At 37.2% G+C, this 72,089-nt stretch overlaps 1 protein-coding gene and 1 long non-coding RNA gene across 3 annotated transcripts; one reads left to right on the top strand and one right to left on the bottom strand.

The window, feature by feature from the left end:
* Nucleotides 1-36,303: 36,303 nt before the first annotated feature.
* On the top strand, nucleotides 36,304-51,234 carry LOC110804127 (RNA cytidine acetyltransferase 1). Its single transcript, XM_022009695.2, has 26 exons — nucleotides 36,304-36,491; nucleotides 36,606-36,697; nucleotides 36,906-37,077; nucleotides 37,187-37,309; nucleotides 37,444-37,617; nucleotides 37,895-38,005; nucleotides 38,116-38,249; nucleotides 38,398-38,491; nucleotides 38,574-38,672; nucleotides 40,955-41,091; nucleotides 42,020-42,114; nucleotides 43,986-44,109; nucleotides 44,227-44,314; nucleotides 44,411-44,510; nucleotides 44,634-44,686; nucleotides 45,077-45,253; nucleotides 45,346-45,383; nucleotides 46,025-46,115; nucleotides 46,343-46,522; nucleotides 47,326-47,434; nucleotides 47,517-47,589; nucleotides 47,668-47,815; nucleotides 49,840-49,968; nucleotides 50,333-50,458; nucleotides 50,681-50,746; nucleotides 50,828-51,234. The coding sequence occupies exons 1-26, from the start codon at nucleotides 36,387-36,389 to the stop codon at nucleotides 51,056-51,058; spliced, it is 3,069 nt and encodes a 1,022-aa protein (XP_021865387.1). The 5' UTR covers nucleotides 36,304-36,386; the 3' UTR covers nucleotides 51,059-51,234.
* Nucleotides 51,235-54,257: 3,023 nt separating this feature from the next.
* Nucleotides 54,258-58,458, bottom strand: LOC110804123 (uncharacterized). 2 transcript variants are annotated; one of them, XR_002537647.2, is made up of 3 exons: nucleotides 57,287-58,448; nucleotides 55,429-57,194; nucleotides 54,258-55,328 (listed from the first exon to the last, which is right to left on the bottom strand). It is a non-coding gene; the product is annotated as an uncharacterized lncRNA (long non-coding RNA). The 2 variants fall into 2 exon arrangements; XR_002537646.2 differs by having other exon boundaries at nucleotides 54,258-57,194; nucleotides 57,287-58,458.
* Between the last annotated feature and the right edge of the window lie 13,631 nt (nucleotides 58,459-72,089).

Genomic DNA, 72,089 nt, shown 5'->3' with positions numbered 1-72,089 from the left:
GGTTTTCCATTACCCTAACCATTATTGCCATTGTTACCATTCTGGTATCCCTTCTGGTTTCCACCATTGTTCCCTCCATTCCGGTTTTGGTTATTCCGGTTGTTATTCTGGCGGTTGCCTTGGTTGGGTTTCCCATTCTTGGCCCAACACTCAATTTCTCTATGGCCTAGCTTCTCACAAAACCTACAGACAACTTGGTTCCTATTACAGTCTCGACCTGGGTGATTAGTATAGCAACGTCTACACTCATAGACTCTCGTTCCATTCCCTGCTGACTGATTCTTATCTCCATTGTTATTGTGGAAGTTGTTTCTGTTTCCACCCTGATTTCCCCTGAACTGGAAATGGTTGTTTCCCTTGTTTTTCTTAAAGTTCCCCTGGTTCTGCTGGCCACCACCTTGGTTCTGGTTACTAACATCCTTCCTCTTTTCACCAATTCCATTCTTCCTTTGTTGCAGACCATACAAATGGGCAGCTTTTCCATACAGGGTGTCAAGAGATGTAAAAGTCTCTCCAGAAAGCATCAATTGAAAATCCATAGTCAATCCACTCTCAAATCTCTGAGCTCTAAGCTCCTCCGTTGCCACCACTTCAAGTGCAAATCTAGACAGCTCTATGAACTAGGAATAGTATTCAGTTACAGACATCCCTTCCATTTTCAACTCGATGAACTCTTGGGCTTTCTGCTTCTTCAGATATGGTGGGTAAAACTTGTTTCTTAAGGCTACCTTGAATGATTCCCATCCAAATCCAGGTGTAGCTCTCAAAGCATCCTCACACCTCTGCCACCACAAGTCATCTTCTCCCCTAAGGTAATACACGGCACTATTATAACCCTAAGGTTTTCTGGGCAATTGACAGCTAGGATAAGCTTATCGAACTCCCTTAGTCAGTTCTCAAGTACAGTTGGGTCTATTTCCCCTTGATACAAAGGAGGCTTACTCTGGGCCACCTTCTTAAACATCTCGCCAGCTGGATCAACTCCCTGGTTATTCCTATTTTGTGCTAAGTTCTGCACTACTTCAGCTAGTTGCCTAACCACATCGGCAATCCCTTGGGTAGTCATTTCCCTTCTCCTGAATAAAACAAAAGACTAACTTTAACAACTGAGTTTGGACACTGCCTTACTGAAACATTGCACTAACTAGCCATACAATTAGTACACATGCACGAAAATTTTGGACCCTGAGCAAGATGGGCGCCTATTATTGGGTCGTTTTATCTCTTAGTCCGCATCACAAAGTTTAAGTGGTGAAAAATTGGACCACCTTGCAAGTACAATTTCATTGAAGAAATACATGAAATTCTTTTGCGATAATCGCTCAAAGAGAACGTAACTTAGAATTAGAGGTAAAAGAAAGAATTCTAAACTTTATTACTTCAATGGGAAAATAATACATCCTTTGGATCGTACTTTATTCGAAAAACCACAAAACTGAACTACTAAAACAATAAATAGTAGTTTACTACTTTATTACTTCACTAAAATTAAGCACTAGCTATTACATTAGAAAAGTCTTTAAAATGCTACTCTACTATCCAACCTCCTTCACAAATTGGTGAAGAGTGCTCATGGCCTTCAAAGTCATCAAAATCTTCCTTTGGATCAGACTCATACTCCATATCCTCATTGTTCTGTTGTAGCTCACTGTTTACTTCGTCATTGTTAGTCTCAGGCTCAATCTCTGTGTCACTGGAGATCTCAATAGTAGGCTCTGGAATGATATAATTGGGGTTCTCAATATCAACAACATCATCATCACTATCCTCATCCATCTGAGTTTCTGTCTCATGATCTAATCCCGTAAGGTTGATGTTTTCCACAGTTATACCATCATCAAAACATTCCTCCGCAAGCTCTATAATTGTGGTCATAATCTCCAAATCATATCTCCATCTACCATCTGGAGTACCATACTTGTAATAGTTAGGAATACTATTTTCCAAATGCATATCACGAAATCGATTCTTAAGCTCTATGTATGGGTTCCTAGAAGGTAAGCAATAAATAACCATTTCTGCCATAACATCTTTCTTCCTTAGTTCGGGAAGGTTCTGCACTGTAGCAAAATAGTTGCAAGCAAACTCGATCTTCTTCACATAAATGTGTGGGGTTTCACAGTCTAGCTTCTCTAGGTTTCCTAGGTTTGCGTACTTCGAAAGCAACATCTTAAATCTTGAAAATTAACAACTACAAAGTCTTAAAATGTTCCAAAACCAAAGTAAGTTCGTTGAGCCATACAATTTCAATGCACAAGTACATGCTTAATCATGAATCGTGATGCAATTAATCACATAAAGCAAAACAAAACATGATCAAACTTTAAATAAAAGATCACATAATCAAGGCATAATCACATAAACACTTAATTAAAAATGCATACTTAACTTAAATGCATACTTAGTATAAATATGCCCTTCTTAATCTACCCTTTCCTCACTTAGAGTAAATAAAAATTTTCGAAATTAATTTAAATAAATAACTTCAAATATACACGAAATTATTAAAATTAAAATCGAAAATTTAAAATAAGTAATCGAATAATTTTAATTAATTAATTCGATTATTTTCAAAAATAATTAAAAGATATAAATAAATAAATAAGTAAATAATTAATTAAATAAATAATTATTTCGGAAAAACGGAAAAAAAATTTAAAAAAAAATCGGAAAATCCGAAAAAAAAAAAAAAAATTGAAAAATCCGAAAATATTTCGGAAATTCGAAAAATAATTCGAATTTAATAAACTCGAATAATTAAGATAATTTTCAAATACTTGAAATAATTGGTATTTGGCTTTTCAAAATTTTGAGTACTCAAAAAACAACATTTTGACTTTAGGAAAATAGTTTTCGAAAAATCCTAAAGTTCCGCAATCGTAGTTTAAGGATTTACCACTTTGCACTATTTGTTAATGCAAAGCAGCTCTCAAACTAGAGCTCTGCAAGTACCACTTTGTAACACCCTAATAATTCCTTGCTTTTTATAAAACATTTTTCAACTTAAAACACAGGAATTACCAAGATATTACCGCCACCGTGATAACGGCTAAGGCTATTTACCAGAATTACGCAGCGGAATTAACTAACTTTCAAAACACATTAAATAAATAGGTAATGGTTATTAAAAACAAGTTGAACTGTTGAGGCCCAAAACCTAAGTAAAAGTATTTCAAAATCCATTAACTATAAGCAGTAGTCATGACTAAAAATAGAGTTTATAAAATATGGAAGAATTAAACTCTCAACACGAATCCCATGATAACTTCTCCCGCAAGTTATCTCTACAAACCTACTTTGTTAAAAATCTACTCCCCAACAACGCAAATGCAATTGATGGATCATCATAGGGTCATTAAGGCAAAGGCCATGACCAGAAGACATGAAGCATGAAGTCAGCAAAAGCTGAGTACGAACAAGCTAGAATAACATTCTATCCTAACATGCTTCACTCGACAAATTAAATAATCCACATGCAAAAGCCATATAATAAACAAATAAACATGGAGAAAAGACTCGACACTAGACACGACTCTTGACTCACAGTTTAATAAAAAGTAGCTTCGAACGGGTAAAGTAAAGTATCCTCAAAAGGAAAGAAAGGGTGATGGGAGCCAACCATACACCAAAATAAGTCGGGCTACTACCGACAGTCGGGCCATACCGACAGGAATTCCAATGCACAACGGCATAAAAGAAGAATGAAACAACGTCTTGTATCATTCTAGGAGTATAAGTTTTCTGGCAAGACTCCCCCCATTGTTCATACTCAAGGTATATACGTTCCAAGAGTTTTGAAGCTCTTTTGGGTTACACTTTACGTTAATTAGTATATTATGTTCAAGGCGACTCAAGACTCTACACAAGACACAACATACAAACAATTGAACAATTAAACAATTCAACAATGACACTTCATTATTTTAATTCTTTAGGACTTGTGATCAAACATAGACTCAAGTGAAATTACTCCCATTGTTCCTTCTCAAAAACACTGTTTGAGATAACCCGACATTGCTTATTAACAAGCGGGGTGTGCCCTTAGCACGAATTGTCCTTACTTCAATTCACATAGACTCTCTAACATATTCCACCCCTTGGTAGAATATATATTGCTCACTGGCAATATTCGACTGGCTCAATATATATGCTAGACATCCTGTACTATAGCATAATAATAATAACAACTTGCATGCGCACTACTCATACATGCAAACCAACTTGAACAACATGCTTGACATAATTCAACGATTATAAAAGTCCATAACATGATAGTTCAATAGAATCTATAAAGCATAACTCAATTCATAACATGCTCGTTCACATAGATTCAATAATAATAATAACATGCTCGTTCTCAATACCAAACATGAATTCACAATAACATATTCATTCCCAATCATCAAACATGAATTCATAACAACACATAAGTTCACATGATTCGCATTCAATACACTTCACAAAGTCCTCAAGGGATGGGTGGTCACCCTAGTCTTGTACGTACCTGGAATACCTAAGTACGGGGGCCACTGTGCGAATCACGACTCACTAGAAATCAACTCCTATAAACACAAAAGGAGAATTAAATTATTTTCCATGTTTACTAAATTTCCATCAACTATTTAAGATTCTAAAACTCATAGTTTAGTTAGAAATCATTCATTAATTGTTAATTTAATAGTCTCAAATAGTCAACTCAAGCCCTAACATAAAAACATTGACTTTTTAGCTTTAAAACCATTAAAAACTAACTTTTTAAAGCTTATAAACAATCTGAAAATTTAAGTTGATTCCCATAATTTAAATTGTCATTAAAATATGTGAATCAATCGCTTACTCAATTGGAATCAAAAACCCAAATAATAGTTTATCATAAAAACATGTTTTGACTTCAAAAATCAACACTTTGTGAACTCATTAAATCTGAAAATAATAATTTCAATCATCAAAACCAATCTCTTAAATTAAAATACAACAATAAACCAATACGGTGTTCATAACCGTTCTAATAAATTTAAATAACCCAAATATTTAAATAATCATAACAATTAAAACAATTTAAAACTAAAAATTAATGTTTTTTTGAAAATATAATTTGATTATCCCAATTCAACAACACACACACACACCAATTAATTGTGTTGTGCGGGTGTGTGCGCTGATCAAAACAACGCAACAACAACAACAAACACAACAGCACCGCACACACCGCAACATCGCGCAAAAGGGGCGACGAGGTGGGGCGAGGCTGCGGGGCGGGCGAGACACACACGCAACACACAGCGAGGCTGCGCTGTGATGCGGGACGAGGCAAGGAGAGGGGCAGCAAGGGCGCAGGCATGCATGCACCTTGTGTGCTACGCTGCGGCTGCGAGGCTGGGCGCGCACGGGGCATGACGCGTGAGGCCGGGCGAGCACACACGCACGGCTGGGCGTGCCTTGGGCTGCAAGCAAAGACGGACGAAGGAAGTGTGGGGTGTAGGGGTGCCGCAAGGAGAGAAAAGAGAGGAGACAGAGGGAGTGCTGAATTTTCTTGTGAGGGTTTAATGAGAGGGTTTATTTATAGTTTTTCTCTCCCATGTGGGCTAGGTTATGGTAGTTTGAGTTGAGCTTATTACCGGGCTCATTTAAGTTTACTTCTTGCAAGCTTTGTTTGGTTTGATCATGGCAAAACGACTGGGCTTTAATTAAATTAAATTCGTTTGCGAAATATGACCCAACCAATCCCGATTGAATAAATTCGTTGAATCTATTTAATAAAAATACGGTTTTCGTAATTAATTAATAATTAAATCAATTAAAAATAAAATGCATTTAATTCTCATTAAATGGAATTAATTTATAAAAATACTTTATAAATACAACGAAATGCTTTATAAATATAATAAAATATATTTATAATTATATAAAAATAGGAGGTATTACAGGTAGCCCTTCTCCTTAAACTGGGTTGTGCTTTAAAATCTTCTAAGGTATTATTGGAATACCTTGATAGATCGGAAACTCGCCATGGAGATGTTGAAAGAAAGGAGGATTCCGAAGATAAAGAAGATAATGGGAGATTTAGTAAGAAAGAGGATATCGAAGACAAAAAAAGAGGAAAGATGGAAGGAGATAAGTAGGAGAGAAGAGAGCAGAGTTACAAATGCCATGAAGAGGAGGGCGGAGGTACCAAACCATGGGAGAGAACATGAGAGGGGATCGAGGAAAGAAGAAGCACGAAGAGAGAGAAAATGGGTGAGCCTTTTCAGAAAAAAAAACAGTTAGGGTAGGGTGGTAAATACACTGTTCTTAAGAGAATTTGGTTTATTTTCATGAAGGAAATCTGGGGAAAGGAGGCAATTTCACTATTCTTAAGGAAAATTGGGAGGCATCTCTTTCTTTTTAAAGGGTTAGGATATATCCAGTACTTAAATCCCTTAAATCTTATAGAAATATTGGCCAATGGTTAGTTTTTTGAAGAAAAAAAACTAGTCATTGGTTAACAAGGGTATAAGGTGAAAGTTTTACATACCAGATATATGGTGGAAATGAAAGTTTCTAACGGTCACTTAACGGCATGGAAACGTCATGCAAGAAAATGAAACCTCGGGGGTATATGGTGAATACCTAAAACTACGAGGGTATTTGGTGAATAAAGTCAAACCTCGGGGGTATTTCATGAAAAATCCGAAGAATAATTGATGAGTTTACTGATATGTAACAGATACTTAATCAACCTTAAGTAGGTAGTTTATCTATTGCCTTGGCTGAAGTCAATAATACGAGTGTGGTACTGATCCCTAAATGTAATGAGCCTAGGTCGATTATGAGTTTCGACCAATTAGTTGTTGTAATGTGTTATATAAGATTATTTCAGAAACTATGGAAAATAAAATGAAACCTTTCCTTGGGAAGGTTATTTCTGGACATCAGAGTTCTTTTGTTCCAAATAGGTTGATTACAGATAATGCTCTGGTGACGTTTGAGGTTCTTCATGCAATGAAGAGAGGTGGGGAAGGGAGGGAGGGTACGATTTCTCTTAAGTTGGATATGAGAATGGCATATGATAGAGTTGCGTGGGTGTTTTTGTAACACCCTAATAATTCCTTGCTTTTATAAAACCATTTTCCAACTTAAAATAAAGGAATTACTAAAGTATTACCGCCACCGTGATAACGGTTAAGGCTATTACCAGAATTACGCAGCGGAATTAAATGTCAACTAACTTTTAAAACCATAATTAATGAAATATTGAGGCCTCCTACAATTTGGAACCATAATGGCCCAAAACCCAAAATATAAATAATTCAAACATTTCAAACATAATTAAAATATTAAATAAAATAGTTTCAAAGAACGAAAGCATGCAACTCTCTCAATCATCCCAAGCCACATGATTTCGATCGTACTTGATCTACCAACCTGCTATATTAATCTACTCCCCAACAATGCAAGTGCAAATGATGGATCATCATAGGGTCATTAAGGCAAAGGCCATGACCAGAAACACACAAAGCACGTAGTCAGCAAAAGCTGAATACTTACAAGCATAGAGTAAATGAACTAAAACATGCATCACTCACTAAGTACTAATCAACATGCAAAAGCCATATAATGACCAATCAAACAATCATGAGATACAAGACTCGACTCTTGACTCGACTCTTGACTCACAATTTAATTAGAATAAGCTTCGAACGGGCCAAAAGAATAATCCACAAAGGAAAAAGGTGATGGGAGCCAACCATACACCAAATATAATAATAATAAAATCGGGCCATACCGAGTGTCGGGCCATACCGACGGAATTCCTGCGCATAATATAAATGAAACAACGTCTTGTATCATTAGTAGGAGTACGAGCTTTCCGGCAAGACTCCCCCCATTGTTCATACTCAAGGTATATACGTTCCAAGAGTTTTGAAGCTTGTTCTGGTTGCACTTTACGTTTATTAATATTTTATTAAAGGCGAACTCAAGACTCGACAACATGCATACGTACAATTAATAAACAACAACCAAAACAATCTTATTTTAATGCTTTAAGACTTGTGATCAACCAAGCAAGACACTTGTGATATTACTACCATGTTCCTCCTCACCAAAGTGAGACTCCACATCATGCATATTAACATGAGGGTTGTGCCCTTGCACGACAAATCCTAATTCATTTCATACATAACATTCCCAACTGAACCCTACATGTGCGGTGGCTTACGTGAGCTAACCCTTCACATGTGGTAAAATAAATAGTACAACGAGGTACAAATAAATGGCTCAAAGTATGCTAGACATCCCGTACAATAGCATACAAATAATTAATTCATCCCTTGCATGTGAAATAAACCATACATGCATAAATATTGAACAACATGATTGACAATGAAATCCATACTCATAATAATTTCAACATGCTTGTTCAACAATTAATCCAATAAATCCAACATCACAAATCACATGCTCGTTCACCAAAATAAACATGATTCCACATAATGTAATTCACATCATCAACAATCATGTAATGTCATTGACAAAAAGGTGTGGTCGCCCTAGACTTGTACGTACCTTGAATACCTAAGCGTAGGGGCCACTTTGCAATAACGAGCACTCAACTAGAAATCACCTCCTATCATCAAAATAATGAAACTTAAATTATTTCCATGTTCATTAAATTTCCAGCAACTTTATAAAAATTAAAACCTCCTTTAGACTTTAGAGTTCAATCGTTTTTCAATAATAAAATCGTCTCAATTTGCAAAATCAATCCCTAGTACGAAAACATACTTTTTCCGCCTTTAAAATCAATAAAAATCGACACTTTAAACCTTTATTCAAATCTGAAAATATAATTTATTATCATAATTAAAATCATCACCTAATTATGCTAATCAATCGACTCATTAGGTCTAGGTTAAAACCCTAACTTGAAAATTCCAATAACACTAGTTTAATATCATAAAAATCAATGCTTTATTAAATAAACAAATCTGAAAATTCATCCTTTAATAATTAAAACAACCCTAATGAATCACAACACACAAATCCTCAAACCACGGTATTCATAACCGGTTCTCAGCATTTTAATTACTCAAAAAAATATTAATATAATAATTTAAAATACGGAATTTGAATAGAATAGGTAAGGAAGAAGAGAATTATACCAATCCGGCCTATAGCACGGAACAACCACGAATTAATTGTGATTGGGCGAAAAGAGATTGGAAAACGAACACGAACAACAACAACACACACACACGATCGTGTGTGTGCGCGCAGCAGCGAAGGGACGAGGCACGGGGCGCGCGCTGTGAAGAGGGGACGAGGGCAGCAGGGGCGCGCGTTATGCGCGAGGAGAGAGCGAGAGAAGGCGAGAGTGTGGCTGGGCGTTGTGCGCGCGGGCACGAGCGAGAGAGCGAGGGAGGTGGGGGCGCTGCGCGCGAGGGCACGAGCGAGAGAATGCAGCGCAGGGCGTGAGGCCGAGCAGCACGAGAGCACAGCAACACGGGCACGGGGCTGTGTGCGTGCGTGCGGTGTGCCGAGCAAAGAGAGGAGAGGAGTGAGGTGCAAGAAATCAAAAAGGGGCTTTATGAAATTTTGGGGGTTCATTTAATGATGGGGGAGTCTATTTATAGGCTCCCTAATCCCTTGATGGGCTAGGCTTAGGATATTTGAGTTGGGCTTAGGAATTAAAAGAATTGGGCTAGCTTAGGATTTAAATTAAACTGTTTGGATTGGGCTCGTTTAATAAAACGAACTGGACTTTTTATTTAAAACCCGAAGCTTTAAAAATCATTTGCAACTCATTTAATTTCCCGACTCAAGAATTAAATTCGTTTCGTAATTAATTAAAATAATAAATATTCTAATTAATTAAAATACATTAAATAAAATGCATTTAAATATTATTTAAACGATAATAAATCGTAAAATGCTTTATAAATATAATAAAATATATTTATAAATATTATAAAAATACGAGGTATTACAGTCTACCCTCCTTAAAAGAAGTTTCGTCCCGAAACTTGGGTTCGGAAATCAAAATTCAACTCAAAACTTGAGACTTTCTGAGACTTTCAATACGTTCATTTACCAAAGTTTTAAGTTGTTGTACTCTTTACATGATTAAACAGGACAATAATAAGTGCAAATTCAATAGAAAGCACCAAATTGGGCATAAAATAGGGAAAAACAAGGTAAAAGCGCGAAATTCTACCGCACTCTACCCCCCTTAAAAGACACGAGTTACGACCCCGTAACTCAACTAACCTCGGGAAAAACTCGGGATATTTCTTTCTCATTTCGTCCTCCGCTTCCCAAATGGCTTCCTCAGATTCTTGATTAGACCACAACACTTTGACAATTTTCACATCTTTAGTACGCGTATTACGCACTTTGCTATCAAGGATTTTGACAGGTCTTTCCTCAAAGGTTAGACTTTGGTCTAATTCTATGGTCTCCGGTTGCAACACATGCGATTTATCCGGGATATATTTCCTTAACTGAGATATGTGGAACACATTATGCACTCTATGCAAGTCCATAGGCAAGGCTAGTCTATAAGCTACCTTTCCGATTCTTTCTAAGATCTCATATGGGCCTATGTACTTAGGGATTAACTTCCCTTTCTTCCCAAATCTCATGACACCTTTCATTGGTGACACTTTGAGTAGCACTTTATCACCTATGTTGAACTCTTCATCCCTACGTTTCAAGTCTGCATAACTCTTTTGACGATCCTGCGCCGCTTGAACCTTTGATTTGATGGTTCGGATTTGGTTCATGGTGTCCTCTATCATTTGAGGTCCCAACACTACGGTTTCACTAATATCGTTCAAACAAAGTGGACTTCTACACTTCCGTCCATACAAAGCTTCAAATGGTGCCATTCCAATGCTAGCATGATAGCTATTGTTATAGGAAAACTCGATCAGATCTAGGCTATCTTCCCAACTTCCTTGGAAATCAATAACGCATGCCCGAAGCATGTCCTCCAGGGTTTGGATAGTCCTTTCAGTTTGTCCATCTGTGGCTGGGTGGAAGGTTGTACTCATTTTCAATGTCGTACCAAAACTCTTCTGCACACTTTTCCAGAAATTCGAAAGAAACCTTGAATCCCTATCTGATACGATATCCTTAGGAACTCCATGTAACCTCACCACATTCTTAATGTAGGCTTTAGCAAGTTGTTCCATTTTCCAGGTTTCCTTCATTGGTATAAACACTGCTGACTTGGTCAACCTATCTACTACAACCCAAATTGTATCATTCCCAGTCTTTGACTTCGGTAAACAAGTGACAAAGTCCATAGAAATACAGTCCCATTTCCAGCTTGGAATCTCTAAAGGTTGGACCTTCCTTTGAGGTCTCCTATGCTCAATTTGTTAGGTTATGATACATCAGACAATTCCTAAATCATGCGGAAAAACCATAAAGCCAGGAAAACACATTATTTACACATAATCATTTAGCATAGTTTAGATGCATACTCTTTGTTGCGTGCCCTCCCTAGCTGCGCCCGAACCGAACAAGAACAAGTCTTTAGGACTCCAAGTGTCGTCCCTCCGTAGATAGTCCATAGCACGTCCGGATCCGCCTTAAGATTGACCAACTAGAATCGCCCTTAAGGTACTTAGAATTTTCGGCACTTTATAGGCAATTGTATGACTGAATTTTGCTCTCAAAAACTCACTTTGAATACTTGAATGCTCGATGTAAATATGTGACCCTAGGCACCTATTTATAGAGTTATGGAAAAGGATTTGGAATCCTATTAGGATACTAATTTATTTAATTATAATCCTACTAGGACTCTAATTAAATAAACTAAATCTTTTAGGATTAGATTTAATCATATGACAAATCCCGGTAGCTTTAGGATTCGAGTAGCACACAAACACACACGCACGCACAGCAGCCCACGAGGGGCGCCATGCGCGCGCGCGCAGCCCGCGAGCTCGCAGCCCACTGCCGCAAGCCCACACGCTGTCGTAGCCTTGGCGCGCGCTGGGCCTGCCTTGCGGTGGGCCTGGCGCAGCCTTGGCTGGTGCGTTTGTGGCGCGCAGGCTTGCTGGGCGATGGCCCGGCTTCGTGCTGGGCCTTCGTCTGGCAGGCCTCGTCCGATGCTAATTCGTACGATACGCTTTCGATTAATTTCCCGATTCCGGAATTCATTTCCGATACGAACAATATTCAATATTTCCGATTCCGGAATCAATTTCCGTTTCGAACAAATATTTAATATTTCCGTTTCCGGAATTATTTTCCGATTCCGATAATATTTCCGATTCTGACAATATTTCCGTTTCCGGCAATATTTCCGATTCCGGCAATATTTCCATTTCCGATAATATTTTCCGATACGTACCATGTTTCCGTTTCCGGCAACATCTACGACTTGGATAATATTTATATTTTCGATACGATCCATATTTCCGTTTCCGGCAATATCATCGTTTCCGGAGTATTCATTTCTTGCCTGTGACGATCTCAGCTCCCACTGAAACCAAGATCCGTCGATTCCAAATATCCATAGATGGAGTATTTAATGTCATTAAATACTTGATCCGTTTACGTACTATTTGTGTGACCCTACGGGTTCAGTCAAGAGTAAGCTGTGGATTAATATCATTAATTCCACTTGAACTGAAGCGGCCTCTAGCTAGGCATTCAGCTCACTTGATCTCACTGAATTATCAACTTGTTAATTAATACTGAACCGCATTTATTAGACTTAACATTGAATGCATACTTGGACCAAGGGCATTATTTCCTTCAGTCTCCCACTTGTCCTTAGGGACAAGTGTGCATTTCCTAATTCCTTTGTCGCTCGATGCTTGCTCTTGAACATAAGGTAAGAGTTGTCATCCTTATTATGTCCAGAGGTGTTTCTCGGTTTCAGAGTTCAACTGATCAAATAAACAGATAATCATAGCCTATGATTCATCCGAGCACGGCCATACATTTCACAGTTTCTAGCTCTTCGAGTGGCCTTGTACAACTTTTAAGCATCTCATCCCGATTTATGGGAGGACAATCCCAATCTTGCGATCTTGAGATTAGACTTCGTTTGATAGGTGATTACCTGAGCGTTGCCTTTATAGCCTCCTTTTACGGTGCGACGGTTGGTCAACGTCAAAGCAACCAGTTCTCAAACAAGTAATCTCAAATCACTCAGGTATTGAGGATTTAGTGTCTAATAATTTTAATGAAATTTACTTATGACAGATTTTCATCTCTTACAGTAAAGTTTCATAGGTCTTGTCCGATACTAGTCTTCCCAAAGTAAGTATCTATGCAAATGATTATGACATTGCCATGTCCACATAGTTCAAGAAACAGAACTACTAGTCATCTTGCATTCTAGTCGTCTAACGTTTTCTATGCGTCCAATTTTATAGAAAACTCCGACTAGGGACCATTTTCAACCTTTGACATTCAAGTTCACTTGATAGACATTTCTTAGTCACAGGACTGGTCCTGACAGTCTATCTTGAATATATCGTCAAATTGAAGGGACTCATCATTTAATAAACCACAAATTAAATGGAAAAATGAATTCTTTTCATTTATTGTGAATGATTAACCAATAATGTTTTACAAAGATTTAAACTCTAAAACTTTAAAAAATTAAACAGGGTCATCAAAGCCATTCTCCAATATGCTTGATTCCCATAGCTGCAGTGTGCGAGTTGTGCTTCGCCTGCGGCAGAGGTTTAGTCAATGGATCTGATATGTTGTCATCAGTTCCAATCTTGTTTATCTCGACTTCTTTTCTATCAACGAACTCTCGTAGAAGGTGAAATCTACGAAGTACATGCTTGACTCTCTGGTGGTGTCTAGGCTCCTTTGCCTGTGCAATAGCTCCGTTATTATCACAATACAGGGCTATTGGTCCTTTAATGGAGGGGACTACACCAAGTTCACATATGAACTTCCTTAGCCATATAGCTTCCTTTGCTGCATCATGTGCAGCAATGTACTCCGCTTCAGTTGTAGAATCCGCAATGGTGCTTTGCTTAGCACTTTTCCAGCTTACTGCTCCTCCGTTGAGGCAGAAGACAAACCCAGACTGTGATCTGAAATCATCTTTGTCGGTTTGGAAACTTGCGTCCGTATAGCCTTTAACAATTAATTCATCATCTCCACCATAGACCAGGAAGTCATCTTTGTGCCTTTTCAGGTACTTCAGAATATTCTTGGCAGCAGTCCAATGCGCCTCTCATGGGTCTGACTGGTATGTGCTCGTAGCACTGAGTGCGTACGCAACATCCGGGCGTGTACATATCATAGCATTCATTATTGAACCAATCAATGATGCATATGGAATCCCATTCATTCGTCTACGCTCATCAAGTGTTTTTGGGCACTGATTCTTGCTTAGAGTCATTCCATGAGACATGGGTAGGTAGCCTCGCTTGGAGTCCGCCATCTTGAACCTATCAAGCACCTTATTGATATAAGTGCTTTGACTAAGTCCAATCATCCTTTTAGATCTATCTCTGTAAATCTTATTGCCCAATATGTACTGTGCTTCTCCTAGATCTTTCATCGAAAAACATTTCCCAAGCCAAATCTTGACAGAGTTCAACATAGGAATGTCATTTCCGATAAGTAATATGTCGTCGACATATAATACTAGGAAAGAAATTTTGCTCCCACTGACCTTCTTGTATACACAAGATTCGTCTGCGTTCTTGATGAAACCAAAGTCACTGACTGCTTCATTAAAACGTATATTCCAGCTCCTGGATGCCTGCTTCAATCCGTAGATTGACTTCCTTAGCTTGCATACCTTTTTAGCATTCTTTGGATCCTCAAAACCTTCAGGCTGTGTCATAAACACAGTTTCTGTTAAAACGCCGTTTAAGAAAGCAGTTTTGACATCCATCTGCCATATTTCGTAATCGTAATATGCAGCGATTGCTAACATTATCCGAATAGACTTTAGCATTGCAACTGGTGAAAAGGTTTCATCGTAATCCACACCGTGGACTTGCCTGTAACCTTTTGCAACCAATCTAGCTTTGAAAACTTCAAGTTTCCCATCTTTGTCCTTTTTCAGTTTGAAAACCCATTTGCTTCCAATGGCTTGGTAGCCATCTGGCAAATCGACCAAATCCCATACTTGGTTTTCAGACATGGAGTCTAATTCAGATTGCATGGCTTCTTGCCATTGCTTGGAGCTAGGGCTCGTCATAGCTTGTTTGTAAGTCGCAGGTTCATCACTTTCAAGTAATAGAACGTCATAGCTCTCGTTCTTCAAAATACCTAAGTACCTTTCCGGTTGAGATCTATATCTTTGCGATCTACGCGGGGTAACATTTCTAGTTTGACCATGATTCTCACCAGATTCTTCTAAAGATCTCTGAGTTTCATCCTGAATGTCATCTTGAGCATTCTCTAGAGTTTGTTGTTCGACTCGAATTTCTTCGAGGTCTACTTTTCTCCCACTTGTCATTTTGGAAATGTGATCTTTCTCCAAAAAGACACCATCTCGAGCAACAAACACCTTGTTCTCAGATGTATTGTAGAAGTAATACCCCTTTGTTTCCTTTGGATAGCCCACAAGGATACATTTGTCAGATTTTGGATGAAGTTTGTCTGAAATCAATCGTTTGACGTATACTTCACATCCCCAAATCTTCAGAAAAGACACATTTGGAGGCTTTCCAAACCATAATTCATATGGAGTCTTTTCGACAGCTTTAGACGGAGCTCTATTTATAGTGAGTGCAGCTGTATTTAGTGCATATCCCCAAAATTCTAATGGAAGTTTGGCCTGACCCATCATTGACCTGACCATGTCTAGCAAGGTTCTGTTCCTCCGTTCCGACACACCGTTCCATTGTGGTGTTCCAGGAGGAGTCAATTCTGATAGAATTCCACATTCTTTCAGATGGTCATCAAATTCATAGCTCAGATATTCACCGCCTCTATCAGACCGCAGTGCCTTAATCTTCTTGCCTAATTGATTCTCTACTTCACTCTGAAATTCCTTGAATTTGTCAAAGGATTCAGACTTATGCTTCATTAGGTAGACATAACCATATCTACTGAAGTCATCAGTGAAAGTGATAAAGTAGCTGAAACCACCTCTAGCATTTGTACTCATTGGTCCACATACATCTGTATGGATTAAACCCAATAGTTCATTTGCTCTTTCTCCAACTTTAGAGAAAGGTTGCTTTGTCATTTTGCCAAGTAAACATGATTCGCATTTACCATAATCCTCTAAGTCAAATGGTTCTAGAATTCCTTCCTTTTGAAGTCTTTCTAAGCGTTTCAAGTTTATATGGCCTAATCGACAATGCCACAGATAGGTGAGATCTGAATCATCCTTTTTGGCCCTTTTGGTATTTATGTTATATACTTGTTTGTCGTGATCTAATAAATAAAGTCCATTGACTAATCTAGCAGATCCATAAAACATCTCTTTAAAATAAAACGAACAACTATTGTCTTTTATTAAAAAGGAAAATCCCTTAGCATCTAAGCAAGAAACTGAAATGATGTTTTTAGTAAGACTTGGAACATGGAAACATTCTTCCAGTTCCAAAACTAGCCCGGAGGGCAACGACAAATAGTAAGTTCCTACAGCTAATGCAGCAATCCGTGCTCCATTTCCCACTCGTAGGTTGACTTCACCCTTGCTTAACTTTCTACTTCTTCTTAGTCCCTGTGGATTGGAACATAAGTGTGAGCCACAACCTGTATCTAATACCCAAGAAGTTGAATTAGCAAGTATACAGTCTATAACGAAAATACCTGAAGATGGAACGACTGTTCCGTTCTTCTGATCTTCCTTTAGCTTCAAGCAATCTCTCTTCCAATGCCCCTTCTTCTTGCAGTAGAAGCATTCGGATTCAGAAGTGGGTTGACTGACCTTCCTCTTTACAGATTTGGCGCCAGTTTGCTTAGTTGGGCTGGCCTTGTTGCCACCTTTCTTAGCATTCCTCTTCTTTCCATATTTCTTGAACTTGCCCCCACGCACCATAAGCACATCCTGCTTATCACTTTTGAGCGTCTTTTCAGCGGTCTTCAGCATACCGTGAAGCTCAGTGAGCGTTTTGTCCAGACTATTCATACTGTAGTTCAGTTTGAACTGATCATACCCGCTATGAAGAGAATGGAGGATGGTGTCTATAGCCATTTCCTGAGAAAATTGCTGATCCAGCCGACTCATATTCTCAATGAGTCCAATCATTTTGAGAACATGTGGACTTACGGGCTCGCCTTTCTTAAGCTTGGTCTCAAGAATTTGCCTATGAGTCTCGAATCTTTCGACTCGAGCCAGATCTTGGAACATGTTCTTCAACTCACTGATGATTGTGAAAGCATCTGAGTTGATGAACGTTTTCTGCAGATCCGCACTCATGGTGGCGAGCATTAGACATTTCACATCCTTGTTGGCATCAATCCAACGATTGAGGGCTGTCTGAGTGACCCCGTCGCCTGCGGCTTCGGGCATCGCCTCTTCTAGGACATACTCCTTTTCTTCCTGCATAAGAACTATTTGCAAGTTCCTTTGCCAGTCAAGGAAGTTCTTCCCGTTCAACTTCTCCTTTTCGAGAATTGATCGAATGTTGAATGAATTGTTGTTTGCCATATTTAAAACTACAATTGAAAAGAATAAACAAATAAATAACCATTCACAGTTTCTCTTAATAAACTTAAATTCTAGCATACATGCATAATTCAATGTTTATTAAGCATTTTATTCAAGTTATGTGTTCCGGCAGGTGTGAATAAAATGATTCCAAGATCCTAAAATCATTGAAGAACTAAGCACAGTTTGTCGACTTAATCCTAAAACATCTTAGGTAAGCAAAAGCCTTTTGCTAATAGTCTAGAAACTATTCTTGGTTGATAGGTACGTCTAAGAACTTATTAGGTAAACCTATCGATTTTGCCACAACATAAAAGGACTCCTTACTTATATCGTTGAGTTTCACCAAAACTAACATGTACTCACAATTATTTGTGTACCTTGCCCCTTTAGGACCAATAAGTAACACCTCGCTGAGCGAAAACTATTACTAGATTGATGTAAAGGATATCCAAGCAAGTGTATATTATGGCATGGCACCTTTTAACTCAATTTTTAAGTTTGGAACTTAAGGCTCTTACTATGTTGGTTAGATTTTAAGTGAACTAAAATCCTTAATCATGCAACATAATCAAGCTTTTGATCTCATGCATTTTAAGACATATTTAAAAGCAATAAATAACTTAAAACATGCATAAGATAAATGTGATCTAGTATGGCCCGACTTCATCTTGAAGCTTTAACTTCAAAGTCCGTCTTGAAAATCTCCGTGGGAGGCACCATTTTCTTCAAATAGGATAAGCTATAATTAAAACTAATTACAACTATTTGATGGTACGCAGACCATATTTGAATTGAAAAACAACTTTGGTACTTTAGACCAATTACATTCAAATTAATGGTACGCATACCATATTTTCTATCCTATTTGGGCCATACTAGTCATTTCATAACCTGCAAAACAGTACATATACAATATATACCATTCACCCATTCATTATCATGAATGGCCCACATAGCTGGTTAGTAAAACACATTATGCATCACGTAAACATTTGCAGCAATTAATCAAGGGCACCAATAATCTACCAATTATTCAGTCCTTATTAATTCTAATCAAGTTGTTTTAACCTTAAGGATTTGTAGACCTAATCAAGAGTTTATGACTAAAAGGGCTCCCACTTAAACCAATAAATTCATATGCTTTACTAATTTTAAACATAAAAATGTATTTCTAGTCTAACCGGAAACATACAAATTTAATTGAAATTTAAAGCTCATATAAATTTATAATTGAATCCAAAAAATTTAATTTAATTTCAGTCGTATTTAAATTAATTCATGATTTTAATTTTAGTAAAATAATTAGAATAAATAAAATTTATTATAATTACAATATTCAAAATTAAAATCCAAGAAAATAATTTAAATTATTAATTTTAAAATTAATTAAAATTACGTAAACTGAAATTTTCAAATTAAAATTTCAAAACGATCCAATCGCAACGCAACAACCCCACGCAACGCACGCCCATGGGCCACACGCACACAGCCATCGCTGGCCATGTGCGCGCAGCCCATGCGCTGCGTCGCATCGCTGCTGCTGCTCTCCTTCGCAAGGCATCACGCGAGCTGGTGCTTGCTGCGCGCGCCAGCACTCGATGCACGCGAGCCATCGCTCGCTGCGCTCGCTCGCCAGCGCTCGCTTCTTGCGGGCCATTGCTCGCTGCGCGCGCTTGCCAGCGCTCGATCCTGCGAGCCTCGCTCGCTGCGCGAGGCATCGACGCTGGGCGTAGCACTCGTGGCACGCGAGCTTGCGTTCGCTGCGCGCGAGGCTCCGCACGCTTGCGCGAGGCAGTGCGCGCTGTGGCGCAGCTCGCTTGTTGCCCACACGCGACTGTTGTGCCTTGCTTTCGCCCTCGCCCATTCGTCCATTGCTCACAGCCCACGACACAAGGCAGGGCTGCTGCCTTGTGCTCGTGCACCATGGCCTTGCTCATTGCATTCGTGCCGCATGGGCGACGAGCTCCCTTGCTCGTCGTCTCATGCCCGCACTATACAACACCCCTTAAGGGTAACACGTAGCGTCCATTGCTTTGTGCGTGCAAGTTATATGAGCGAATCGCATAAAATTTAAAAAAATTATATTTAAAATTAATGACAAATTAATAAATAATATTAATTTCATAATTTTAGGGCGAAAAATCGAAAATTTATTATTCAATTGATTTCCGATTAACATGGATTCAAGTCTAGGTCATAAAAATTTAAAATTTAACATAAATTTACAATTTTTATGGTGGTTTTTAATCATAGGTATCTAATTAAATTATACTCCCTCCGTCCCGGAATACTCGACCCGGTTTGACCGGCACAGAGTTTAAGGGACTTGAATTGACTTATTTAATTTAATAGGTAGTAGTTGATAGTGGGGTATTATTTTAATGTAGTTAGTGGGAGGTCGGTTAAGAGGTGGGGTTGGGGGAGAGTAGGGGTTGAATTTTTAATTATTTTTTGTATGGAGTAGGGGGTAGGTGGGTTAATAGGGGTGGAGTGAGAAATAATATAATATTGTTAGAATATTTCCATTTTTAGAAACAGGTCAAGTATTAAGGGACGGCCCGATAAGGAAAACAGGTCAAGTATTTCGGGACGGAGGGAGTAATTAATTATGAAAATCAAATTAATTCTAAATTATTCTAATTTTCAACAAATTAATCATAATTACAAATTAGATTGCATAATTAACAAGGCTAGGCATTCAAACTTGTTAAACATATACAGTAGGTCAATCAAAAATTCAAGATTTATCAACAAGAATCGCAAATATTTAATTTAACATCTTAAATTTACGAAATTTTGCATTCGAAAAACTAAAACCTCCGAAAAGTCATAGTTAGGCTTCGAATTTGAGAATTCTGGGTTCGGAGGAATTTTAGAATGCCTTTTACATGCGGAATTGACACAAAAATCACTCGATTTGGATGAGTAACGAAGAAACTGCCGAAAAATTGCGTACGTATAATTAAATAAACGCAATTTGCAATTAATTAACAATTACGAAAATTAATCACCCCTTTTAATTCTTGCAAATTTGTAATATTTAACCATGTTCATGCAATTTTAGATTATGAAAATAATAAGAGGCTCGTGATACCACTGTTAGGTTATGATACATATGACAATTCATAAATCATGCGGAAAAACCATAAAGCCAGGAAAACATATTATTTACACATAATCATTTAGCATAGTTTAGATGCATACTCTTTGTTGCGTGCCCTCCCTAGCTGCGCCCGAACCGAACAAGAACAAGTCTTTAGGACTCCAAGTGTCGTCCCTCCGTAGATAGTCCACAGCACGTCCGGATCCGCCTTAAGATTGACCAACTAGAATCGCCCTTAAGGTACTTAGAATTTTCGGCACTTTATAGGCAATTGTATGACTGAATTTTGCTCTCAAAAACTCACTTTGAATACTTGAATGCTCGATGTAAATATGTGACCCTAGGCACCTATTTATAGAGTTATGGAAAAGGATTTGGAATCCTATTAGGATACTAATTTATTTAATTATAATCCTACTAGGACTCTAATTAAATAAACTAAATCTTTTAGGATTAGATTTAATCATATGACAAATCTCGGTAGCTTTAGGATTCGAGTAGCACACAAACACACACGCACGCACAGCAGCCCACGAGGGGCGCCATGCGTGCGCGCGCAGCCCGCGAGCTCGCAGCCCACTGCCGCAAGCCCACACGCTGCCGTAGCCTTGGCGCGCGCTGGGCCTGCCTTGCGGTGGGCCTGGCGCAGCTTTGGCTGGTGCGTTTGTGGCGCGCTGGCTTGCTGGGCGATGGCCCGGCTTCGTGCTGGGCCTTTGTCTGGCAGGCCTCGTCCGATGCTAATTCGTACGATACGCTTCCGATTAATTTCCCGATTCCGGAATTCATTTCCGATACGAACAATATTCAATATTTCCGATTCCGGAATCAATTTCCGTTTCGAACAAATATTTAATATTTCCGTTTCCGGAATTATTTTCCGATTCCGATAATATTTCCGATTCTGACAATATTTCCGTTTCCGGCAATATTTCTGATTCCGGCAATATTTCCATTTCCGGTAATATATTCCGATATGTACCATGTTTCCGTTTCCGGCAACATCTACGACTTGGATAATATTTATATTTCCGATACGATCCATATTTCCGTTTCCGGCAATATCATCGTTTCCGGAGTATTCATTTCTTGCCTGTGACGATCTCAGCTCCCACTGAAACCAAGATCCGTCAATTCCGAATATCCATAGATGGAGTATTTAATGCCATTAAATACTTGATCCGTTTACGTACTATTTGTGTGACCCTACGGGTTCAGTCAAGAGTAAGCTGTGGATTAATATCATTAATTCCACTTGAACTGAAGCGGCCTCTAGCTAGGCATTCAGCTCACTTGATCTCACTGAATTATCAACTTGTTAATTAATACTGAACCGCATTTATTAGACTTAACATTGAATGCATACTTGGACCAAGGGCATTATTTCCTTCACAATTTTAACCTTCTAACAAGTCAAACATCTAGCCACAAATTCAGCCACTTCGTTCTTCATCCTTGGCCACCAATAGACCTTTTTCAAGTCCTTATACAACTTGTCACCCCCTGGGTGCACAGAATATGGCGTATTATGCCCTTCTTTCATCAATCTCTCTTTCAGTTCTCCACACTTTTGAGGCACGCACCACCTGCCTTTGTACCTCAAACTTCCATCACCATGGATTCGGAAATCTATCTCCTTACCTTGCGAAATCTTTTCCTTGATTCGCTCCAACTTCACATCACCAGCTTGATTCTCTCTAATCTCATCAAATATTGACGGTTGGATGGTTAAGGCATTCATTATTCCCACAAGGCTTTCACCACTTACTATTTCAAGGTTCAAACGCTGCATGTCCTTACACAGCTCGTTAGCAACTACTAACGCATTAACACTATGACTTGATTTCCTACTCAAGGCATCCGCAACTACATTGTCTTTTCCCTCGTGGTACTGGATATCCAAATCATAGTCCTTAATTAACTCCAACCACCTTCGTTGGCGCATATTCAAATCCTTCTGTGTGAAGATGTACTTCAAACTCTTGTGGTCCGTAAATATCCTACATTTCACACCATACATATAGTGTCTCCATATCTTCAATGCAAACACTATAGCCGCTAGCTCTAAATCATGGGTAGGGTAATTGGATTCATATGGCTTTAATTGCCTTGACGCATACGCAATAACTTTCCCGTTTTGCATCAATACACACCCCAAAGCATTCTTAGAGGCATCACTATACACATCGTATGCACCACTCTCATCTGGTAAGATTAACACTGGCGCGGTTGTCAATCGCGTCTTTAAGGCTTGGAATGCTTCCTCACACTGGTCACTCCATTCAAACTTGGTTTCCTTCTTCGTCAAGGTAGTCATGGGCTTGGCTATCCTAGAGAAGTCTTGAATAAATCGTCTATAGTAGCCAGCTAATCCCAGAAAACTACGAATGTCAGTCACACTCTTGGGTGTAGGCCATTCACTAACAGCTTTGATCTTAGCAGGGTCAACTGCCACTCCTTCTTTTGACACAAAATGTCCCAAAAATGCAACTCTTTCCAACCAAAACTCACACTTTGAGAACTTGGCATACAACTGGTTATCTCTCAAGGTACTCAACACCGATCTCAAATGTTCCGCGTGATCTTCTTCACTCTTTGAATACACTAGGATGTCATCTATGAAAACCACTACAAACTTGTCCAAATAGGCATGGAATACACGGTTCATTAAGTCCATAAATATTGCAGGGGCATTGGTTAACCCAAAAGGCATAACAGTGAACTCATAATGTCCGTATCTAGTTCTGAATGCAGTCTTTGGTATGTCATGGTCAGCGATTCTCAATTGATGATAACCCGAACGCAAATCGATCCTTGAAAAGATTCCTGCTCCTTTTAGTTGGTCAAATAGGTCTTCTATCCTAGGTAATGGATATTTGTTCTTGATTGTGACCTTATTGAGCTCCCTGTAGTCTATACAGAGCCTCATACTTCCATCCTTTTTCTTCACAAACAACACTGGTGCTCCCCAAGGCGATGCACTTGGCCTAATATAACCTTTCTCCAATAGATCCTCTAGTTGGCTTTTTAATTCATTCATTTCTGCTGTAGCCATTCGATAAGGTGCTTTTGAAATAGGGGCGGTTCCAGGCACTAAATCTATGGTGAAGTCAATAGGTCGATTGGGAGGCATCCCCGGGATCTCTTCTGGAAATACATCAAGGAATTCATTGACTACTACAATATCCTCAGGCTGATCCTTGATCACATGCTCTAAGTTCCTCACATTACATAAGAAAGTTGGGTTCCCTTTACTGACTAGCTTCACGAGTTCCATTGCCGTGATGATTCCTATATTCTTAGGTTTACCAAAACGACGATACGACACTACTTTGCCTAGGCTAGACCTCAAGTGAACCTTCTGCTTCTCACAATCTATTTTGGCTTTGAACTTAGCCAACCAATCCATCCCTAGAATTACATCTAGCTCTCCTAACTCGAATTCGATTAGGTTAGATAAGAATACGGTCTTGGCTATGGTCATAGGCACATCTCTATGGATTTTGGTACACTTCACTATACTACCAGTAGGTATGACTATAGGTACTTCAATCGATTCAGGCTCTTTCAACCCTAATTTCCCCAAAGCATCTACTGATATAAAAGAATAAGTCGTACCAGAATCAAATAGAACTTTAACTGAAACGGAATTAATAGAAAAAGTACCCGCTATGACGTCAGAGGAAGTCTCCGCTTCTTGCCTAGATATCACATTCAACTTTCCTTGGGCAACTCCTGTGTTATAGCCACCTCCATTGGTGTTCCCATTGTTGTTTCGATTCCCATTCTGCTGTTGGTTCCCTCCAGGCTTTCCATGGTTCTGGTGATTGCCATTGCTATTGCCATTGTTACCACTTTGGTAGTTCCTTTGATTTCCACCTCCATTTCCCCCATTCCGGTTCTGATTATTCCGGTTATTGCCTTGGTGGTTACCTTGATTAGGCTTTCCATTCTTAGAATAGCATTCATACTCCCTATGGCCTAACTTCTGACAGAATCTACAAGTCACCAAATTCCCATAACAATCTTTTCCAGGGTGATTCATGTTACAGCGCCTACATTCGTAGGTCCGTACTCCATTCCTTCCCGACTGATTTCCACCACCTTGGTTGTTGCAATTACCACCATTGTTAGCCCTAAACTGGAAATTCCCATTTCCTTTGTGCTTCTTAAAATTCCCCTGATTCTGATGGTTATTTCCTTGATTCGAGCTTCCACCATCCTTTCTCTTTTCAGCACTACCATTCTTCCTTTGTTGTAACCCATACAGGTGGGCAGCTTTTCCATACAGGGTGTCTAATGAGGTAAAGGTCTCTCCAGAAAACAACAGCTGTAAGTCCATGGTCAAACCATTCTCAAATCTTTGATCCCTGAGCTCTTCCGTTGCCACCACTTCAGGTGCAAACCTAGACATCTCTATAAACTTAGAATAGTATTCCGTCACCGACAAACCTCCCATTTTGAGTTCAATGAACTCCTGCGCCTTTTGCTTCTTCAGGTAGGGTGCGTAAAACTTGTTCCTTAGTGCAGTTTTGAATGCTTCCCGTCCAAAGTTAGGTGTGGCTCTAAGGGTATTTTCACATCGTTGCCACCACAAATCAGCTTCACCTCTCAGGTAGTACACAACACTATTCACCTTAAGGTTTTCGGGGCAATTCACAGCTACAATGAGTTTATCAAACTCTCTCAACCAGTTCTCCAACACACTTGGTTCAATCTCTCCGCTATAGAGTGGAGGCTTGCTTTGAGCTATTTTCTTAAACATTTCCCCAGCCGGGTCATGCATTGGGTTTGCTCTGGTTTGAGCTAGGTCACGAACTACCTCAGCTAGTTGTCTAACCACTTTAGAAATCTCTTGGCTAGCCATATCCCTTCTCCTGAATAAATAAAAAGGCTAACTTTAATATTGGTTGGACATGACATCACTAAGGTACTGGTTCTACAACGAACCTACTCACAACAAGAACACACTTACGCGCCACCTAGGGGGAAGAGTTGGCGCCACTTTCGGGCCTTCTCACCCCACTATTCGATGCAAGTAAATTTAGATGGTTGCTACTAAACCACCTTGCACATAAAATTTCATTGAAGAAATAACAAATAATCCCTTTGCGATACCCACAAGACTTAGAATTGAGAATTAAACTTAAAGGATAACGAAAAAGGAAATTCTATTCTTTTATTAAAACTCCAATGAATGAGTCTTACATCCACTAATGCCATAACATTTATTCTCCAACTATAATAAACTAAAACCATAAATAGTAGCTTTGCCACTTTATTAATCAACGAAAAAAAGAAAATAAAACTAAGGATTACATTTCTCTAGAGACTAACGTCATCACGACGATCATTTCTTTCCTTGTATTGCTCTGGAGTAAAGTCTTGATCATTAGGATCATCCAAGTCTTCCTCTGGATCTGAGTCTTCATCCATAGCCTCATCATTTTGCTGTGGCTCAGTATCAACCACATTATTCTCTTCAAGCTCATCTTCAGATCCACTGGATATCTCAATGGCTGGTTCAGGAACTATAGGGTTAGGATTCTCAATCTCTACCACATCATCATCACTATCCTCCTCAACATCACTAGCTTGCTCATCATGGATCATGCCATCCTCACCATCACTTTCTATTCCTCCATATCCCATACCTAGACCCGCAGAATACTTTCCATCCTCATAGCTAATTTCCGCAACCTCTAGGATAGTAGCAAGAACCTCAGAATCATACTTCCACCTACCATCACTAGTCCCATATTTGTACCAATTAGGGGTACCATCACCATAATGCATGTCACTGAACCTATTCTTGAGGTCTATGTAAGGGTTCTTATGGGGTAAACAATGTATAATCATACTAGCTATCATATCTTTGTGCCTAAGGTGGGGCATATTCTTGGTCGAAGCCAAATAGTCACAAGCAAACACGATTTTCTAAACATACGTGCGAGGAGTCTCATTATCCATCTTCTCTAAGTATCCTAGACTGGTGAACTTAGAAGGTAGCATCCTTAATTCCTGAAAATTCACAACTCAAAAGTCTTACTAACGCGTTTCCATAGAAATTCCAACCCCAAAAGGATACAATAAATAGTTCGTGGAGCCATACAATTTCAATGCACAAATATATGCTCAACATGAAATATGATGCAATTAATCACATGAAGCAAGATAAAACATGGTTAGAACATATACATGGCACTTAATAATCACATTGTCACATAATATGCATTCTTAGACTAATATGCCCTTCTTAGTCTACCCATTTCTCACTTGAAAATGATATTAATTTTCGAAATTAATTAAGAAATAACTCCTAACTTTGTTGAAATTATTTAAATTAAAATCGAAAATTAATAAGAATTATTGATTAATTAAATAAATAAATAAATAAATTTCGGATAAATGAAAGAAAATCCGAAAGTTTTAAACATAAACTCGAAATAATATTCGAATAAAATAAATAAATAAATAAATAAATAAATGATTAAAATAATTCGGATAATTAAATAAAATAATTTCCGAAATTAATAAAATAAATTTGAAGTTAATTCGAAAAATTCGAAAAAAAGAAAAAATAAATCGGAAAAATAAAAAAAAAATTCGAAAAATTTAATTAATTTAAATAATAATCCGACGTTTCCACTAATTTCGAACGACCCAAAATAATTGATATTTGACCTTTAAAATATTGAGTACTCAAAATATTACGTTTTGACTTTAGGAAAATAATTTTCGAAAATCCTAAAGTTCCGCAATCGTAGTTTAAGGATTTACCACTTTGCACTATTAATTAATGCAAAGAAGCTCTCAAACTAGAGCTCTGCAAATACCACTTTGTAACACCCTAATAATTCCTTGCTTTTATAAAACCATTTTTCAACTTAAAATAAAGGAATTACTAAAGTATTACCGCCACCGTGATAACGGTTAAGGCTATTACCAGAATTACGCAGCGGAATTAAATGTCAACTAACTTTTCAAACCATAATTAATGAAATATTGAGGCCTGCTACAATTTGGAACCATAATGGCCCAAAACCCAAAAGATAAATAATTCAAACATTTCAAACATAATTAAAATATTAAATAAAATAGTTTCAAAGAACGAAAGCATGCAACTCTCTCAATCATCCCAAGCCACATGATTTCGATCGTACTTGATCTACCAACCTGCTATATTAATCTACTCCCCAACAATGCAAGTGCAAATGATGGATCATCATAGGGTCATTAAGGAAAAGGCCATGACCAGAAACACACAAAGCACGTAGTCAGCAAAAGCTGAGTACTTACAAGCATAGAGTAAATGAACTAAAACATGCATCACTCACTAAGTACTAATCAACATGCAAAAGCCATATAATAACAAATCAAACCATCATGAGATACAAGACTCGACTCTTGACTCGACTCTTGACTCACAATTTAATTAGAATAAGCTTCGAACGGGCCAAAAGAATAATCCACAAAGGAAAAAGGTGATGGGAGCCAACCATACACCAAATATAATAATAATAAAATCGGGCCATACCGAGTGTCGGGCCATACCGACGGAATTCCTGCGCATAATATAAATGAAACAACGTCTTGTATCATTAGTAGGAGTACGAGCTTTCCGGCAAGACCCCCCCCCCATTGTTCATACTCAAGGTATATACGTTCCAAGAGTTTTGAAGCTTGTTCTGGTTGCACTTTACGTTTATTAATATTTTATTAAAGGCGAACTCAAGACTCGACAACATGCATACGTACAATTAATAAACAACAACCAAAACAATCTTATTTTAATGCTTTAAGACTTGTGATCAACCAAGCAAGACACTTGTGATATTACTACCATGTTCCTCCTCACCAAAGTGAGACTCCACATCATGCATATTAACATGAGGGTTGTGCCCTTGCCGACAAATCCTAATTCATTTCATACATAACATTCTCAACTGAACCCTACATGTGCGGTGGCTTACGTGAGCTAACCCTTCACATGTGGTAAAATAAATAGTACAACGAGGTACAAATAAATGGCTCAAAGTATGCTAGACATCCCGTACAATAGCATACAAATAATTAATCCATCCCTTGCATGTGAAATAAACCATACTGTTAGGTTATGATACATATGACAATACATAAATCATGCGGAAAAACCATAAAGCCAGGAAAGCATATTATTTACACATAATCATTTAGCATAGTATAGATGCATACACTTTGTAGCGTGCCCTCCCTAGCTGCGCCCGAACCGAACAAGAACAAGTCTTTAGGACTCCAAATGTCGTCCCTCCGTAGATAGTCCACAGTACGTCCGGATCCGCCTCAAGATTGACCAACTAGAATCGCCCTTAAGGTGCTTAGGAATTTTCGGCTATTATTGTGCAAGAGTGTGGCTGAATTTTCTTTCAAAACTTACCCTTTTGAATACTTCAATCGTGTTTATAAATTATGACCCTAGGCCTTTATTTATAGAGGTTTGGAAAGGGAATTGGAATCCTAGTAGGATAGGATTTAATTAAATTAGAATCCTACAAGGACTCTAATTTAATTAAATAATCCTAATAGGAATAGGAGTTTAATCATACACCAAATCCTAATAGATTTAGGAATTGTGCATGGACACAAACACACACATGCACGGAGCCACGAGGGCGCCCGCACGCGTGCGCTCGGCCCACGCAGCCCACGCTGGGTAGCCTTGCCTTGGCGCGCTGGGCCTGTCTTGCGGTGGGCCTGGCGCTGCCTTGGGCTGGGCGTTGGCGCGCGTCCTTGCTTGCTGGGCGATGGCCTGGCTTCGTGTTGGACCTTCGTCCGGCAGGCCTCGTCCGATGCTTATTCATACGATACGCTTCCGATTAAATTCCCGGTTCCGGAATTCATTTCCGATACGAACAATATTTAATATTTCCGATTCCGGAATTAATTTCCGTTTCGAAAAAATATTTAATATTTCCGTTTCCGGAATTATTTTCCGATTCCGATAATATTTCCGATTCTGACAATATTTCCGTTTCCGGCTATATTTCCGATTCCGGCAAAATTTCCATTTTCGATAATATTTTCCGATACGTACCATGTTTCCGTTTCCGGCAACATCTACGACTTGGATAATATTTATATTTCCGATACGATCCATATTTCCGTTTCCGGCAATATCATCGTTTCCGGAGTATTCATTTCTTGCTTGTGACGATCTCAGGTCCCACTGAAACCAAGATCCGTCGATTCTGAATATCCATAGATAGAGTATTTAATGCCATTAAATACTTGATCCGTTTACGTACTATTTGTGTGACCCTACGGGTTCAGTCAAGAGTAAGCTGTGGATTAATATCATTAATTCCACTTGAACTGAAGCGGCCTCTAGCTAGGCATTCAGCTCACTTGATCTCACTGAATTATTAACTTGTTAATTAATACTTAACCGCATTTATTAGATTTAACATTGAATGCATACTTGGACCAAGGGCATTATTTCCTTCAGTACATGCATAAATATTGAACAACATGATTGACAATGAAATCCATACTCATAATAATTTCAACATGCTTGTTCAACAATTAATCCAATAGATCCAACATCACAAATCACATGCTCATTCACCAAAATAAACATGATTCCACATAATGTAATTCACATCATCAACAATCATGTAATGTCATTGACAAAAAGGTGTGGTCGCCCTAGACTTGTACGTACCTTGAATACCTAAGCGTAGGGGCCACGTTGCAATAACGAGCACTCAACTAGAAATCACCTCCTATCATCAAAATAATGAAACTTAAATTATTTCCATGTTCATTAAATTTCCAGCAACTTTATAAAAATTAAAACCTCCTTTAGACTTTAGAGTTCAATCGTTTTTCAATAATAAAATCGTCTCAATTTGCAAAATCAATCCCTAGTACGAAAACATACTTTTTCCGCCTTTAAAATCAATAAAAATCGACACTTTAAACCTTTATTCAAATCTGAAAATATAATTGATTATCATAATTAAAATCATCACCTAATTATGCTAATCAATCGACTCATTAGGTCTAGGTTAAAACCCTAACTTGAAAATCCCAATAACACTAGTTTAATATCATAAAAATCAATGCTTTATTAAATAAACAAATCTGAAAATTCATCCTTTAATAATTAAAACAACCCTAATGAATCACAACACACAAATCCTCAAACCACGGTATTCATATCCGGTTCCCAGCATTTTAATTACTCAAAACAATATTAATATAATAATTTAAAATACGGAATTTAAATAGAATAGGTAAGGAAGAAGAGAATTATACCAATCCGGCCTATAGCACGGAACAACCACGAATTAATTGTGATTGGGCGAAAAGAGATTGGAAAACGAACACGAACAACAACACACACACACACGATCGTGTGTGTGCGCGCAGCAGCGAAGGGACGAGGCACGGGGCGCGCGCTGCGACGAGGGGACGAGGGCAGCAGGGGCGCGCGCTGTGCGCGAGGAGAGAGCGAGAGAAGGCGAGAGTGTGGCTGGGCGTTGTGCGCGCGGGCACGAGCGAGAGAGCGAGGGAGGTGTGGGCGATGCGCGCGAGGGCACGAGCGAGAGAGTGCAGCGCTGGGCGTGAGGCCGAGCAGCACGAGAGCATAGCAGCACGGGCACGGGGTTGTGTGCGTGCGTGCGGTGTGCCGAGCAAAGAGAGGAGAGGAGTGAGGTGCAAGAAATCAAAAAGGGGCTTTATGAAATTTTAGGGGTTCATTTAATGATGGGGGAGTCTATTTATAGGCTCCCTAATCCCTTGATGGGCTAGGCTTAGGATATTTGAGTTGGGCTTAGGAATTAAATGAATTGGGCTAGCTTAGGATTTAAATTAAACTGTTTGGATTAGGCTCGTTTAATAAAACGAACTGGACTTTTTATTTAAAACCCGAAGCTTTAAAAATCATTTGCAACTCATTTAATTTCCCGACTCAAGAATTAAATTCGTTTCGTAATTAATTAAAATAATAAATATTCTAATTAATTAAAATACATTAAATAAAATGCATTTAAATATTATTTAAACGATAATAAATCGTAAAATGCTTTATAAATATAATAAAATATATTTATAAATATTATAAAAATACGAGGTATTACAGTTTTTGGAAAGGGTTATGCTGGAAATTAAATGGGTTTTTTCTGATAATTGGGTCTGAAGGATTATAAACTGCTTGTCTAGTGTCTCTTATGCGTTTAAAATAAATGGTCTCATTTCTGGTTCGTTGATCCCGTCTAGGGGCTTGAGGCAAGGTAATCCGATTTCTAAGTATCTTTTTTTTATTGTGTGCAAATGCTTTCTCTACTTTGGTTAAAGTAGCAAGGGAGAAGGTTATTCATGGAGCGAAGGTGTGTAATGGGGCGCCTCGGGTTTTTCATTTGTTTTTTGCCGATGACAATATTCTCTTTGCTAGGGCAAATGTGCAAGAATGCTCAGTTATAACTGATATAATCAACAAATATGAGAGAGCATCAGGTCAGAATCTCAATTTAAGTAAGATGGGAGTTGCCTTTAGCAAACGTGTTAGTATTGCTCGACGGGCAAAAATTATTGAAACATTGGGTGTGCGTGAGGAGCATAGACATGGGAAATACTTGGGCATTCCCACTATTATTGGTTGCTCGAAGAAAGCGATTTTTGCAAGCTTAAAGGAAAGAATATGGAAAAAGTTACAAGGGTGGAAAGAAAAATTATTATCCCGCCCGGGAAAGGAAGTACTTATCAAGGCGGTGGCCCAAGCCATCCCAACATATATGCTGAGGTTTTTAAAATCCCAGAAGGTCTTATTGGTGAAATGCACGCCTTACTAGCTCGATTTTGGTGGGGTTCCAACAACGAGGTTAAGAAAATGCATTGGCAAAGTTGGGAGAAGTTATGTCGGCCAAAGGCGACGGGAGGTATGGGTTTCCGTGACCTTAAATGTGTCAATCAAGCACTTCTTTCTAAACAATGTTGGCACCTAGATCATAATCTGGGGTCCCTCCTACACTCAATTTTGAAAGCTAAGTACTTCAAGCACTGTGACGTTTTTGAAAGCAAATCGGGGATACGACCCTAGCCACACTTGGAGGAGTATGTGTGGGGCCAAGTCTTTATTATTGGATGGGGTGAAGTGGAGGGTTGGCCTGGGTGTGACATTGATGCTTGGAGTGATGCGTGACCGTCGGGAAATTCGTATTCCCTTGTTCATACCCCAAGTGAACGTAGCGACATGAAACTTCGGGTCGTAGACCTGATTGATCACATTGGAGGAGGGTGGAATGTTAGTTGTGTTCGCGAGACTTTATGTGAGAATGAGCAGGCTGTGGTACTACAAATCCCACTTTCCAATCGATTCTCCAAAAGATATTATGTATTGGTGTCCTTATAACAGGGGGGAGTATTCGGTAAAGTCGGGATATTGTCTAAGTAGACGGGGGAATTTCAAGGCACCAAGCTTTATTGATGATTCTTTGTGGAGGACGATCTGGGACCTAAAGGGACCTCTAAAACTTGGCCACTTTGTATGGCGTGCTTGTCATGGTAACCTTGCAGTTAGAGAAAGGTTAGTACATCATCACATTATTGCCGACGCGAATTGCCCCATCTTTGGGATTATTGTTGAGACTATAAACCATGCTCTCTTTTTTTTTTCCTTTTTTTTTTTTTTTTTTTACTGTTTGTATGTAAGGGAGATATGTGAGAGAAGTGATTTTATGGGACTGATTAATGCTGCACCTAACTCTAGTTTTGCTACTAGATTCTTATGGATGGCTGGTAAGGTAGATGGGGCCAAGCTTCTATCTATTGTGACTCTTGCGTGGGCGACGTGGGCGAGCTGGAATAAATTTTTCTTTGATAAGGTCCATATTAAATCTGTCATGATTGCTGCTGAATTTACGAAAATGGGTATGCTACGAAAGTGTTCCCTCGAAGAAATGGGGCGGGGGTGAGACATGTATCTTCGTGGCAGCGACCTTCGGCGGGAACATTTATAGTCAATTCGATGCATAAGTTGGTGAAGGTGTAGGGCTGGGGGTGTTCCATTTCGGATATCAGCTCGGATTCGATCGGAAATTTTCGGATCGGGGAAATGTGATCCGAATCCGATCCGAAAGTTTCGGATATCCGGATTTTTCGGATCGGATATCCGAAATTCGAATACTATCCGAATTTTTAAAAATTAAAAAAATAATCATGTTTTAAACTAAATTATTTCGGATATCCGATCCGAAATATCCGAAACATTAAAATCGGATCGGATATCTGAAAATTTGGATCGGATTATCGGATTTTTCTATTGTTTTTTTTAAATAATGAAATATTTCGGATATCTGAAATGAAAAAAATATTGATCCGAATCCGATCCGAAAATTCGATTTTTTTTCCGGATAATCGATCCAAAATATCCGAAATCTTAAAATCGGATCGGATATCCGAAATTTCGGATCGGATCATCGGGTTTTCGGATCGGATCAAACGGATCGGGTATTTTTGCACATCCCTAGCCGGGGGTGACGAAAATAGGCGGTTGGTAGTTGCTGCAGTAGGAAGAGGAGTTGTAGGATAGATTGTTGAGCTTGCTGAAGCCATGAGTATTTTGTTTGGTATCCAACTTGCTCACATGCTTGGATTATCAAAAGTGCTACTTGAAAGTGATGCCAACAACGCGGTGTTGGCAATTAGAAACAAGTATGCGGGCTACTCTCCTATTCACCTAGTATATGATGATATTAGTAATTTGTCTTCGTCTTTTGATTGTTTTTCAATTACTCATGTTAGAAGGGCAGATAATACTCTAGCTCATCTCGTGGCAAGATGGAATTCTAGGGGTTGTAATGAATATGTCTGTCTTGGTATGTTCCCTCCATGCCTAATGACTTTGGCATTAGGCAGATCTTGATCTTTCTTAATATAATGGATACACCCGTTTGTTCTAAAAAAGAGGTAGTTTATCTATTGCAATGTTGCGAATCGAGCAACAAAATCGTATGACCCCGTGTAGTCGGAGCGAGGGAATGATAATAGACGTCGTCGGAGTGGAAGAAAGAAGAGAGATGGTTGTGCACTAACGTTAAGTTACTTTAGTCAAACTTTCAAACATTTATACGAGATGACGGTTATACCCTGGTATGTGCCAATTTTGCCGTTGTCCCCACGCCTCCCACTTCTTGAGTTATTGGGTATCAACTCTCAAACACATTATTTATTAAGTTAGTTGATATCTATATATCCCACCATATATCGTGATCCATCGTATTATGTACTACTCTGTATCTGGTATCCGTCCTTTTTATATGAGAAAGAATGAAAGCATCAATATATTAGCGTGTTTGCTTAATCATCATAAACTAACCACAACATAATGAAATCACTATTCTTTTTATCAACCATCCAAATCACATTCATCACCATTCGATCCAAGTATACGTACAAGCAAACCTTTAAATTAAGAGAAACTTGAACTTAACAACAATTGCTTTCGCCTACCTCGCATTTCACTTCCTAAGTTCACCATTATTACGTCCCCAAGTAACAAAAAAAAAATATCTTAACCTACAAAAGTTCACCAAAACGTCTGCAAAGTACCAAAGTTTTTTTTTTTTTTTTAATCTTAACCTACTGTAGTTCACCGTAAGTGGTAAATAACACATAAAAATTAAAAAAGAAAGAAAAAGAAAACGAGCGATTTCTTTCAATATTGCTTAAAGATCTAATAATTCCAAAAATACGCCACTTTCTAACTTATTTCCCTCCATACCGTCCACGTCAGCATGAAAGTACGAAAAGTGTTTTTTTTTTCCCGGTTCAGCTTAGATCCGCCAATTGAAATGACAGTTTTGTTAAAACAAACCGCCATTTGAATTGGCGGTTCAATGGTATAAACCGCTAATTCAAATGGCGGTTTGCTTTATAACAAAAACCGAGCGATTTTTTGTTGTGTTATGTTAACCGCTACCTGAAAAACAATTCATTAAATACATCTATTACTATATACTAAAAGAGATACCAGGAATGACACGTGTCAATTCCTGGTGCGATTTTTTCCCGCCAAAAACCACTTTCCCAAAACAGTGTATCTGTTTTATTTTATTTTTATTCTCTACCTTTTTTATAAAATATTTATGTATGGAAACAAAATTTAGTTTATAAATTATGGCAATAATAGATACGACGTAATAATAATTATTCTAAATTGGTAATATTTTAGTCAAATCTTTATATTAATAATAATATCACTCAATATTTTGGTCAAATTACCATATTAGCATTTTAGATATGCATATTAGATGAATAAATTTAAACGAGTATGTTAAAAATGTTTAACTATGCAATAGTTGGGGAAATATTAAGTTAAATATTTTGTGAAAAAAATTATCAAAATCCGTGCGTGCACGGGAACTAATCTAGTAAGCCGCTATTTCAGAAACCGATAGCGATTTATTGTAGATTTTTAAAAAAAAAATTTAGACTGACTTTTTTGCTGACTTGAACGATAGAGTGGAAAATAAGTAAAAAAATAGCGTTTTTGAGAATTTACGAATCTTCAAGCATTATGGAAAGAATTTGCTTTTAAAAAAAAGAGGTAAGTAAAATTTAGGTCTAATCAGCACCTCCTCTCTCCTCCCTTAAACCCAAAACCCTGCGCCCTTTCTCTCTATCCTTAACCGGACAAAAGCTACAGAAGCAGAAAAAATGAGGAAAAAGGTCGATGAACGTATCCGAACCCTAATTGAAAATGGCGTCAAATCTCGACACCGTTCCTTGTTTGTCATCATCGGTGACAAATCCCGCGACCAGGCACTTCTATTCCTCCTCCTCCCATTTTCATTTGTAACCAATTTTGTGTAGTTTGCTTGCAAATTTGTGATTTTATTGAATTTGATTGTTTTTGTTATTGTTGAATTTGTACAGATTGTTAATCTTCATTATATGCTTAGTAAGGCAGTGGTTAAGGCTAGACCTACTGTTCTTTGGTGCTATAAAACCAAGCTTGAACTCAGCAGGTAACATTTTTATGAGAATTAATTTGTTCGTGTATTTTAATTAGAACTATTAGCAAGATTGAAGCTTGTGAGAAGTTGGGGGTGATGAAATTTCTGGGGAGTTTACATTTTGACGGCTGTCAGTGGTGCAATGTCAAGTTACAGAAACATGAAATTTCTGGTGAGTATATCATGTACTATTATGACCTTTACAACGTGCTTCATGCAGCCACAAGAAAAAACGAGCGAAGGAGGTGAAGAAATTAATGCAGAGAGGACTTCTAGATCCTGAAAAGGTTGATCCCTTTTCCCTTTTTATCGAAAGTGGAGGGATAACATACTGCTTGTACAAAGATTCAGAGAGAGTGCTTGGTAATACTTTCGGCATGTGCATACTACAGGTACTTCAATTTCTCTGTTGGCTGACCTCAACATCATTCTATTGTATTTTATTTATTGCTTAACTTTGTACTTGGTGGCTTTCTTAATTCTATTTTTGGCTGCTTTAAGGATTTTGAAGCATTGACACCAAATCTTCTAGCAAGAACTATAGAAACTGTGGAGGGTGGAGGATTGATTGTTTTGCTCCTGCGTTCTCTGTCCTCATTAACAAGTTTGTGCACTATGGTTATGGTATGAGTTCCTTCTAAGCTCAATTTCTCCAGATAGGAACTGTTATTTGTCTAGCGCTTCCTTTCTTGAAAGTTATTACTTCCCTTTCATGCATATGTGTATTTTTAATTTTTGGTCAATTGAAATGAGTGCAGGATGTTCACGAGAGATTTCGCACAGAATCCCATTCTGATGCCACTGGGCGCTTCAATGAACGGTTCTTATTATCGGTTGCTTCGTGCAAAGCATGTGTTGTTATGGATGATGAGTTGAATATTTTACCCATTTCAACTCATATAAAGTCAATCACTCCTGTTCCTGTTAAAGAGGTACGTTTCTAACAATCTCTCTTTCTTATAGAGCAAACTTATTATCTTATAGCTGGCTGTTATCTTTTGAGTGAACCACAAATTTATATACACTTGGTTTCTTGAGTGTAATTGTTTACGTAAGATTATTCCGATGTATCGTATTAGAATGAAGGAAATATGGTATGGATTTAACATCCTGATTTTTGTTTTGTCATAAATTTTCTTCTGTCCCTACTAAACCGCTTAACCCAAAAGACCCACAACAATCTTTTGTTTAACTTGAGCTTGGTTTCAGGGCTCTGAAGGTCTTTCAGAAGCTGAACGTGATTTAAAGAATTTAAAAGAGGAACTCAATGAGGAATTTCCTGTTGGTCCTTTGATTAGGAAGTGTTGCACCCTTGATCAGGTACCCAAAAATAAGAAATAAAGTTCTTTTCCTCTTTGTCAATTTGTGTTTTCCTTTGTATCGGCTGTTAAGAAGCTTATGCGCTCGGTTTTACATTATTGTTTACATAGGGAAAATCAGTCATTACCTTTCTTGATGCCGTCTTGGATAAGACTCTCCGTAGTACTATTGCCCTGCTTGCTGCTCGTGGTCGTGGTAAATCAGCAGCTCTTGGTTTGGCAGTTGCTGGAGCTGTTGCTGCTGGGTAGTGTTTGCAATCCCCTCTTTTTTTTCCTGGCCCACTCCCTTTACTTTTTTTTAGTAACAAGCGAGGTGCAAGAGAATGAATCGAAATGTTTTTTTAGTTGCTATTGACTTCTGCATATTTTGATTGCTAAAGTCTTATTATACAGGTATTCTAATATCTTTGTAACTGCACCAAGTCCTGAAAATTTGAAGACCTTGTTTGAGTTTATCCGCAAAGGATTTGAATCCTTGGAGTATAAGGTTCGTAGTTCTTCATATGTTTTGAATGACCTATACACTTATTGTTGGTTTATGATTTTGTAACTAAGACTTTCCTTTGCAGGAACATATTGACTATGATGTAGTCAAAAGCTCCAATCCCGAGTTTAAGAAAGCAATTGTGCGGATTAATATCTACAAACAACATAGGCAAACAATCCAGGTTTTTAAAATAGAGCAAAATATCTGAACCTTTTCTACAGCAAACATCCTTTCAACTGTAGTTTAATTTTTCCTTATAGTTTTGGCTGTTTATTGAGGCAATTCTTTGTGGTGTGAGAAACACCCTTTCAACTGTAGCGTCGTTAATTGATGAATTGATTGTTTGTGGGCCTAGCCGCCTAGCTGAGACCTTGTAAGATTCTCATATTCATATCCCGTGAACCTAAATATGTTCAGGGAGTATAATTATTCCATTTCATCAGTTTCTCAGTGCAGGATGTTAATTGCGTCTCATATGTGCACACTTGTAAATTCTTCATACAGCTCTTCCTTTGGTTGGGTTGAAGTGATGTCTTCCTTATGTATACATATCAGTCCAACCTTACTTGGCTTGTGATAAGTTTTGTTTGAATTGGTTCTCATACATCTGGTGAGTGACCCATGCTTAGAGCCCAATCAAAGTAGCTTATAAAGCCAATGGCTGAAGGTTGGTGTTTTCTTATGTTAATGTGGATAAGAGAGGCCTGAAGATGGGGAATGACTTGGCGACATTTTCTTTTTACCTGTTTGTTAAAACAGTTGTGCGGGGCTAAACTTTCGTCATAAAGTTTTCTCAAAATCTATTGATTAAATTGTCAAAAGTTGCATTAGATACATATTTAGTAGTACTTTTTATATAAATTTCTATAATTATTGATCAATACTATGAAATAGAATTCATGGTAAGGTTAAAACTCAAAAATTGTGGAGAATTTACGTAATGATACTGAGGGAATATTATATAGCATAAATCAGGTGATAGTTTACATGGCCTTAATTAGTGGTACTTGTTGCAAAAGGTGAACTCAAATATCAAGAATCTTTCATTGTCTTGTTGGTAAAACAAAGGCACTGAGATGTTCCCCCTCCTCCCTTCTTAAGGTTCAGCTAGTTTACTAGTACAATGTTATTAGTGAGTGAATGACAGAAGAGTGAGGTTAAATGGATAACTGTCAGGCACCTAACGCCTAATAGATGATCAAAAAGTCAAAATTTCTCTTCTGCGACTCACTTCAACTTAAATCTTAATATACTGTAAGGATATTTTTAACTCTTTAGTTTTCTAACATGTTTTCTGTTTAGACTTTTCATGTAGCTATGCTACCTTTTACAGAAGCTCTCCCTAAAGATAACCTATGATGCCATTTTTACTTGTGTGTATTGGGTACTGGTAATATTTGTACACTTAGGTATGTTTTCTCTGAAAGTAAGGTGAGATGACTTGGATGTTTGATGTGTAGCCTCATGACAGAAATTTATTTCTTAACATATGAGGCATCTTGAGGATGTCAATGGGAATATCTTTGTGCATTATGCAAACTTCTTTAGTCTATGAGAAGCTATGTTACTCGGACTCGGGTACCCATGTCGGACACGAGTACGTGTCCAAGTGTCAGACTCGGCTATTTTGTGAAAAAATTCCATGATTTTAGTCCAAAATGAAGTGTCTGGTGTCCGTACCCATGTCTGAGTGTCGAGAATCTTACACGGGTACTTGAGGTAAAATTAAGAGTCCAAGTAACAAAGATGAGAAGTTTAAGTTATTATTCATGCTATGGTGAGAGAAGCTATATGGAGGTTTCAGTGGGACTATGGAAACAGTAATTCTGAAAATGTAGTTCTTGATGTTGCCAAGTGAAAGAATGCTGTGAAGGGGCATCATGAACTACTATCTCTAGGACCTCCTGAAAGCAAAGTAATTTAAAGCATCTAGGCCAGAAGGCAGGGCCATTTGATGCTGGTTAGGTTTTATTCTTCTACTGGTTGTGGTCTAATAGAATTCAACATGAATATTAGTCTTTATTGATCCGAGAGTATGAATGAACAGTCTAGACTTCAGAGTTTTTTTTTTTTAGTAGTTAGTTAGGATACTCTAGAGTTTAACTCTTCTGCATGCTAAGTTTTCACTGGCACTTATGATCTTTCCTTTCTCTTCATGCAAAGAATGCAAGACTAACTATTCATTAAGATGGAATGACATTCATGTGGGCAGTGCCAAATGTTTAAGAGGGATACTCTGCGAATTGGTGATCTTACATGCATAGATCATAAATTTATGCTATATAGGGATGTTTGCAAGTCTTTGTATTTTGCTATTGAGATTTTACCTTCTCCCACTGGTAATCTGTTGTTTCTGTGTCATAAAAAGATTTCTGTAGTTGTGTGTTGTTTGAGTAATTTAGAGTATTTGTGTGTGATATTGCTTGTTAACTTAACACTGGAAATCTTTGTTTTTTATAACAGTATATACTACCGCATGAACATGAAAAGCTGTCTCAAGTTGAGCTTTTGGTAATTGATGAAGCAGCAGCTATTCCGTTGCCTGTCGTGAAATCTCTTTTAGGCCCATATCTAGTCTTTATATCGTCTACAGTTAATGGGTATGATGCTATATTCCTATTTGGACTTTTGACTTCAAAGTTGATATTTCTTCTTTGATTGTTTTTATTTCTCTTGCCTTTTCAGTTTTCTTTTTTTGGGATCTGAAAGCATAATAATAACTAAGATGGCACCTGTTTCTTTGTCAGCCTTGTTGGAAAGGAAAACTCCTGCCATTCACTTTTCCCAAAATGTCACTTACCTTCTATTTCCCCCCTCATCCTGTTATTATTAGAAAGCAGCACAAATAGCATAATTTATTTGATATAAATATAATAGCAACCTCCCCCCCCCCCCCCCCCCCAAAAAGGTTTTACCACAACTGTTTGTATCTGTAAAGGTCCGTCGTGGCTTTTTATGCTACTATATTTTTCATTTTTTTGGAGGATCGGCACAAATAAGAAGTGAAGTTATAGTGTCACTCCTTGGAAAGTCACATTGTCACAAAATTCAATGAAATGCATAGCTTTTAAGCTTGCCTTCTTTTCATATTTCCTCATGTTAATTGTCTGGTATGTCATTTTTGTTTGCAGGTGAGGTGAATTAGTGTGAAAATATCTGTTGACTCTTAACTCTTGAACTGGATTTTTAACGCAAAACATACTACTCTCTCTCCGTTTCAGAATAACGGACACATTTGACTTTTTTCCACTACTCATTTACTAGCTTTGACTGTAGTTTTTACAAACATATTAAAAGCAAAAGTTGTCAAGTAATTTTTTTTAAATAGGCAGTGATGCATACTTTCATAATATCAAAATTGTTATAATTTTTACTAATACTTATTTATATTAATGGTCAAAGTAGTGCATTGACATGTGTGCGAAGGTTGATTATGTCAGTTACTAAGGAGTAGAAAATGCTTTCTCGTGTACTACTTCACCATCAGTTTTCCCTCATTGCACTTATCCCTTGGTTGTATCAATTCAGTTATGAAGGTACTGGTCGATCTTTATCACTGAAGCTTCTGCAGCAACTGGAGGAGCAGAGTCAGATGTCTAAGAAGCTGGACAGTTCTCTTTCTGGTATGCTAATGTTTTGTTGGTTGACCTATTAATTATAAATTTATCACCCGTTTCTCTTCTTCATCTTCAATATGGAAAGCAGCTTTTCTCAGTTATATCTTTCTTCAACCGTTTCCATGACTGTTAGTGTTTGGTGTAAGCTGATTTAGTTAAGAATAATGTAGCTCTCTCTCCGGAGAGTGTTAAATAACCAAACCATGTAAAATGATGATGATAGATAACCTACTTGTACATAACTACATATAGGGATGGCAATGGATCAGACTCGGGTCGGACCTAACAGGATTCGAATCCGATCCGATTGTTAAACGGAGCCAAAATCCAGATCCAAGTCCGGCTCCGAGTCCGACTCACAATCACTTGAGTCTTGATCTGTCGGACTTGTGGACATTCGAACCCGTGGATCTCTAAATCCAAATCCGGGTGTCTAATGATAATTACAAAAACAATTTACTCTATAAATTAATAACCAAATTCAAACTTTATTCACAAAAAAAGAAGAATAAATATGCGATTAACAATCACTTTTTTCATATAATCATACAATTAATAATACTGATTCTATAACTTACAAAAGTAAATCAAACTAGAAAGAGTAATCCTAAGGATATGATGATGAATATTCCCTTGAAATTCTATTTCCATGCTTAATTGGAGACTGAAAGATAAACTGAACACAACCTTGTTCAATTGTTCAAAAACCAGTGATGCATGACTTCGTCCGTTATCTTCAAGGACTTCAATGGAAGGGAGTGAAAGTCACGTACCAGCAAATTAATGGTGACAAACTAGCACTGTATAACTCCTAAGTAAGGAGAGGAGAGGAGAAAGAATGGGAAATAGAGTGAGAGAGATGAGCGAGTGAAGTAAGGAGATGAGAGAGAAAGATGGGTAAGATAAGTAACAAGAACGGTGGAGCAAATAGGGAAATATTAGGGTATATGCTTTTATATCGTCAAAAAGATAAGGGAAATTAGATGAGAAAAGCACGTGGGTCGGACTCGGTCAAACTTGGGTCGGACCCTGTGCAGACTCTGAATCCTCCTATTTGGATTCGGATGTTTTTAATCGGTTTCGGTTTCGGACTATTGGATCGGACTTTTTCCTTCGGGTCGGACTCGGTTCAGATTCGGATTTGATTGCCATCCCTAGACTACATATGTGTAGTCCGGAAAAGCTTTTAGAATCTTTCTTTTGTAAAAAAGTACATCAATTTTACCTGGATCAGGGGTTTGACTAACGTGAGAAATGGGCTGTGCGTCCCAAGACAGGTTGGAACTTGGTCCAAATCCTTGTTAGCAGAAATCCGCTTGTTAGACCTAGAGACTACTAATCATCTTCCTACGTCCCCAAAGCCATTCAGTTGAAGTAATTTTGTATCTAGGGCTTAGATCAGGGTTATCGTCCTCATTCACCTTCCATCCTGTGAAGCATGATTTGGAACTTGCAAACTGATTGGTGCACTTGCAGACTAGTTATACAAATTTAGGTAGCGTACGAGTTAAACAAATTTAGGTAGCGCACTAGTTAAGTTAGGTAGCTGATAAGGTCCCAGTATTTTTCCAAAAACATTCCGCATTCCAGATAGCACTTGTTTTGAGAAAAAAGTTCTAGATCTGCAACTTGAAGCACTTATATATGTTTGTTTTGAGTTTGAAGCAGAAGGTTGAGTCCTGATTATTCCGTTGGCGTGAACCCAAACTGGTTGTGATATGGGACCATTTCCCTATGCTATACCAGTATGTTAAATGGTCTTACTTACTGGCATAGTGCTGTTTGGAACATTATTGAACATAGGCGTAGAACGATTTACATAGACAACCTTTTGTATCCCTGTAATGTTTTGAATTTCTTCTTTTCTTCTACTGCAGGCCGGATTTTCAAGAAGATAGACTTGAATGAATCCATCAGATATGCCACTGGTGACCCTATCGAGTCTTGGCTTAATGGGTTGCTCTGTTTGGATGTTGCAAATTACATTCCCAATATCACCAGGTTAAAAACATGTCAAATGTCAATATGACACCATTCATTCTACGGTCAATTTACCAGTTTCCCTTCTTCCGTCTGCATTACATGTGATAACTAATTCTATTCTTTGTTCTTAACCAGGTTGCCTTCTCCTAGCGAATGTGATCTTTATTATGTTAATCGTGACACCCTTTTCTCCTATCACAAAGATAGTGAATTATTTCTACAGGTGATTATTTGCCGGATCATGCTTTGGGTGCAACTATGTAAGTTGTATGGTATTTTCTTGCCTTCTAGAATCTAATGTTATATACTGAACCTGCAGAGAATGATGGCTCTTTATGTTGCATCCCACTACAAAAATTCACCAAATGACCTGCAACTAATGGCTGATGCTCCAGCACATCACCTTTTTGTGCTGCTCGGTATGTCTGTGTTTGATTTATACAATTTGATTTGAACAAGGTTTCTAAGTAATCAGTAAATTGTTGGTATCAGCTTCTCTATGTAAGATTGATTGATAAATTTTAATAACATTGTTTATGTAGGCCCTGTTGACGAGTCAAAGAACCATCTTCCTGATATTTTGTGTGTAATTCAGGTTTGACCTATTCCGTCTTCTGTTCAAGTTGCTTTGAATTTGTTTTCCTTTCAAATTTGTGGGATAATCTTGTTTGCTGTACGGCATACATCAGTGTACACTTGTATTTCTGTTCTTTTGATGGAAGTATCTCTTGTCAGAAGTCTCCTAAATGGCGACAAATGAAAATTATCTTTGAGAATGGTGAACATAAATTTGAAGCTAGGCATTTGTTGGCTATGATATTCTGCAATCTTTGTTCTTTGTTGGGAAATTGGTGTGCCAATGTTTTTTAGTGTTTGGCGCTACTAGGGCATTTTAGCTAGACATTATTTGTACTCTGCTTATAATTTTTTTGTCATATGAACTGTGCTATGGTTTGCTTATCTGAAATGTAATTTTTTGCTTCAGATCTGTTTTGAAGGAAAAATCTCTCTGAATTCTGCTATGAGGAGCTTAAGTGATGGTCGTTCTCCTCACGGAGACCAGATACCATGGAAATTTTGTGAGCAATTTCGAGAGACAGTTTTTCCCAGTCTCTCAGGTGCTCGTATTGTGCGGATAGCCACCCATCCTAGTGCCATGAGGGTAAATGTTTTTTCTATTGATTGTTCGATTTGAGCTAAACTATAACTTTAAGTTTGTCACTATAACATTTGCCTTATCCTGATTTTCTGCAGCTTGGGTATGGTTCAGTTGCTGTGGAGCTCTTAGCTAGGTATAACCATCTAAACTTGGTCACACTTTTAGTTGCGGGATTTATATTTACATGCTGCAGCCATGCTTATTCGACCGCAACACCTAAGGCTGCAAGATAGATTGAAAGTAGTATGTACAATTTCTATCTTGGAACACTGTGCACAACGACTGTATTTCCACGTTCATATTATATTAGTTTCCGTTTGGGAAGGCAATACTTAGACTAAGACATGTCAATTATAAAGTCTGATCAGATCCTTGGATTCTTAGCATTGGATCTCATCTATTTGTTATTCAGAGATGGAATCATATTATGCCGCTTGTTCATACTTTCACTTGTTATTCCATTGTCCTGAATAGTTTGTAGTACAAGGAGTAAGGACCAACCGTATTTAGTTTACATGTATAGATGATGAAGCAGTTTTCATAATATATGTTTGTTTGTACATAAGGAACTAAAGATATCTGATGGACAATTGGTGAATAAGAGACTAATATTGGATGTCTTATTTACATTGATATGTTCTGCTTTGTTAGCGCTTAGAGTTTCTTTTCGAAGGCTACCTTTGAGAATGCTGAGCAAAATGCTGTGTATCATAAATATTTGCTTTCCAATTTGCACACTGTATTATGCTAATATTTAGTGTTGCTGATCTTCAGGTACTTTGAAGGACAGTTGACTTCCACATCTGAAACAGATGATGATGATATTGACGAGCTACCTGTCAGTATTGTTCAAGCAGCCGAAAAAGTAAATCTTGAATAAGTAGATGCTTTTTTTTGGTGTTGTTGTAAGAGGTGGTTTGTCTTTTTGTCCTGTTGGACGCACTAACTACATTGACCTGTTTCTTTGCTATCGCCTCTGTTTTGATGCTGGTGATGTTGGCGTCATGAATATGCCATTTTTGAGATTGGTATTTTTGTGCTGGAAAGTTAGGCAAACTCACGAGGCTATATTTCTCTTATATTGTGATGCAGGTATCATTGCTAGAAGAAAATATTAAGCCCAGAACAAACCTTCCTCCTTTACTTGTGCATCTTCGTGAAAGACGTCCCGAGAAACTACATTACATTGGAGTATCCTTTGGCCTTACGCTGGACCTGCTTCGATTTTGGAGGAAACACAAATTTGTTCCATTCTATATTGGCCAAACCCCGGTTAGTGTTTCCATTTTCAAGCTTTTTCGTTTGTATGTGATGCTTTTGAATTGTCATTATGTATGCTAATTATGATTATTTTTGGTTAAGTCGCAACATGTGTTTTCATTTTTTGCAAGTAAGCACATCAAACATGATCATTTTAGCTTATTTGACATCTCTTTCGACAAGGTTTTTCACTCTCGGAGGGACCCTAGGTGTGGTACAACTAGTACCTTGAGAATTTGGACTATATATGACCTGGCATCCTAGGCTTTGGTTTCAAATAGAGTTTGGAAAATACATACTGTTGGAACAAAAAGCTTGATGAAGGTGTTTCAAAGTATCCAGAGGTCAAAATGCTTAAATTTCATTTTGTGTGGCCATAGAAACTATTGGTTCCTATTCATTTAGGAGTTAGTGTAAGTGTGTAACTTGAGTAAAGCTATCATTACTGATGTGAAAAAGCCCACAACAATTACTGTTTTCGTTCATAACCATTTAAGTTGCAGAGAAGGCTAATTCATGAAATGGTTGGAATGTACAACACTTCAACTTGATACATAAAATCTCAAATTTTTTATTCAAAGGAAGCTTTTTGTTGCAACCTTGATTCCCATTCCATCCACCATTTTGCTGGATGAGAATGTCATCCGCTGTCTGTTAAACCTTATTTTGGGTCTTGCAAATTTGGGTAAAAAAGTATTGAGAAAACCCAACAAGACTTCGGTTTTATTGGCAATTGCAATTACGCTTTTCATATTTTTCCTCAAACTTGTGCTCATGGCAGTTTGTGTGTGTGGATGTCATTTATGTTAATTCAGAATGCTGTGACCGGAGAACATTCTTGCATGGTCTTAAAGCCATTACACAACAATGATATTGAAGCTGATGCTTCTGATCAATTTGGATTTTTGGGTCCATTTTATCAAGGTGAGACAGTCTCCTCTGGAAGTGAATGCTCTTACTTTAGTGCGTGGGAATTGTTCTCAACTGATTGTTTTTTCATCCTTAGAATACAAGCGAACCTTTATCGGACTACTCAACTCGAATCATTTTCGTTCCATGGAATACAAACTTGCCATGAGGTTAGTAGTACAATTGACTGCTGGTGAATTCACTAAAGAATCGAGTTTCTGATTTGCTCTTGCCTTTCTTTTTTATAGTATGTTGGACCCAAAAATCAACTTTGCAGGGTCGGAACCAGCAGGGTTGAACACGGATAGGATTTTGAAGACTATAGATGAGTATATAACACCTCTTGACATGAAGAAATTGCAAGCTTACGTAGAGAATCTTGCTGATTACCGTCTGGTAATATTTTATTGAATTACTTTTCAGAGAAGCGTGTAGCTTATTTACGTTCCCTCCATCCCACATAAAAGTTCATTATTACTTCCGCCAACGCAATTTCCTATTCCACTTAACCATTTTGGTCCATTCCAATTTGGTTTTCCTCCTACCTAAAATGGAAAAATGCCCTCTATGGCTCTATCCCATGTGAAGGATATCATTGTTTCTCTTGCTACTTTTTCTCTCTCTCCCTATCCCGATTCTGGACAACCATTTTCACTAATAATTCATAGATTTCATACACTTTCTTAACTACTTCTTTCTCTATCTATCTTTATTAACTTCTAAAATGCAAATGGTCTGTCCCGTACTAATTTCTTAATATGCGTCGAAGCCTAAGCAGCAGATAAATTGTGATGGAGGGAATTCTATTCTGGGATGTCCTAGACTGAAGTTCGTCCTTCCCTTTAAAGCAGACTTTAATGGATTAAACTTTAAATATTACTTTAATTTTCTATCTCTCTATCTAATCAACCATTTTTCTCTCTCTGTCTTTATACTCTCTCTTTATCTTTTTTGAAATCTCTATCACTTCTACTTATTTTACTTGTATCAGACAAGTACTTTTGAAAAAACCTTTGTTGTTGTAGACAAGTACTTTGAAGTTTGTACCAAAGTTATCCTGGAACTTTATTGTGGTATGGACTATGGACGGAGTAGTTGAGTTTTATCTATCCTGGTGGTGTGCTGTCGTCGAAATAATTATCTTCTATGATTTTTGAAATGTTTAGCCCTTAAAATTAAATGACTCAGGGGTTAAAGATTGTGGCTTCACTTCGTATGCTATAATATGTTTTTTCTTGCAGCAACCTCCCTCCCCCCATCCTACGGATTTTTTTGAGCATCATGTTAAAGTTACATGTACAATCTTGTAATGTGGATCATCAGGGTTGGGGTGGGAATCCCGTGCATATGGATTAGATTTCAATCTTGACAACTCAGGTAATCTGTGTATAGGTTGTGTATGGTACAAGGGGCATGGACTAAGAAGGAAAAAGAGAAAGGGACCATGTATATATTCAGATGTTTTGTTTGGCCCACAAACTAGATTAACACTGGAAGAGAGTGGAGCGTACATTCTGATTTCTTTGATGGAGTAAGAAAGTTTTAAGACAGATATCAATGTCCTATAACATTGGAGTAAGCACAATGGCTGATACTCATGTTTTAGAAGCCTCTATAGGCTGGAGAACAATCTTGAATTTGGAATGAGAAAAACAGCACATGGAGTTGCTTTTATTTTGGGAGTTCTTTACAGGTAGCATTGACTTTCTTAAACGAGCTAAATCCACCCTATGATTGAATTACCGGCTGACAAATGTAACTTGACTCATACTCCCTCCGTATTCCTTTAGGAGTTACATGTTGACCCGCACAATTATTAAGAAAGGAGAGTAGAATGTAATATAAATAATAAAACAAGTGAGGGAGGGAGTAATAACCCAAATAGAAAAAAGATGGTGGGAAGAGTATTTTAATCAAAGAAGAGAGGGCCCATAGGAAAGTAAGATATATTAAATAATTTGGAGTGGGTAGAAAACTTACCAAAAATAGAAATATAACCCCTAAATAAATACGGACGCAAGTGGTATATGTAACCCCTAAAAAAATACGGACGGTGTATAACAAAATAATTTAAAATTATAAATTTTAGAAGTATGTTTGTCAACCAATTTTAGAAAAAGGGGTAATGTATCTACTGTCTACTGTTTTATCTTTTCAGATTTTGAAGTCATATCACCTGACTTTCTGAAAATGAGGAAAGCTTCGTTTGTGATTTATATTGTATTGTAGGCAGCATTTAATAAATAAGAGAAGTCGAAGATCAGAATACACTTGTTTATAGTTTATGAAAGTATCTTATTTCTGGTTGCCTTTCAGAGTTATTCTACCTCAGACATTCAGTGTTGTTTGCTTACTTTTAAACATGCTTTTGTTTGATATCTATTAAATTTTCTGATGCATCTTCCTACTGATTTTTACAGATCCTACACATGGTTCCTCGCCTTGCACATTTTTACTTTGAAGAAAGGATCCCTGTTTCATTGTCATATGCCCAAGCATCAGTTTTGCTCTGCCTTGGATTGCAGGGTCAAGACGTGTCATATGTTGAGGTTCCATCTCTTGACTTTGCTACAATAATTAGAGTAGTTACGAATACATGCATTACGCGTGTCTGTGTCTCCAAAAGGTTACATGTAATTGATGCCTCCATTTTCTAGCAGGTTTTGGCATCAACAACCTTCAGGTCACTGCAGTGATGCTAAATATAAGATTCTTTGACTTAAAACTGTAAAACAAAAAAAACATTGTACTGTGGTCAGATTTGATTCTTTCTCCTTCAAGTATAAAAGGCAAATAATGAACTTTAAGTAAATAGATAAAACTGTAATAGTTGAAAAATGCTTATTTAGTAGTATCCCAGATGTACAGTAATTTGTATTCCTTTGATAAATGTACTCCTTTGCTGTTTTTCAGGGGCAGATGAAATTAGAAAGGCAGCAAATATTGTCATTATTCATAAAAGAGATGAAAAAGATCTACAAATTCCTCTGTGGTATTGCCACCAAAGACATTGAATCAGCCCTTCCTCGTCTAAAAGAAGTAAGTCTGAGAAGATTCCAAGAGTTCTGGCTATGAATTTGGAAATAAGATGATTTTTTCTGTCTCGTTTACATTCTCACTTATATTGTCCTAGTGTAATCAAGATTATCTGTGTGGTGTTTGATGTATGTTTGAGTAATGTTTAAACCCAACTCTCATACTGACAACAAGAGATTGTAACAACTGCATGTGACCCACTTCTTGCCAATGTTTCTTTTATAGATTGTGATGGAACCTCACAAAATAACATTGGAGGAGGAACTTAACAATGGAGCAAAACAAGTGAAGGTACTCTAAATAAGTCTGTTCTCGTCTTAACTCTTTTGTTTCCCTATTTTACTAATGCACTGGGAATGTTTGCTGTATCAGAATGACATGAAGGCCAAGGCTGAAGGCTTGCTGGATCCTGAGCGTCTTCAACAGTTCGCCGTAGAGGCTGATTTTGATAAAGCCCTTAAAAATGGTGGTGGGAAGATACCCTCAATTTGCAGTGTAGAATCCAGCAAAAGCAAGTTGAAGAAGAAAAACAAGGATGATAATGAGAAGAAAAGGGGTAGAGATGAGCGTGGCAACAAATCTAGCAAAAAGAAGAAATCATAATTGGAAGTCAAGAGAAGAAGGCCCTTAAGAGGAGGACGATAATCATTTCTTTCTAGAAAGTGCTGCCTCGTTGTTAGGGGCTGTAATACCCGAGATGCAGTTCAGTTGCTTGATTTAAACTAACCCTGTGACCCACCATATCCGGCTTTCTAATTTAAATTATTTTGTCCGTTTAATTACTTTTGAACGCTTAAATAAATGCCAAATCCTACCTGATCTAAATAAGCTCCTAAAACTCGTCTAAACTCACTAAAGTCACCTAACCCATCTTACCTATCGGAGTCATACCAAGCCCTAAAACTTGTCGTAACATACCAAACACACCGGACTCACTTGACCCGCACAACCCACCACGAACCATGTAACCCATGACCCTTTTGTGCTGTGTCCATTTTTTCTGACACAATTCACGATTCGTCCCACCCTAAATAAACTGAGGCGGGTCATGTGTCAACTATCCACGACCCATGACCGACCAAACCCACCCATGACCCATCGAATTTGCCATGTTGGCCATCTTTAGCGGTGAGTCATCACAAAGGAGTTGTGTTAATAATGATAGTGGTAAGTCATCAAACCTTAGATCTAATTCCTCCAACAACAAAAGACTATCCACACACACTCCTCACACACAATCCGTTGCAGTTCCTCTGTCACATAAAAACCATGCTGCTCTCACTCCCCCTCTACAAACAAATCCAGATCCTATCACTGCTCCTCCCCGCAAAAAACCAGACTCTGTCACAACAACAACAACAACAACATCTCAAACAACAACAACAACAACAACATCTCAAATGTGGTTTCTAGCTCACCAAACACAGCAAGGAGAGGATCAGGAGCAGAGTGAGGCTGACAGTGATGTGATTTTGAGTGAAGGTGATTATGAGGATGACGCTGATGATGAATTGTTCACTGAAAATGTTGACCTTGATGTCACTAAAATTGTGTCTAGGAGCTTAGAGGGGTTCATGTTCCACTGATTTAGGCATAGGTTTAGTTATAGGGAAAAATCCAGAATGTTGTTGAACGATTGTTGTGAGAGTTTCAACAATGTCCTGAAAGATGCGAGGGAAAAACCCATACTGTCTTTGATGGAGTGGCTTATGAGGTATATGATGAAAAAATGTTGTGCCAAGGGGGAGGGGTTGAAACAGTTTGTTGGTTTAATAATGCTATATGTTGTGAAGATGATCGAGAGGGGACAAAAGGAGGTAAGCTCAATGAGATTGATTCAAGCTGATTTGCATGAGTTTGAGGTGGATCCTGAAGGGAATACATTTGTTATAAATCTTGAGACAAAGACATGTGGATGTTATAGGTGGTTGGCATGCACTAGCTTGTATAGCCCAAAGAAGTTTGAATTATGAAGATTTTGTGCATCCGTCATACCATGTGAAAACCTATGTTGCCACATATGCACCACACTTCTGCCCTATGCCAGGTGAGAAACAGTGGGACAAGTCACCTCTGCCACAACCACTCCCTCCACCATTCAGGGTGATACCTGGAAGACCTTCAAAGAGAAAGAGGAAGAAGGAGGCTGGTGAAGGAAAGGAGAAGAAGGTGAAAAGGGCAAGGAAGCAAAACACTTGTGTAAGAGATTGGGCTACAAAAAAAAAAGTGTGAGAGGCCACCAAAGCACAAACAACTGGTCATAAGCCTAAGGGTGACATCTTTAAAACTAAGGGTGCACCACATACCACTCCACAATCTTCTCAAGCCATCAATGCTCCAAAGCAGCCTCCCAGAAACAGAAACAATGCACCACAGACAGCTCAACCCACCTCTTCTACACAGTCAACAACAAACAGAAGCACTGCACCTGTTTTTCATCAACATCAGCACAACTAGGGCTGTCAAAAAATAACCCGATCCGAAAAACTGACCGAAATCGACCGACATCCGAACTGAATATATCCGAGAAGTAGAGGCTCTTGAACCCGATCCCAACCGATCCGACATTGATCCGAAATTCGATTTGACCCGTGAATCAAAGACCCAAACCCGATCCGCTAACAACCCGTGGAGACCCGTAACCCGATTAGTATTCGATTAGTTTTAACCTAACCGAACCGAACCCGCATCCGATCCGATAGTAATTCGAAATCCGATTTTACCCCATAACAACTACAATCGAGACCCGATATCCGATTAACTCGCATTGTTATTGACCCGATCCGAATGAACCCGAAATTGACCTTTCAACCGAATTATCACCTATCCGACCCGGATCCTTCTGGCATCCGAAAATAACCCAACTCGATTTAACCCTATAACCTAAAAGTCACTACACATACTCAATTTTATTCTATCCGATTTGATCCGAATACAATTTAGTCTACTCATTATTCATCTGACTCAACTAAACTAAGTGAACTATTAATTACCTAACTCCAATTCGATATAGACATTTTATTTACCGTAGCTAATTTTTTTTGTCATTATTGGTATATAAATAGAAGTCTTAAACATTAAAAAAACAGTATGAAAATTAATTAAAAATTACAATACTAAGTTTTTATATCTCTGGTCTTCCAATTTCAGTTTTATTTAACCAACCAAGAACTCGGTTAATGAAGTTTGATTTTATAAATTTTATACTTAAAAACATATGATAATGACTTATGTTGGAGCAAAAAATTTAACATTTGGACAAACATAAAAGTTCATTGTTGAGATATTAATTTTCTAAATTTAACTTAAAAAGTTTATTTTTAACGTCCGCATCACTTACTTTAGATATCCATAAATATACGCAACAATAAAAATCAGAACGTATTACATAAAAAAGTCTAGATTGTTTGATAGTATTAATAACTAGACTCATGCAAGATCAGTACTAGTGTACTACTATTTACAAAAATATTTAACTACTATATGGGCATATCCGAATATGCATACCCAAAACCCAAGTTCATTTCTACTTGTTAATAATTACAAAAGATTTACCCTAAGCATAAACATTCACACCTTTTGTACTAGCTAATTAGTAATTTTAGGCAACTAGACCAGGCCATAAGTCGATTAGTACTATCAACATTAGTTCAAGAACCTTCAAGTGTAAACCACTACAAAAAATTACGGAGTACACAATCTTGTCTACTATATCTTTCCACTTTCAATAATATCATCAGGCCATAAGTTAATACTATCTCCATGATTTCATTACGTAATTGACAAGCTTGGAGATGCAAAATCCATAATATAATTCTTATAATTAAGCTGAAAAGTTAAACAATGTTATTGTTACATTAGTACATTAAAAATTGAAATTGTAAAATTAGTACATTAAAGTTTATAAGAAGTACATGTTTATGCTTTTCGTTGTCTCCATAGTCTGATTTTAGCTTTCAAAAACTTACTCTTTACAAAAGGTCGATATCATCGTATCGACGTAGTTACATAGTCCCATCTGATCTCTTAGTCTTCTTCGGCTAACAAGATAATAGAAAAATTATCAGACTATCTGATCTTAAAACAATGGTAAATAGACTAAATATAATGAATAAAATTCAAACCTGCTACCAGTGATCTTACCAAGCCAATTATCAACCCAAAGAATAAAAACAATCAATGGTTACCAATAAGAAAAGTATCCAAACATGAATTACTCCACGATAACTGATTCAAATTGGTTTAAACAACATTAATACAACTGAACTCGTCAATCATGGAAAGTACCAATGGGTTACTAGTTCTACTCATTGGCACATCATGACTGTTAATATCTCAAGGGGACTTTTGAATGAAGAAAAATGGAATTCAACATCAAGAGGCACTAGTGTATTTCCTAACAACAACAAACTTCAGAGTCCATGTGAGGAGGTGAGAAATATTAGAAGGATAAAATAATGTAAACAACTAAAAACTTACAATTCGCAAAGTCCAATTCCCTACCATCGATAGCTACAACATGATATTCTTTACCAATGGTAACCCCTTCTACAATTGACTCATCATAACCATATAACCAGTTACCAAAAGTAATTGCCTCGACGTGCCTTGAGAACATGCAACTTCTCAATTTGTTTATAATTCTACCACCCATACTAAATGTAGACTCTGAAGCAACCGTGGTAATAGGAATAGCCAATATATATTTGGCCATGCACAATAGAACATGAAAGGAAGATGCATTGTCTTTCCAATAGCTCAAAATGCCAAAGCCTACATCAGTTCCATAAGAAAGATAATGTAATGGCAAATCAAGCTAAATTTGAAGTTCAGATTTATCATCCACAGAACTTGCAGCGCGAGAATCAAAGGACTACAAGCAAAATAAATGAACATATCATCAGTTACAAGGATTTATAAATTCATAACAGAAAGCACAATTTATAAAAAAATAAAAAATAAATCAGATTTACCTTAAAATCATTAGTCATTTCCCTTGGAGGTGCAATAGGTTGCAAGGTACTTGGCCCAGCATGGCCAGGTCCCTTGTAGAAGTTCTAAAGCCACACCATTTTCAATTGTACCTCTCTAACCTTTTGGTCAAACTCAGCTTGAGTATCATACACAAACTTAAATACGTACTTAAAAAAAGGCAGCTTATGATGGAGATCAAGAACAACAGAAAATGAAAGGAGCATTGAATAACAATGCCAATAAATATCAAACTTTGCATGCATTCGAGTTGCAATTTTTTTAATTGCAGGATCCTCACCACGAAAAGCTTTTTTCAAAAGCGACTCAATCTTACAGATTGATTCAAGATACAAATTAGAAGTTGGATAATCAGAACTAGAGAAAAGATTTGTGAATTTGGTAAAAATTCTTAAGAAAAGTACACATTTTTTCAACCATCAAACAATCATTTTGAGAGAGACGAAGAGTATAATCATGCTCTTTTGGACCAAACAGATCCAAAGCAGATTGATATTCAAGTGCACGAGAAAGCATCATATAAGGTGAGTTCCACCTTGTGGACACATCTAACCACAACTTAGAAGAAGAATCCAAATTGCAATTACAAATACACTCTTCAAACCTAATAATCCTTGCTTAAGATGCATATATATACTTCACATTTTCACGCACTAATTCAACAGATCCATTTATCACTTTTGAACCATCCCTTACAATCAGATTCAGAATATGTGTTGAACATCGCACATGAAAATACCTACCTTGACAAGGTAATGGATCTAAACACCCTAACATAGACTGTAAGTTTTCTACCATAGAATCCATATTTCTTTTGGTAAGACCTTCTTTTCTAAACCCCACTCTTTTGACAAGGCAATGCTCTTCACAGAAATAAAGTATATCCTACACAGGGTTAAGATTGATTATAAATCAACCAAAACCACGTACAATGAAGAGCTTTAAATCATCAAAATCATCAAAATACAACCATGAGTATGCTAGCATGCTAACTAGTTCGACTTGTGTTACTTTGCACCTTATTAAAACTTTAATCATAGTGGGCCACTTAAAAGAATACAACCACAACTCCACAAGTATTCTAGCAAGCCACTTAAACTTTAATCATACTTTGACAAGATTCATTAAAAGAGTATTCTATCAGGCCACTTAAACATTAATCATACTTTGACAAGATTCATTAAAAGAGTATGCTATCATGCCACTTAATAAAACTGGAATCATAAAATACCTAAATTAAACTCATAAGATTTTTTGGGGATAAAGGAAATAGATAAATTAAAGAGATCCGACAATAAATTTACAGATTTTGATACTAGAGGACATAGATTAAGAGATCTTACAACACAAACTGAACACCAAATTCACCAAATAAGACAACCTGACAATTTATAGTCGAACAATTGAATAATTAATAGTTGGATACTCATGATATAAATAGTTGAATACTCCTGATATAGTCAAATTGCATCTCAATATCTTAAAGTTCTCTCGTGACGGTGAAATCTTGCTAACCTACACATCGCCCAACTACTTCGAAATTATATGAGAGTGAAAAAAGGTTACAATTTTATAGTTCAAGGTCAAAATTAAACTCACAAGATTTCAAGGAGATAAAGAACATAGATAATTTAAATAAACCTAACACTAATTTTTACAGATTTTGATACTAGAGTTTGGAGATTAAAAGAGCTTACCAAAGAGATGATACCTACACAACGAAACTCCACGCAACCATGGAATTCAACTACAAAAAGAAACAATACAAATATGATTATAGTAGTAATTGATAATTTTCTCTAGATATCAGATCTAGAAGACTAACAAAAATAAACCAACCTTTCAGGCATGATTACGGTGATGCGGTACAACTAATGGTGATCGAGATATAGAGTGAGTCTGAAAGAGGGAAGAAGGAATGAATAAGAGGCGCCGTCACTAACTCGCGATTAGGGTTTCCACTTATCTTATATGTATAGACGGAATATGGTCACCTACTCACCTCTCATCTCACTATCTTAGTCGACCCACTCTATTCTAGAGAGAGAAAAAGAATAGGAGAAACAAAAGCTCCCTAGTAATTATCAATTTGCATCTAAAGTTCATCTTCTTTAAAACATGTCCTCTTCAATGATTTCTATTATCAGTTTCATATTATCAACAAGTATAATGATTAGTATGATATTTTCCAATATACCGGATCTGTGCTTCATTTCTCCGAAGATCTTCTCCAAAAATTCTCATAATATGCCTCCTAAAAAAGTTTATCAATATCCTAGGGTTTTGCTTCAGAAAATAAATGAACAAGTCGGAAAAGAAAATCTCAAAAATCAAAATTCATCCTCTCCAAAGCCTCTTTCTATTACAGATCCTTAGTTGTACTCCAACCATTCATTCAAAGAACCTCCTGTTTATTACTCTAATTTGCTCCAAAAATATCATCTTCATCCTACTTATCCCCCGCCCTTGTTCTTTCGACCCAATTGGAATTTTGGAAGTCCAAAAAACCATATGAAACTATTTAATCCAAAATTAATTTGGATTAATTTCGTGACAAATTCCCAATTTAATCCAAAATTAATTTGGATTAAGGTAGTGACAATATTTAAATTTCATTCGGATATGACTATATCTTGTTCAAGATACAGGTCTTCCCTTGATTCCAAATTGGGAATCTCAAGGATGATTGAAATGGGGACGCTGCTCCATCAAAGCCTCTATACTTATACTACTTCTGTTGAGGATGTAAGGAGCTATTTTGATCCAAAGTCCATTGACACCTGGTGTTCATCATGCAAACCTTTACCAATTGACAACTGGCAATGCTTCCTTCATAGGAAAAAATTATCTGAACCAATTTCATATCAGGCAAGTATTGTCCTATTACATTGATCATCAACTGTTGCCTTTATTTTTTGTCCAAGGCCTTCATCCTCAAGATATTTGTAACTGCAAAGTTACTCAGAAACTGGTCTTTCTAAGACCTTGGACCAATTTCTGGAAATTATGCCTTTTTTGGCTGTATGGTATTCGAAGTCATCACAGTAAACATGCTACATTGTTCTCTACTACGTGCTTTTATATTGGTGGACAATACATTATTATTATTATGTATATCTTAAATGAATTCCTATTTTATTATCTTAGGCATATTTCCCTTAGAAAGAACTCTATACATTCGGTAGATGGCTTATATGATTGGTTGATGGCATTAACTACAATAGCTTTTATTAGTCTGCAGGATAATTTCTACTTTGGATGTTTAAATACTCTTCTTAATTACTCAAGCTCAAGGAGCTATATAACGATAAAATACCCTTTATTAGTTATTACTTATGCCTTAATATATGCAATTAGTAGCCATTTGGTTACTATGACTAAGGCTAATCGTAGATATTTGAGTATGATCCCTCATGGACATTTGCAAAGTATTTCAGTTCTTATGGTGTTAAAAGATTACCAGACATTCTCTTATACATATACATTGCCATGTTTTACTTCTATTCAGAATTCTCGGTGCTTTAATATGTTTCCTTCAATATACTACCTTTTGACGATATTACTAAGAGAAGAGACCAGCAAATGCCTAATCTTGATTGGTGAGGAAATATATGTATGTGTTAATATACTAGATCATTTTCATCATTTACTCCATGCAAATATTAGTTTCGTACATACGCTACCATTGACTCGTATCACAATCACGATATTTCTTTGCCACCAATTCTGGTTGATACCTAGGCCATATGCCAACTACTCTATTATAAATATGGATACTTTTGAACTAATTAAAAATGAGATTTCGCCTATTACAGGCACAATTTCTTTAATAATTGTTAGTCGGACATTTGAAGCTATCGTATGCCCATTTTATCACCCTTTGGATTTACCACACGCAATTGATCATCATCAAGTAACACTTTATACTCAGATACGTCTATACTAATTTAATACACTTATTAAGCTCTATAATCCACATATTGCCCTGTCTTGGCAACATGTGCTCCTTATCAATATATTATGAAGATAATGAGTTGGAATGTTCGTGGAGCCAAAAAGTCCGTAGCTATAAGTGAGCTAATTTTTCTTCGAAAGAAATTTAACCCAGACATATTCTTCGTTATTGAAACAATGGTCTCCCCATCAAACAGCTTACGGCTATCTAAAACACTAGGTTATGACACCACAAAAATTATTGATCCAGTAGGTCACTGTGGTGGAATGTGGGTCTGCTGGAATAACACTAATATAGATGTTCAAATTGTAGCACTTCAACATAGAATAGCCCATGTAATTATAACAGATAAAGCTACTTGTAAATCATTTTCCCTATTTGGGTTATATGCCCCAGCCCAGGAACAAGAGAAAATTGAGTTTTGGAACTCTTTTTGTCTCTTAATCCAATCATGCACATTGCCATGGTGTATTATTGGAGATTTTAACGAATTCTTGTGTCTTACAGATAAGAAAGGGGGAATCCCACTAACTTTATCACGATGCCTAAAACTACAACGTTTTGCTCACTTAACCAATGCAAATGACATTACTCATATTGGTCCACCCTTTTCATGGAAACAAACTATTCGAAACAAATGCATTTATGAACGTCTTGATAGATGCTTTACTAGTAATGATTGGCTACAGGCTTACCCGAATGCCGTTCTATCATATGAACACTTTTCATGCTCAGATCACACTCCTATATGTCTTTATTTAGATAATACTGGTTTCCCGAAACTTTCAACTTTCCGATTTCAGAACGCTTGGACATGGGATAAAGAAGCGGAAAAATTAGTTTTAAAACATTGGAATCATAAACACACAGGATCTAGATTCTATTGCATTATGCAAAAATTGTCTCGTCTTAAAACGGATCTCAAGCAATGGCACTACTGTAAGTATGGAAATATCCAAAACAAGTTAACTACAAACCAAGAAAAATTGCAAAATGTAGAACAACAACTACAGATTCACCCTAATAACATGCATATTCAGCACCATCTTAATAGACTCTTGAAACAAAGAGAGCGTTTACATGCTTTTGGACAAAAACTCTGGGGAAATTATGCTAGAAAACAATGGTTAACTCAAGGTGATTGTAACTCTCGTTTCTTTCATGAAAAAATGAATGATAAGAAAAGAAAATCTAGAGTTTTTCGCCTACAAAACGACATAGGTCAATGGGTAGATTCTCCAGCCGAAATAGCCCAGTTATTCTCTAAAGAATTTACTACTAGGTTTAAGTCTGATCATTCACATCCACGTACTATTCATATTCCTTGGATACAACCATGTATCAATTTGGATGACAACACGTCTTCGACACAACCATTTTTAGATGAAGAAATTAGAAAAGTCTTCTTCGATATGTCACCTTACAAGGCGCCAGGTTCAGATGGTTTTGGTCCAAAATTCTTTCAGCATTACTGGCCGATTATTGGAACAGATATTTGTAAATCCATTAGAGGATTCTTCTATAATTTTATTAAGACAACTCAACCACACGATTATCACTCTAATACCAAAAGTCGATAACCCAACTAAGGCTAATCAATTTCGACCTATTAGTTTATGCAATACAATTTATAAAGCAATGGCCAAACTTCTGGTAAATAGGATTAAGCCTCTATTAAAGAAAATTATTGGACCATATCAAAATGCTTTTGCTCCTGAAAAAGCAATCCAAGACAATATCTTATTGGTTCAGGAAATCCTAAATATGTATAACAAGTCTAAAAACAACACAGGCTGGTTAGCCTTAAAATTAGACATGGAAAAAGCCTATGATCGAATTGAATGGGACTTTCTTTGGACTACCTTGAAGGCCTTTGGATTTAATGAGACGTGGATAACATGGATAAAAGCTTGTGTTACTACAGTTTCGTACTCCCCAGCAGTAAATAACAACACTACTGCTTTAATCACACCCACACGAGGACTACGCCAAGGTGATCCACTATCACCCGTTCTTTTTATCATTTGTATCGAAGTATTGTCAAAAAAATTACTTCAAGATTCACTAGATAAAAGATCGGGTGTGGGAATCAAGATATCCCCTTCCGCCCCAACCATCCCTTGCTTACTATTTGCAGATGATACTCTACTTTTTTGTAAGGCTAAAGCAGGAGCTTGTGCTAAACTTAGAGATTCTCTTGCTGAATTTTCCTCCTTGTCCGGGCAATTGATTAATTTTCATAAATCTTCCATAGTATTCTCCAAACTAGTTAGTAATTCTAGAAAACAATACTTGGCGAGTTATTTCAATATGACACCCAAATCCTTTCTTGGCCGATACCTAGGAGTCTTTTTTAATTCTACGTCTTTTACTAAACAGAACTTTCAACATCTGGTAATAAAAGCAGAACAAAAAATGAATAGCTGGTCTTCGAACTTAGTTTCAAAAGCAGGTAAAACTGTTTTAATACAAAGTCATCTAGAAGCTCTTCCCTCTTATGCTATGACTACGGCACGACTACCTAAAAATATCACCAATTCTTTAGACCAAATAAACCGAAATTTCTTTTGGAAACAATCCCCAGAAAAGAAAGGTATCCCGATGATATCTTGGGACAAAATTTGTCAACCAAAGAGCCAAGGAGGCTTAGGACTACGAAAAACAGAAGCCGTTAATTCTACCTTTTGACAAAACTGGGCTGGAAAATAATCTCCGATCAAAATAATCTATGGGTACAATCTATCCACGCAAAATACTTGAAACATAATTCATTTTTTGAATGTAGACCTCATTCTAAAGACTCTTGGATTTGGAAGAAAATCTTGCAAATACGTCCACTCCTTCGTAAAGGAATGAGATGGAAAGTTGGGATAGGTTCGAATATTCTATTTTGGTTAGATAATTGGTGCTGTTCAACTAGTCTGATTACATTATTAAATTTAGATACATGTACCATTCAAAACTTGGATATTACTGTTGACCACTTTATTAATGAGAACCGATCTTGGGATCTTCAAGCACTTTCCTTAATAGTGCCTCATACGATAGTTCTGACGATTAAGGGTATTCCTTTACCTCTACATGACTTACCGGATTAACCTTGTTGGGGTTGGTCAACTAATGGAGATTTTACTGTTAAATCCGCCACCTGGCTTGCTCATAATTTCTCTTCTCCTTCTAAATGGGAGTACTCTTGGATTTGGAAACTAGACATTGCTCCAAAACTCAAAATATTTGTATGGCAATTACTTCATAACGGACTTCCTACAAGACTCAATTTGGCCAATAGTAATATTGATGTTCCCAATACGTGTCCCCTATGTGTTACTCAAGTGGAATCACAAGACCATTTATTTTTGCAGTGCCCAATCACTAAAGAATATTGGGATTCTAGTACAGTTATACGATGGATGGGAAATCGTGTTCAAGCCTCGACTATGCTTGATCTTTTCCGCAACCTGCGTCATAAGTTCACACATCCAGCTAAAAAAGTTATTACTTCTCTTTGGAGTATATGGAAGTCCCGAAATAACCTCATTTTTAGGCAAACCCCTGTTTCTTATAAGACTACTTATACCAGAGCTCTAAAAATGTTTACAGAATGGGAAAGTCGTACTTGTTTAGATTCTTTGGATAATTGTTCTCCTACTACTTATACCCCCCGTGATCCCAAAACTATCAGTGTTTCTTGGGCACCCCCGACCCCTGGTGTTGTTAAAATCAATTTTGACGGTTCTGTTCGTAACAATTCAGGATCAGCCGGGGTTGTAATTAGAGATAGTCAGGGTAATAATATCATTAGTCGTACGTACAATCTGGGAAAATCATCTCCGATACTTGCAGAAGCAATTGCTCTCCGCAACAGCCTGTTGCTAGCTATGGATTTTAATTTCCGTCATATTTTCATTGAAGGTGATAACTTATTAATTATTAATCTTTTGCAGGAAAAATCTAGTTGTCCGTGGAAGATTCGATTGTTAATGGATGATATAAAGAAAATGAGGTCTCACTTCGAACATGTTGATTCTCGTCATGTGTATCGGGAAGCCAATCGTGCGGCTGATTATGTTGCCTCCTTAGGTCACCAAGTTCAGACACACCAAGATATTGACCCTTACATAGACAACAAGTTTTCTTATTTTATTTCTTTAGATAAGTTAGGTTACAGTCTTGAGAGAAGACTTTCCTAACTTTCGTGTATCTTCCCTTTAAAAAAAAAAAAAAAAAAAAATCTCACTATCTTACTCATTTGTATTTTTATTAGACAAATCTTAGCCTTTTCTAATTTTTTTAGGAAGATCTAGACTTTCCATAAAAAAAAATTAAAGAACAAACACAATGACACAAAGTATATATATATTTTTAATATTTTTCCCTTTCTGTTTACAGCGCGTCTCCTGTGTGACCGGCCACACCATCAACCTGATGGTGTGACACGCACACGCAACTCCCTCGCGTACAACTAATATGAAGAAGGTTATTGACTGGTGTTATTTGACTTTCTATCTTGGTGTTACTTATACATAGTATTCACTGTTACTTTTCTTGTTTTACTGTAGTTTCTTCAATTTCATGTTAGAGGTTCCTTGTATAGACTATTGTTACTTGACTTTCTATGCTGGTGTTACTTGTAAATTGTATTCGTTGTTACTTTTCTGGTTTTATTGTAGTTTCATGTTAGAGTTGAGTTTCCTTGTATAGACTGGTGTTACTTGACCTTCTATGCTGGTGTTACTTATACATTTTATTCGATGTTACTTTTCTTGTTTTATTGCAGTTTCTTCAGTTTCATGTTAGAGGTTCATTGTATACATTGATGTTATTTGACTTTCTATGCTGGTGTTACTTATACATTGTATTCGTTATTACTTTTCTTGTTTTATTGTAGTTTATTCAATTTCATGTTAGAAGTTCCTTGTATAGACTGGTGTTACTTTTAGTTATTGCAGTTTAGTCAATTTCATGTTAGAGGTTCCTTGTATAGACTGGTGTTGCTTGACTTATCTCCTACACTGTAAAACTTTGTGTCAATGTGTCTTGATAAGTGTAAAGATTAATTTTGGACGGAGCAAGTAGAATTCTAAAAAATCATTATTTGGCATGAAATATTAGAATAATAAAGTGATTTGAATTTGACAGTGAACTCGAGAGCTACTCTATCCATAAAACATAAGAATACAAGCCAACATGATCTTATCTCGAACCGTAAACCACAAACTCAATATGTAATTGACCCGGATATGAGGTACGCCCGATCTGAACTTGACCCCAAACCCGATACTCACGATCCGAACTTGACCCAAAATCGAGATTTAACCGATCCAAGTATGACCCATTCCTGCAGTAAACCGGTTAAAATATTAACCGAATCCGATATACACCCGAACCCGACACTTCTCCTATCCGGACATGACACGTACCCGTAGTAAATAGGTCAAAATAGCAACCATATCCGACATACACCCGAACCAACCTAGGCGTGAACTAAATTAAACCGATACAAAACCGTTTTAAACATGGACCGGTTCAAACCGAACCCGAGATTTAACCGAATCGAAATTACCCGAATCGAAACCGACTCGAACCGGAAATACTATATTACCCGACTTCATCCGAATCAGAAGTTATCCAAACCGATCCAAATTGACTCGGATAGAAATATTTACCCGAAATTATCCGATTTCGACGAGACTCGAACCGTTTCTAATCGACCCGAAACCGATATGATAACCAGATTTGACACCCCTAAGCACAACCAACCAAAAAAAGGAAAACGGTGGCCTTAAAGGGTAAAAAGGTTTCCCCTACTTCTATTCCCAAACATTAGTTCAAGGAGAGGAAGAAAACTTCAGGCAATGCTCTCCAAGGCTCACAATCATCCCAAAAAAGTTGTGTTTTCCTAGCTAAAAGCTAGTCGTCTTAGTGAGTTACATATTCTGTACTTTGCAACATGTTTGTATAACTGAACTATGGAAATATTTTGAAGTTTGGGTCAGTTTAGTTGACTTGTTGAACTTATGTAAAGTCAACTTTGGTAATTTTTTGGACAAAGTCAACTTTGGTAATTTGGTTGCATTGCTATTTATATGAAGTGATGTTATGATTTCTAAGTTTATTTATAAATGTGAATGTGGATTAACAATTGTTCATTTCGCTCGGGTTTTAAAACTCGACTTACAAATATAGCTTCAACTCGTCTCGACCTCAAAATTAAATTTAACCTCCTTTTAAGATATCGAGGTCCAAAGTGATTGTTAAAGTCATTTAAGTTCATGTATAAGCCGGGTTTATAAACCCGACTACAACAACATAGGCCGGGGTAAAGTCGGATTTTTAAAACCCGACTTCAACTTAAAAGTTCTTAGGCATTTACCTCGGGTTTATAAATCCAACTACAACAACATAGGTCGGATTATTTTCATTACAACAACTTATTTTCACTTACATTTTTTCATTTGAACACAAACACAAACCATTCAATAATATTCATTGAACACACATAGAAGAATATCTTTATTATTCATCAATAACAAACAATGTCATTGCACACATACATTTCGTACCATAATTTCATTGCACACACCTAGAACTAAGCTAAGCAAAGACATTGACACACAATGCACTGACCACAACAGACACAATAAGACATAGACAAAGAAGAACGTAGACGAGATCATTCCTAATCTATGTCTTCGAACTTCCTTCTGCCTTCTGAAGGAAATATGTCCTTCACCCAAGGTGCATTAAGTCTAATACCAAGGTTCAGATTAATTGCGAACAATTAATTCAGTGAGATCAAGTGATCGGAACAGCTAGCTGGAGCAATGCTTCCGATCAGTGAGTTCTAATGAATATTAAGCTCACAACTTACTCTTGAATGAACCTACAAGGTCACACCAATGGCATGTAACAGATCACCGGATTAAATGAATCGGAAATTCATTTAATAGCTTTTCGGGAATTAGTTGGAAAACGTATTATACGATACGACCTTGCATCGGAATCGTATATCGTAATCGCGAATATTCGTAAGCTAGGCAAAGCGAATAAATCGTATCATACGACGGTGATTCGTCGTATACGAAACGATAAATAATATATCGGAAATATATTAATCGCGGATACGAGGAGGCAACGCTGCCAGCCCAACAAGCCAAGGCGCGCAAGCGCGCAAGGCCCACTGGGCGTAGCAGCGAGCCAGCGCGCAAGGCCCATGCCTTGGCTGGGCGCGCGCGCATGCAAGGAACAGCAGTAGCAGCGCACACAGCGCGGCCCAAGGCCCAGCGCCTGTGTGGCTGTGCGCGTGTGGGCTTGCGCGGATAATGCTGGCTGGCGCTTGGCCTTTGTGCCTTGGCCGGTTAGTATTGTAACCTAGGGGTTATAATATTATAGCATGCAAGTTATTTTCCTAACCTAATACACAATTCAGCCACACACATGAAACCCTAAGGAGGAGAGAGAAACCCTAATTCTCTCTCAGCCTCCATGGATGTGTTCTTCCCAAAAGCACAAACTCTTGAATGATTGTCTAAGCTACGATTATCAAGACGGATCTGAACATGTCGGTGAACCAAGTAGAGGAACGACAAGTGGATTTCTTTGTTCGTGTTAGTTGACATATTATTGTGGAAAACACGCTTCGAATGTAAGTTTGCTTAATCTGTGCTTTATACATGTTTCCTGGCTTTGGGGATTGTTCCGCACATGTTATTATGTTTAACTGTATTCCCCTACAGTGGTATCATGAGCCTTATGTAATCAAAGCATGAATTAGCATGATTATTATTGTTTTTGCATCTGTCGAAATTTTGGATTTTTGTTGATTTTTCGGAATTTTTTACGAATTATTGGATGAATTGCGTATAATCAGGTCCGAAATAAAAAATCATCGCCTTTTCGATTTTTAAAACCCTAATCTGATGGAAAACGATTTAATAAGATCAACTCATGGGAATAGAATTGCGAAAACAGGCCTTGAAGTATCGTTTTTTAGGCGTTTTTGTTAATTTTTCATTAAAAATTAAAAGTGTCGGACAGTAATTCAATTAAAAGGTCGACCTAAACTACTCGGAATTTCTTGAAATTTTAACACAACGTTTCTAGGTACATGCTTGATCTATGGTAAAAGTTTCATATTTTTCCGATAAGTATAAACCCTAATCTTGCCTTTCCCCAATTTGTAAAATTTGAAACCCTAATTGAATTTTAATTAATTTTGGTTTAATAATTCGGTTAATTGGGGAAGTGAGTATAATTTCATGGGTCAGTGGCTAATTTTAAAAATTATTGGATTAAAATTTTGAATGGTTTCGTTAATTTTAATCGCACTTAAACCAAATTATTAATAATCTGAAATTTAATTATTTATGAACGATATAAAGTTTCGGATTTTATTAATTAAAAGTTCAAACTTTAAAGTTGATTCGATCGTTCTTGAAAGTTTGAATATTGTTAGCCCTTGATTTATTAATTTTACGAAATTGGATTGTCGTTAAAGTTTATTAAATCGTTAAAAATCGTTGTTTTTCGAAAATAAAAATCGTAACTTTTTTTTTGAAAAATAAAATTAATGCAAGTTCGTGAATTAAATTTAATTTTAATTAATTTGGTCCGTTTTACGAACCAAAAACACGAACATGGGCATGATGGAAGTATGGCTCGTCGAGCCATACGAGGCCATTGTGCTCGACCGAGCCATGCGACACGGGCAGCAGCAGCTATGCTGCGTGCCTCGTGCGCGCTAGGCGAGGGAGGGCAGGCGAGGTAGCTTGCGGGGCTGCGACGAAGCGAGGCGCAAGCCTTGCGACGTCTAGCACACACGATGCACAACACTCAGCGCAGGGGCAGCGATGCTGCGGGGACGCAGTGCGCGCGCGCGCGATGGGCTTGGGGTGCGCGAGCTCTGCTCGTGTGCTCTTGGGCCTCACGCAAGGCGGGGCTAGGCGCAAGCCTAGCCCGATTTAGCAATTGGACTTTTTTTCAATCGTTTAATTCGTTGGGCTTCGTATATTTGTATTAATTTGGGCAAACGGGATATTTAATTTAATATTTTATTTGCTTGGGCCGGACCGCGAGTTTTAATTTAATATTTCATAATTAATTATCCGGAATAATTATTGGTTTGAGTGGGAGCCACTAAATGAAATTAAAATGAAATAATTATTTTTTAATTATTTTCGTAAGTCGCATTATTTTAATTAGAATAAAGTCTAAGGATTAATAATTTGGAAATTGATTAATCTTTTAGGACGTGTTTATGTGAACGTGAATTTTAATTAATTCACGTAAATAGTTGCATATTTACATGGGCCATTCGTTTTAGCACACGAATGGATGAATGCATAGAATGTATATTTTATGTAATGCATGTACTCCAAGTGACTAGTATGGCCAATTTAGAATAGTTAAATACGGTATGCGTACCGTTCTATCTTTGAATGTAAAGTTTTAAATATGGTCTGCGTACCATGGAAAATTTGATGTAATTTTATTATTTTCAAGTATTTCTAAGTTTAGAACTTTAAGTTAGCATTTGAACGAAGATTCAAGACGATGCCAAGCTAACAAGGAGGTGATGAAGATTGGATGCTTCAAGACAAGATGTTTTGGGCCATACTGGATCACCATTTATTTATGCACTTCTATATGTATATTATGCGTGAATGTATGAATGTATGTATGCTTTGCATGAACATGTTGTTTCTTATGACTCGATTAGATTGAGTTCACTAAATAATCGAACCAACATAGAAACAACTAGGTCCAAAGTAATATTGAGTTCAAAAGTTGCCTTCCAAATCAAGCACTTACAAAAATCTAGGGATCTAAGATAGTAGGTTTACGCTAAAGCGAGGTGCTATTTTAGTTGACTTAGGTGGTAAGGCGTCCTAAAGGAGCACGTTGATTGTGGTTACAACTCAAACAACAATGGCATTATGTTGTGACAATGGGATAAATTATGGCATTAATTTATTAACCAAGAGTAATTTGGAGATTACTAGCAATAGGTTTTGCTTACCTAAAATCTTAAACTACTTAAGACATGCTAAAGCTGCTTAAGGATTTAGGACTTTTGGGGTCTTGGAATCGTTTCATTCATTTTGGACCATGTTTTATTTTGCATGAATGAAATGTTTAATAGCTTTGATAATTGCGTGAATGCTTTTATTTCAAGTTATTAAAGTATGATAAATGTTTTCTTTGCTAGTTCATTTTGTAGAATAGTCAATCTTCAACCTTATTGCGTTCGGACAATAGAACTGCGATATTTCCTCGATCGATTGGTGACTAATTTTGAGAGCGATTCTCAAACAAAAGGAGAGTGAGAGCATATCTTGAATGCTATTTTCTTATAGTGATCTTCATGGTTGTTTTCAAACTAAAATTTGAATGGTAGACCAATTGGACCTCATATATTCAGAATACTGGGTACTTTTGAAATAATGAAGCATTGAGTTAAAGACTCATGTATAACCAATGGTTAACAACCAATTTTCTTTTGATTCGATAATGAACTAGAATCATTGGATGCGTTCATTCAAAGTGAATAAAACAAAGGGACTTTGTACGCATAACAAAGTAAGAAGATCAAGCAAAGAGTAAAATCTTTAGGACTATAAGAAAACATGCTAGAAAGGATAGGAAAGGGGAACAAAATAAATGAATTCAATATTCAATTTCTACCTAAAAGTTTGTGTTAAAGAGAAACGACTTAGCAAATAAACTCCTATGGTATTAGATTACCGCTTGAGGTTCTAAACTCTTGTTAAGAACTCAAATTCCGGGAGCTAAGTCCGGTTACTTGACCTACAAGTGGGAAATGAAGCAAAGTTTTGCTACATTAATTGTAGGGTTATCATGTTTGTTTTAAAGTCCTTCTAAAGGCTGGAACTTAATGGTATTATGTTCCATTAATCATCATAATCAATTTCTGTTTGGACAACGGAAAGACTCACATTCAAAGTAAACAAAAACATTCGTTGAGTGTTTATTTGAATGAAATGGTCACTTAAGGGTTGAGTCATATAATTGATTAATAAACAAACGAATCTCTTCACACTCAAACTTCAGAAGGTTCAAATCAAACATTTTGATTTGTGTTCCACATATCTTTGGCAATGTCATACGACCATATCAACAAGACAACATTCTAAGATTCCATGGCATGGATTTCTGAAAGTTGGTTAATTTAAGACACGTGGGTCTTTCTTGTTGAACATGACATAGAAATGGACTATTGTTAGAAGTTTCTAGACAATGAAGTTCATGAGCCAAAGATGGATTTTATGACCTACCTATTTCACAAGAATTTGAGAAAATATGGCTATATTTACTCAAAGTGAAATGTGTGAAATGCTTCAATGCAATTCACAAAAGGGTATAAAATCAACTTGGCAAGAATTTTGGAACATCTAGGCTGGGTCAAGGTGATGTTTGCATGAGCCAAGAAAGATTATCTAGATTAATATACGGCATTATAACAATCGAAGCTCCATAAGAATATGGTATGTCCAAATGGAGAAATCGGAATCTATTTCGATTAACGATAATCACGACTATTTTCCTATATAGTTTCTAAATGATACTCTCAAGTGACTTTCACACTAAACAAAGTTGTCAAAGCTAAGGATAAGATGTCATAAGGATTGAACTTCGGTTCAGTACATCTTTTCAGTACATATATATCTAGGGTTGTCAAACCCAGTGGGAGTTAGTGTTTACATCAAACAAACTCAAGGATAGATATATGTTTCTTTATGAGCGACTCATAGAAACAAAAGGTATTGATTCTACCACAAATCTGAGAACATATGGTTGTTGCTTAAGATAATGTCTTTTAGGAAACCATCATATTTCCAAAAAGGCAAGTGGGAGAAAAATGACCTCGAATGGACTTCGAGTCAAGCAACAAACAAATGTAGGATACTTAGGAGTCTTTGGAAAAGCTTCGTACATAGAAGCCTTTGGAAGAGCTTCATGAAGACTTTAGAAGTGCTTCAAAAGAATCCTAATACTCAAAGGACTTGAGTAATTTCTTTATAGACACTAACGTTTGATGTTCAATACCTAGGTAAATCGTATAAGGAATAGAATTCAAACAAGATAGATACATGGATATCTTGAGGAATGAAAACTATGAAGACTTTTGAAAGTGCTTCAAAAACATACGACTTACAGGTTAGCTACGACGAATTAAAAATTCCCAAGTATGGTTTGAGGCCATCAAAAACATAAGTATGGTTCGAGGCCATACAAAATGGTTTGAGGCCATTTTATCTGAAATATCTTCATCTTAAAGAATCAAATCTATGATTTGGTTGATTTGCATAAAGGGTTCACTCCCATTAGTTGCAAACATGTTTTCTAAACATACAACGTTGATTTGCATAAAGGGTTTACTCCCATTGGTTGCAAACATGTTTTCAAAACATACAAAGATGATATTGTATACACATACAAAAGAGAAGCTAGATTGGTTAAAGATTGGAAACAACTTCACGGCGTTGATAATGTTGAAATCTTTTACACCAAGTCGGAATGCTTGAACTATTTTGGATAAATATAGCAATCATTGCATATGGCAATATGGCAATTGGAAAAAGAAACACCTTACTCAATTGGACTTGTGGAAAGGAATTGTGTACATCACACAATGTAAAAGTTTTGGATGCTAGATAAAAGAGCAAG

The sequence above is a fragment of the Spinacia oleracea genome, chromosome 3, assembly GCF_020520425.1.
Source record: "Spinacia oleracea cultivar Varoflay chromosome 3, BTI_SOV_V1, whole genome shotgun sequence".
Classification (NCBI taxonomy): Eukaryota; Viridiplantae; Streptophyta; class Magnoliopsida; order Caryophyllales; family Amaranthaceae; genus Spinacia; species Spinacia oleracea.
Note: the sequence above shows the minus strand (reverse complement) of the source record. Positions and strands in the feature narration are given on the sequence as shown.

Bases quoted from the DNA above. Each gene is read 5' to 3' on its own strand.
- LOC110804127 (XM_022009695.2), top strand. From the start codon at position 36,387: ATGAGGAAAAAGGTCGATGAACGTATCCGAACCCTAATTGAAAATGGC. The intron at 42,115-43,985 runs GTATGCTAATGT...CTTCTACTGCAG, and splicing joins GCTGGACAGTTCTCTTTCTG to GCCGGATTTTCAAGAAGATA. The intron at 44,315-44,410 runs GTGATTATTTGC...CTGAACCTGCAG, and splicing joins ATAGTGAATTATTTCTACAG to AGAATGATGGCTCTTTATGT.